The 55,254-nt window shown below is 46.9% G+C and overlaps 2 protein-coding genes across 3 annotated transcripts; both read left to right on the top strand.

The window, feature by feature from the left end:
• The first annotated feature begins 2,011 nt into the window (after positions 1 to 2,011).
• On the top strand, positions 2,012 to 40,238 carry hdac3 (histone deacetylase 3). 2 transcript variants are annotated; one of them, XM_078231825.1, is made up of 15 exons: positions 2,012 to 2,120; positions 9,013 to 9,095; positions 9,865 to 10,007; positions 20,084 to 20,165; positions 20,508 to 20,564; positions 20,657 to 20,712; positions 21,677 to 21,810; positions 23,139 to 23,219; positions 25,607 to 25,680; positions 27,488 to 27,552; positions 32,858 to 32,947; positions 34,721 to 34,779; positions 36,427 to 36,506; positions 37,858 to 38,015; positions 38,534 to 40,238. In XM_078231825.1, the coding sequence occupies exons 1-15, from the start codon at positions 2,066 to 2,068 to the stop codon at positions 38,601 to 38,603; spliced, it is 1,287 nt and encodes a 428-aa protein (XP_078087951.1). In that variant the 5' UTR covers positions 2,012 to 2,065; the 3' UTR covers positions 38,604 to 40,238. The 2 variants fall into 2 exon arrangements, with proteins under 2 accessions (XP_078087951.1, XP_078087952.1); XM_078231826.1 differs by lacking the exons at positions 2,012 to 2,120; positions 9,013 to 9,095; positions 9,865 to 10,007 and adding an exon at positions 18,292 to 18,786 and having other exon boundaries at positions 38,534 to 40,226.
• A 5,194-nt stretch (positions 40,239 to 45,432) lies between these two features.
• znhit2 (zinc finger, HIT-type containing 2) lies at positions 45,433 to 51,587 on the top strand. Its single transcript, XM_078231808.1, has 2 exons — positions 45,433 to 45,942; positions 48,246 to 51,587. Exons 1-2 carry the CDS (start codon positions 45,484 to 45,486, stop codon positions 49,032 to 49,034), a joined length of 1,248 nt encoding a protein of 415 aa, XP_078087934.1. The 5' UTR covers positions 45,433 to 45,483; the 3' UTR covers positions 49,035 to 51,587.
• Positions 51,588 to 55,254: the final 3,667 nt, after the last annotated feature.

Raw genomic sequence — 55,254 nt, 5'->3', positions numbered from 1 at the left:
ATTAATGTAAGCCTTACTTGTGACTAATAAATAAACTTTACTAACTTTACTTTACTTTAATTAGGGTTGGGCAAGAAATGGCAGCCCCAGCGATGCCTACATCCCATGAGTGATTTTTTAAAAATACAACTGGGACCTGTCACTCACTCTCACCTGTTGCAGGAGGGCTGCAACTTATTACTCACTCACACGCTGTCCCATCTATTCCTGAATGCTGAGTTCAATTGCATATGAGCATGCAGAGGGGCCCAGGGATACGTGGTACATGTTTTAGGCCAGAAATGTTCATGTCAGTCCGCTGTATCCTGAAAGGCAGGGATTGCAAATCATGTGATGCCTGCAACACAGAGGTCCTGATATTGGACTCAAGACCGCCTCGGAAGCGAAGGCCACCCCGCCATCAAAAAATGCCCAAAGCTCTGTATCAGGCCAATGCCTAGCCTCCTGGGATCCTACATAATGCTCCAAAGTCTCTGCACTCCTTCACTTCTGGCCTCTTGCATATTCCAGATTTTAATTGCCCTGCCTTCAGCTTGAGATCCTAAACTCTGGAATTTCCTCTATAATCCTATCTGCCTCTCTATCACTTTGTCCTCCTTTAAGATGTCTGTCCCTCACACCTGATGCAACCTTTAATTAGATCATGGTTGATCTACATCTTAATTCTATCAGTTGTAATTCCATAACCTTTGATGCCTTTCCCTATCTATCAATCTCAGTTTTCAAATCTTCAATTTTCTTAGCCTCAATAGTTAATTAGGGAGGATAGTTCCTTCTGCTACCCTTTGTGTTAAGAAGCACTTCATCCCTGAATGGCCTAGCTCTAATTTTAGGGTTATATGCCCTTATTCAGGCCTTAACCCCCACAAGAGGAAGTAATTTCTCTCTATCTATCTGTGGCCTGATTGTTCTGCCACACTGAGCTACCTGATCTCACTTAGGGCACTCCAATCGGATTTGGTGCCATTGGCATCCTTGAGGGGGGGCAATGTGGTTCTGAGTTCTATCCAAAACCTTTTACTGGGCAAAATCACAAATACTTCCAAAATCACAAATGCTGCAGTCCTCTAAAGGCAACGCTTGCCTAAGTATGTTGGCACTCATCAAGCAGAGGTGACTTTATTGGCTTGGACACATTGGCAGATGGAAGATAGTCGCATTCCTAAAGAGTTTCTGTATGGCAAGGTAGCTGTAGCCATAGATGCTCAGGGGTCTGTTTCAAGGCTGCTTACAAGTGTGACAAATGTGTAACATTAATCATCTAAATGTCAATTCTCACACCTTGGAGACACTAGCTGATGACAGAGGAGATTTGTCAAATTACTTAGGGGCCAGCACACGTCACCATTACAATCAGTGGCCACAGGGCCTTGGCCCTTACACAGAATATGGTAAACCAGGACAACACTTGATAACCATTCCATACGCGGCACTTTTGGCAGGACCTGCCTTTACAGATTGGTCTCTTCTACCATCAGCATGTGTGAGTACCCCATGAAACTAATCCATCCCCAGTGGGTTTGGTTTGCTGCATGTCCATACTCAGGTGGAAGGGTGTTGGCGACATCCGTTGAGTGTGGGATTGAGCTTGGCCACAGTGGGCAGGATTCCCATTACCCAGGGCAACAAGCGTCAGCTAACTGACCCCTCACTTCAACCTTGAACCCTCACTTTGGTCTGGGGGACCCTCATTTTGACCCCTGACCTCCATGCTGCCCTTTGCTCTGAGCCCCTGTGACCTTTGTTTCGGCCTTGAGCCTCATCCTGAGCCTTGAGCCCCTGCCCCCTGGTCTGAGGCTCCTGGTTGAGTGACAGGGCCCTCCGTTGCCAGGGGAGACGCCGCGCGGTCACCAGGGAAACCGAACGTCACGGGCGGGGCGGGGCAGGGCAGAGCCTGACGTGACGTCAGCGCGCCGCCGGGCGTGTGGCCAGGCGTATGCGCGGTGACGTATGCGCGGAGGCGGCGACGTGACGACGCAGCGGCGCAGTGCGCGGGCGTTGACGTGATGACGCTGTGCGCGGTGACGCAGTGCGCGGGCGGGAGTCGCTGCTGGGCCGGCGCGCCATGTCCAGGAAGGTCTCTTACTTTTATGACCCAGATGTGGGCAACTTTCACTATGGTGAGTGAGTGAGTGAGTGTGGAGGGGACACTGAGGAAGAGAGGCTGGGGCAGCTCGAGGCGGGGGCAGGGGGATGGATATCTGAGGGCGGTTTGGCTGTGGAGGGACATTGGGGTGACCCAGAGGGGAGATAGCTGGGAGGCTGGTTATTAGGGTGCAGGGGCAGCATTGGGTCAAACAGGGGAGAGGTGGAACAGTGGAGGGGACATTAGGGGCACACACAGGCTGGGGGAGAGAAGGAGGGGGCCATGAGTGTACCTTAGGGCACATCAATGCTGGGGGGAGAGGTGGAATTGAGGAGGGGCCATTGAAACTTAAGAGTTCATTTATTAGTCACATGTAGGTTTACATTAACGCTGCAATGAAGTTACTGTGAAAATCCCCTCGTCGCCACACTCCGGCTCCTGTTCGGGTAACACTGAGGGAGAATTTAGCACGGCCAATCCACCTAACCAGCATGTCTTTCGGGCTGTGGGAGGAAACCCACGCAGACACCCGGAGAAATTTACTTATAAAACGATAGCGTAGAATTAAATTATTTAAATAAGTCTGGAATAAGACATTAATGGTGACTAGACATTGATGGAAAGTTGCAAAAACCCACCGGGGGTTCAGTTATGTTATTTTGTGAAGGAAATCTGCCATCCTTATTCAGTCTGGTTATATGTGACTCCAGACCCGTAACACTCTGGTTGACTCCAAATTTCCCCCCTCGAATGGCTGAGCAAGCCTATCTGTTGTATTCAAGTAGTTGGCACACCACCATCTTCTTAAAGTCATTTAAGGATGGGCAATAAATTCTTTGGTCATGACATCCGCATTGTGTGAATAAATTTAAAAATCTTTTGGGTGACATTTGGGTATAGTGAGAAGTTAGAGAGAGGGGAGAACATTGAACTGGAAAATAGGGGCTGAGGAAATCTTGGAGTACTTTTTTTTTTGCAAAAATGTACTTTATTCATAAAATATCTGAAAGAACATTGCAAACATTTCAAAATGGCCATCACAGAGAGTGCAATAATATTCACTTTTTTTACGTAAATCTTCCTTCAGCATAATCAAAAGAACATTTCAGACATTTCAAAATGGTCATTACAAAACGTGCAATGGTATTTAAGTTTTCTCCATAGATGGTGATGCTTCAATACAATGTTGATACATGTAATATTCACTGTATACATTCAGTGTGAATCATAAAGCCTGAGAGGTTTCTCTAAAATTCCCCTTCCCTCAGTTCACTATGACTGAGAGACCTTAAACAGTGACTTCCCCCACCATTGGGCCTCTGCTGCGTCTCTCAGCACATAGTCCTGAGCTTTGGGACATGCCAGTCTGCAACACTCGGTCGGGGAGAACTCTTTGCACTGGAAAACCAACAAGTTTTGGGCAGACTAAAGAACATCTTTCACTGAGTTGATCCTCCAGCAGCAGTTGATGTTTGTCTCAGTGTGCGTCCCTGGGAACAGCCCGTAGAGCACAGAGTCCTGCGTCACGTTGCTGGTAGGGAACCTCGACAAAAAACAGCTCTTCTCCCTCCTTTGCAAAGGCACATTCCACAAGGATGTGAACAATGGTTTCTTCCCACCACAACCGCCTCAAGGGCATAATGCAGACAGGGTAAGACTCTGGGCGTGTAAGAAGGATATGACGGGGAGGGCCTTTCTCATCACCAACCAAGCTAGGTTTTGGTGCTCATTTGAAAGTTCCGATGCTGTGACATTCTGCCTGATGACCTGACGGTCTGCTCGGGCACCATCCAACAGGAGCCACCATCTCCTTTTCCCGCAGGGCTTCTAGGATTTTACATACAGACCATTACCTGATGGATTTGTGGTCAAAGATGTTGTTCTGTATGAATATTTCCACAAAGGGCAGGTGGTTCGGCACAGTCCAACTACTTGGAGCATTTGCAGTAGGGTAACCAGACCCATCTTTAACAACACCGGGGACAGGTAGGACCACAGCACATGGTGGCACTTGGTGTTTACATACCGAGGATCTATGCACAGCTTGATGCAACCACACACAAATGTGGCCATCAGGAGTAGGGCAGCATGTCTTTTTTCCCCCTTTATCTAGAGGTTTGTACACAGTGTCCCTGCAAACACAGTGCATTTTTGACCTCCAGATAAAGTGGAAGATGGCTCAGGTGATTATCACAACATAGAAATGAGCAATGGGCCAGACCTGCATCATCCTTTCTGGATGTATCACAGCTTAATATGGCTCCTGCTATGACCAAGACTGCAAGAAACTATAAAGGGTTGTGAACATAGCTCAGTTCACCATGCAAACCAGCCTCTGTCCACTGACTCCGTCTTCATTTCGTGCTGCCTTGGAAAAGCAGTCAACATAATTCAGCACAACGAACTGGGCAAGATGCAGGGTATCAAGGCAAAGACTACGTTGATGCTGAGTCAACACCCAAGTTCTACAGAGCTCCTCCAGCGCCCTATGCTTTACACAAAAGAGTAGAAGCACAGCTCAAATGATTGGAAGACTTAGGAATAATTATTCCTGCGCAATTTTCTGAGTGGGCTGCCCCCATCACCCCTGCTGTTAAGCTGGACCAGTCTGTCAGGATATGCAGAGATTATAAATTCACCATCAACTAAGCAGCAGAACTGGATCGGTACCCTACACTGAAAATCGAAGATCTGTATGCGAGGTTAGCTGGAGGATTGACTTGTACGAAACTCAACATGAGACATGCTTATCAGCAGATGGAGTTAAATGAGGCATCTAGGGATTCGTAACAATGAGCACCCACAGCGGCTTATTCAATATACCCGATTGCAGTTTGGAGTATCTTTGACGTGGGCCATATCCCAACATACTATGGAGAGCTTGTTATAGGACCTGCCCAAGGTGGTTGTCTATTTGGCCGATGTATTAATTATGGGAGCTTCTGAAGAAGAACACTCAGCAAATTTGGAGGAGGTGCTGAACAAATTTATGAAAAAGGAGGGGTAAGGCTGAAGAGAGAAAAATGTACATTCCAAGGCCACAGAGCAATGTATTTGGGATTCCGGGTCGATGCTCAAGGATTGCATCCTATGGAGCAGAAGGTTAAGGCAATGCAGGGAGCACCAGCCCCCAGAAACATATCAGAACTCAAATAATTCATATGGGTGGTGAATTATCATGGACAATTTATCTTCAACCTGTTCAAGTTACTGGCACCGATTATGTGCACTTCTCAGGAAGTGCCAAAGGTGGCATTGGAGTGAACAAAAGGAAGCATTTGAGTGAGTTAAAATAACGTTGTGGTCTTCAAGCCTCTTGGTCCATTTTGATTCTGTGAAAGAAATCGTGCTGACCTGTGATGCCTCGCCCTATGGAATAGGAGCCGTATTGCCCCACAGACTAGAGGATAATGGAGCGAGACCTACCGCTTTTGCTTCAAGAACACTAACGTGCTGAGAGGACCTATTCCCAAATCGAAAAGGAACGTTTGGCTATTATTTTCAGGGTGAAAATGTTTCATAGTGCATTTACGGATGACATTTTACAATAATTACTGACCAAAAGCCACTTTCAGGGTTCTTCAAAGAGGACAAAGCCATTCTCCCCATTGCTTCAGCAAGGGTCCAACGTTGGGTTCTACTGTTAGTGGTATGCGACTATATGCTCCAACATAAGCCAGGCATCCACATTGTCGGTGCAGATACTTTAAACTGCATTCCTTTGCCACAAAGTATTCCACCGCCACCAGTGACCCAAAAATTGTACTCGCTCTTAGCGTTCAAGACCCATTACCTGTATTGACATGACAAATCAAGATGCGGAACCAAAGTCAAACGGATGGTCCTTCATGACTGGCATGGTGACAGGTCCAAACAATTTCAATCTTTCCAAATCGGAAAGGATGAACTGAGTGCTGTTGTGGGAAGCCAGGGTGGTCGTTCCTGCTCGGCCAACACTATTACAAGAATTGTACTCTCTGCATCCTGGTATGACGAAAATGGTATCTTGGTGTTACACGTGGTCTGGGTTTGATAAAGCCATTGGAAACCTCGTTACATACTGCGACCAGTATCAAGTATAGCCAAGTACGTCACCCTTGGCTCTTCTGCACAGTGGGAATAGCCAGGTCAGCCATGTGTGTGACTCCTATGGTTTTGCGGGTCCCTTCATGGAAAGTATGTTTCTCCCCATTATTGATACTCACTCTAAATGGATGGATATTCATGAGATGAAGACTGTGGCCTCCCTAGCCACAATTGATAAACTTAAGCAGACGTTTGTCTCACAGTGCTGCTGGTCTCTGACAATGGGACACGAGTGAGGAATTTCAAAACTTCGTGCAAACCATTGAGTTTCAGCATTTAGCAGGTGCTTCATCAGTCAAGGTAGTTCCATCTTGAACAACAGTGGGAAGGTTTTCAGTTTGCAAAGGTGCTCTAGTGCAGATAACCTCTACTCCTACCACCCGGCCTCAAATGAGTTCACTTGCAAGGTCATCCAGGTGTTTAAAGTGGTTGTAAAAAAAACAGTCCTCTGCGTCTTTGCAACTTCAACTGACCCATTCTTCACTAACATACAGAGCAACTCCTCATGTCACTACAGGAGTTACCCCCTGCTGTATTGCTCATTGGAAGACGCCTTTGGACCAAACTTGATTTAATATTTCCAAACTCGGCAGGGAGGGTGGAGGCAAATCAGAATGCTCAGAAGAGATTTCATTACTCCACCCAGGTCGAGAGGACTTTTCAGATTAACAGTTTAGTTTTACATCAGAAATTTCAACGCTGATCTGAATTGGGTCCCTGGGATAGCTGTGGCCAAGACGGATCCAGTGTCATACGTAGTTGATGTTCAAGGGAAGAGAATAAAGAAACATGTAGGCTACCCCAGGAGAAGAGAACCAGGCTCAGTACCAAGTCAGCAGTCTGTCTCTGCTATTACTGTTAGTCTGGCTCCAGGGATTGCAAGCGGAACCAAATGCAACAACCCTGAGGAGGGATCGAGGAACATTCCAGCGGGAACTAGAGAGGTTATCTGCACCAGAGCACCGTTGCAAACTGAAAACCTTCAAGACAAAACTACCTTGACTGATGAAGCACCCGCTGAAGCATTATGGCGCTCCCAAAGAATTAGAAAGTCTCCAGACCTTATTATGTTTTCCCCTCTTGTTGTATATTATAAATAGTTTTGTTGTAAAATATTAAGGACTTAAAGGGGGAGGGATGTGATAGCGTGCTCCTTGAAGGGCCGAGTTATGGGGGTCACATGACTCGGGTCAATCACGGTGAAGCTTGCAGGCTTTCTGGCGGTTGGAGTCTGGGAGTCGAGTTTGGACGGATTCTTATCTCTCTCTTATATATAGTTATTTCCCCCAAATAAATCTGTTTATCTGCTTGGTTGGTCATCAATTCCTCACAGCTATTACCACAAGTTATACTGTAGCAAGTGTGGCAGCCAATTTGCAAACAGCAAGATCCCACAAACAGCGATGAGTTAATGGATAAATAATCTGTTTTAATAATGTTGGCTGAGCCTTAAACTTCACTGCAGGATACCAAGGAGAGCACCCTGATCATGTCCGAGACAGTGACCGTCAGAACCTTTAAATCCACCTGAGAGCAGGGTGTTTTACATCTCATCAGAAGGACGGTACCTCCAACAGTGCAGCAGCCCCTCAGTACTGCAGTGGGATGAGTGTCGGTCTGGATATTCCAGTCTCTGAAGTGGAAATGAAGCATACAGCCCTCTGACTTTCCATAGTGGGTGAAGGGAGATTGAGGATCTGCAAGTACATTCAGGAGGATGAGTGAGTTAAGGGAGCTGAGGAGACAGGGACCGGTATTACCGGCTTGTACTCTCTCCGTGTTAATGTTGGTGCTGCCGGTTTCACAGATTCACCTACTTGAAACCCCAAATCTCTCTGCTGCTCTGTGGTAGCCCTTTAAGTTCAGAAGTTGTGGGTTCAAATCCCACTCCAGACACTTGAAGATAAAGTTGAAGCCAACATTTCAGCGCAGTACTGAGTGAGTACCTCACTATCGAGTGAGGGGTTAAACCAACGCCTCATCTGACCCTTCAGGTGGATGTGGTTGAGGTGGCACAGTGGTCAGCACTGCTGCCTCACAGCGCCAGGGACCTGGGTTCGATTCCCAGCTTGGTCACTGTCTGTGTGGAGTTTGTACATTTTCCCCGTGCCTGCGTGGGTTTCCTCCGGGTGCTCCGGTTTCTTCCCACAGTCCAAAGACTTGCTGGTTAGGTGCATTGGCTGTGCTAAATTCTCCCTCCGTGTACCTGCAGAGGCGCCGGAGTGTGGCGACTAGGGGATTTTCACAGTAACTTCATTGCAGTGTTAATGTAAGCCTACTTGTGACTATTAAATAAACTAACTAACTAAAATATTACTGTTGCACTAGTTGAAGGACAAGGAAGTTCTCCCGGTTAATGATTTTCCCTCAACTGAGGAAGATCACTTTTGCTGTTTGTGGGAGCTTGCTGTGCACAAATTGACAGCCACAAATTGTGTGCATTTATAACAGTGGCTACATTTCAAAGGTGACCGTAAAGCTCTTTGGGATGTGCTGAGTTCTACATCTTTGCCGTGCTTTTCCAACTGTTCTGTTTTTAGTCCATCCACTATTGATTCTTGCCAAGTGATTTTTTTTTTAAGGGACCATGACGATAAATCAGAATGTGAGGTGATTTAAGATGTATTGGCGAAGTGGGGTAAGGTTTTTCTCACTCGCTGTTCCCTAAACCCCTGGTCCACCTGAGTATTCTCAGATACTCTGTGGCGACACTATGGCTATATGTGGAAGCTGTCTCTATAACCCACGCATTTACACTCCTTTTTTAATGGTGTCTGTGGTGCATTTGGCAACATGCCACCCAATCTCACTCGCTGTTGTTTATCTTCATCTTCGTGTAGGTGCTGGACATCCCATGAAACCACATCGCCTGTCTCTCACTCACAGTTTGGTTCTACATTATGGACTATACAAGAAAATGATGGTATGTGTGGTGATTTCATAGAATTACATCAAATCTACAGCTATGAGCAGGCCATTCTTTATATTCTCCACAATCCTCTCTTATGTATTCCTCAATACCCAGGCTTAGGCAGCACTTCCCAAACTGTGGGTCACGCCCCCTCTTGGGGTTACAGAAACAGTGGGTGGGGTCACAAGCTTCCCCCCCCTTGCTCCACCCCTTACCCTTATTGGCACCATGGCACAGGCATTCAGTCCTGTCCTTGCCCTGCCTACCCCATAATCTCTGGATTCCCTCTGTAGACCGCCTTGTAGATAGATGCTCCTTAAAACCTGCCTCTTTGAAAAAACGTTTGGTATCTGTTCTAATCCATCCTTCTCAGACTCTGTGTCCAATAGTGTCTGATTACACTCCTGTGGAATGCTTTGGATAATTTACTATGTTGAAGGTGGAGTGTAGAAATACAAGTTGTTATAATTGGTTGATTATGTAGGACTGACAAGTAGCTTTTTTTATACCAAATTACTACGGGTACAATTTTGTCCTTTGAAAAGTATTTGAGTAACATGGGTAAGACAGTAACATGAGTAAGATGGGTATAGCGGGATCTGGACAATTGGGACAAGCTTAGTGGTTAAAAAAATAAAGGGCAGCATGGACAAGTTAGGCCAAAGGGCCTGTTTCCAAGCTGTGAACCTCTATGATTCTATTTAACCTTCCCTCCCCTGATGGGGACGAGTGACGACAAAACTGAGTGTGAAGTCTTGGATGATTGTTTTGTTTCCTAAAGGTATTCAAACCATACCAGGCCTCTCAGCACGACATGTGCCGGTTCCACTCTGAGGATTACATTGATTTCCTGCAGAGGGTGAGCCCGAACAACATGCAGGGTTTCACCAAGAGCCTGAACACCTTTAATGTGGGCGACGATTGGTAAGTGAAAACCAATTTGGAATAGTTCGACGTGGCAAATAGTAACTCTGTCAGGCTGCAAGTCTTGTTGTTTGCTTCAGGTTGTCATTTTAACGTTGAGTGCAGTTCCCACTGCTTACACCATCCCCGTTCATCTTATCCCTATATCAGGAAAATGGTGCTGACTGCTAGACAGTGCCATAGGTGTCAATCGCAGAGGTCCACTTAAACCACAATAAGGACAGTCCAAGGAGCTGCTCAGGTTGCACCTCCTCACTCTTGTCACTCTGTGGCACTGGTTCAACGTCCTCCAATCATCTGTTTATTAAATATTGATTTCTACAAAACATTGTAGCAGCACAGTGGTTAGCGCCGCTGCCTCACAGTTCCAGGGACCCAGGTTCGATTCCTGGCTTGGGTCACTGTCTGTGCGGAGTTGCACGTTCTCCCCGTGTCTGCGTGGGTTTCCTCCGGGTGCTCCGGTTTCCTCCCACAGTCTAAACAACATGCTGGTTAGGTACATTGGCCGTGCTAAATTGCCCATTAGTGTCCCAAGAGGTTAGGGGGATTAGCAGGGTAAATACGTGGGGTTAACGGGATAGGGCCTGGTTGGGATGATCCGTCAGAAATTCGGTGAGGACTTGATGGGCCGAATAGCTGCCTTCTGCGCTGTAGGGGTTCTTATGATTCCCAAACATGGCAGGGCAGGAACTGTATAAATAATTAGGAAGGCAAAGGGAATGTTGACGTTTATTGAAACCGGGGTGGAATATAAATGTAGGGAAGTCTTGCTACAACTGTACTGGGCATTGGTGAGACCGCATTTAAAGTATGGGGTACCATTATGGTCTCCTAACTGAAGGAGAGAAGTACTTGCATTGGAAGGAGTTCGGCCAAGGTTCACTAGGCAGATTACTGGGATTAAGGGGTTATTTTATGAGAAAAGGTAGAGCAGGTAAAGCCTATACTCATTTGAGCTTAGAAGAATGCTAGGTGATCTTTGGAAACACTTAAGATTCTGAGGGGGCCTGAGAGGATGTTCATACAATCTGTACAGTGCAGAAGGAGGCCATTTGGCCCAACGAGTCTGTACTGACCACAATTCCTCCCAGGCCCTGTTCACACAACCCCACGCATTTACCGTAGCTTTTTCCTCTGACACTAAGGGGCAATTGAGCATGACCAATCAATTTATCCCGCACATCTTTGGAGTGTGGGAGGAAACCGGAGCACCCGGAGGAAACCCATGCAGACATGGGGAGAACGTACAAACTGCACACAGACAGTGATCCGAGGCCGGAATTGAACCTAGCACACTAGTGCTGTGAGGCAGCAGTGCTAAACCACCGTGCCACCGTTTCTCCTCACGGGGGAACCTAGAACGACGGAGCGCAGTTTCAAAATAAGGGGTCTGCCATTTGAGACTGAGATGAGGTGAAATTTCTTCTGTAGGTGGTCACTGTTCTCCTGAAGGCTGGGGAGTTTGCTGCGGACAATGGTCTGTATGAGGTTGTGCAGTTGTTTGAAGGCAGGGTGTGGGGATGGCCTTGGCGAGATGTTCGTCTTCATCAATGACGTGTTGAAGGCTCCGGAGGAGATGCCTTACTTCCCCGGAGCGGAGAACGGATGAATGAACACCGCTTGACAATCACCAGGCAAGACTGTTCTCTTCCTGTTGGGGAGCACTTCAGTCATGGCATTCGGCCTCTGATATTCGGGTAAGCGTTCTCCAAGGCGGCCTTCACGACATATGACGGCGCAGAGTCGCTGAGCAGAAACTGATGGCCAAGTTCCGCACACATGAGGACGGCCTCAACCGGGATATTGGGTTCATGTCACACTATCTGTAATCCCCAAAGCTTGCCTGGACCTGCAGAGTCTCACTGGCTGTCCTGTCTGGAGACAATACACATCTCTTTAGCCTGTCTTGATGCTCTCTCCACTCACATTGTTTGTATCTTAAAGACTTGATTAGCTGTAAGTATTCGCATTCCAACCATTATTCTGTAAATTGAGTTTGTGTCTTTATATGCCCTGTTTGTGAACAGAATTCCCACTCACCTGAAGAAGGGGCTTAAGGCTCCGAAAGCTTGTGGCTTTTGCTACCAAATAAACCTGTTGGACTTTAACCTGGTGTTGTTAAACTTCTTACTATATTTCCTGATTACTAGACAGGTCAAATATTTTTTCTTTCTTTTCATCAGTCAGTAACAGTTAACTCAGTAATTACAACAGCACCAATTAGTAGCTCACTTAAGACAATGGATTTTTCTCAGGCTGCTGACTGGAGCCGCCAAAAGAATATCAGTCTTTCTCGTGGCATATTACTGAGCAATGTGCCAATAGATACTAGTGAGGAGGCCATTGCTAGGGTCTTAAACACAGTGAAAGTCTTTGGTCGCACCAAGATTTGTGGTTGCCGTGGGGATTCTACCGGCACCCAGTTGTTCATACTAGTGGAGACTAGCATTGATTTAACCCCTGACACTGCACCTCCAGATGTAGGTATTGAAGGAGAAGCTGGGCCATGGGCTGTGCATATGCTAGAAAGCTTGGACACACAGGATGCTGTTCCAAAAGAGGACGCTTTCCATACAAAGCTGTTGTTACTACTACAACAGGAAGGCAAGTCAATGGAGGATTTTCAGGCCATAGTATAAGAAAATCAAGCTCCCAAAGTGGATGTGAACATGGATTTAGTGACTGCTATTGGCAAACTAGTGGACAAGTGCAACCAAGTGTCTACCGATGGGTCTAGCTACAGAAAGCTGAGACTGTTTTCAGGACTGAAACCTGTAGCCCCAGGTGAGGAAGAATATGATGCCTGGATGGAGCAGGCTACCCAGATGATCAGTGAGTGGCAATGCACTGACGCCGCCAAGAGACAGCGTATAGTGGAGAGTTTAAAAGGCCTGCTGCTGACATCATCCGATTTTTGAAAGTTAGCACTCCCACTGCTACGGCCACCGATTATTTATCTGCTCTGGACACAGCTTATGGCACCACAGAGAGTGGAGCCGACATCTTGGCCAAGTTCAGACACACATACCAGAATGAAGGAGAAAAACTCTCTGCTTTTCTATATCGCCTTGACAAACTTCTCCATCGTGCTCTTCTTACGGGAGGAATTACGGCTGCAGACATGAATCGAGCTCGGATGGAACAGCTAGTCAAGGGGGCACTCACTCGAGACATGGTTGCTCTGCGTGTAAGGATGAGCCACACCCTGGACAAACCCCCTTCTCCCAGCTGATGCGGGAGGTAAGAGAGGAAGAAAATTGGATTAGCGCCAGAGAAGGGTTGAAAGCTACTGCTTGCCACTGCCACTGTACCGCAGTCCTCAGTTACGTCTGAGTTGAACAGTCTACGAAATGAGGTAAGACTTCTCTGTTGAGCGCCGTTCCAGTTACCCCTATATCTGAAAGTACGACAGCAAGGACTGGGTCCGTACAGCAAGCGCCAGAAGCTGCTGTTCGGGACGCGTCGCCCCGAGTGAAAATGTCCAAACCACTGCCAGCAGGAATTTTTTGCTACAGGTGTGGGCAAGATGGGCAAACAAGGAGCGAGTGCAAAGAACCCGAGGATCTGAGGAAAGTGAATCAGAAGCTGATCAAAGCAAGCAGACAGAAGGGAAACTTCCCAGGAGCCAGGTGAAGGAATGGTGCTTGGTTCCGTGTGAAATATGTTCCACCCACTGTCCACCCCCAGCAAAGCAAAGCTCAAAACAGTTACCTGCAGGATTAGTGGGGCCCATCTCTGATGTACCTGTGCAAATAGAAGGAGTTTATGCAAGAGCTTTGCTTGACAATGGCTCCCAAGTAACCATTTTGTATCGCAACTTGTATGACACCTACCTGAAACACTTACCTCTCCAGCCACTTGAAGACCTGGAAATATGGGGTTTAAGCTCTCACCAATACCCATATGATGGCTACCTGTCCATACAACTCGAGTTCACTGCTGCTGTAACCGGAGTGCCGCAGACAGTTGACACTTTGGCCTTAGTATGTCCTAACCCTGTGAAAGATGACAACATTGCCGTGCTGGTGGGGACAAATACCCGGCTGGTGAGAAAATTGGTGGAGTCCTGTAAAGAACAGACAGGAGAACGCTTCTTGGGTCTTTGACCATACACCCCGTCCTCCGAGAAGCTTATGAGACACTCACCCAGTCTGAAACAACAGAAGGGGTAGACAAGCATGGTACTGTGTGGTTTACCCAGCACAAGCCAATCACCTTGCAACCAGGACAAGTGTTTAAAGTCACTGGCTTCCCAAAGTTTCCTGGTGATTTCACAGACCAGCTAGCATTGATAGATCAGATTAATGACACTTTTTCCCCTGAAGAGTTGTGGATGAGGCCTGAGGTTCATCCTGCATCAGTTGTTTCCAGCAGACGCATTACTGTGACTGTGAAGAACCTGTCATCCAGAGAAATCTCCTTGAAACGTGGGACTCCACGAGCCCACATTTTCCCAGTAGCCCCTGTTCCTCTGCCGAGGGCACCGTGTGCCGATGAAGCTGCAATCGAACTGACCCCATCATCTTTTGATTTCGGAGCCTCTCCTATGCCAGAGGAGGCAAGGAGGCGTCTCTGAGAGAAAATGATGGAGAGGAAAGAGGTCTTCTCTCAGCACGAGTGGGATGTAGGTTGTTCTAAAAGCACCAGACATGAAATAAGACTGAAGGATGCAAGGCCCTTCCGAGAGAGATCACGTCGCTTGTCGCCTGCTGACTTTGAGGATGTGCGCCAGCACCTACAAGAACTACGGAGCCATGGCATCATCTCTGAATCGCGTAGTCCCTACGCATCGCCAATAGTAGTCATACGCAAGAAGTCAGGGGAGGTACGAATGTGCGTGGACTACCGAACCCTTAACCATCGAACAATACCGGACCAGTACACTGTCCCAAGGATAGAAGACGCTCTTCACTGCTTGTCTGGGAGTAAATGATTCACAGTCCTCGACCTGAGGAGCGGGTACTATCAAATACCCATGAGTGAGGCTGATAAGGAGAAGACCGCTTTTATCTGCCCGTTGGGCTTTTATCAGTTCGAATGCATGCCTCAGGGAATTTCCAGAGCACCGGCCACTTTTCAGAGAGTCATGGAACATACTGTCGGCGACATGAACTTTCTGGAGGTGTTGGTGTACCTGGATGACCCCATTGTGTTTGGACGAACCCTCGAAGAACACGAGGAGCGGTTGCTCAAAGTGCTCGACCGGCTACAAGAAGAAGGTCTGAAGCTGTCGCTTGACAAGTGCCAGTTTGGCAGGGCTTCTGTCACCTACATCGGACATGTAGTGTCGCAGGACGGAATAGCGACGGACCCATCCAAGATAGAGGCTGTTGTCTCTTGGCTGAGACCCCAAACTGTGACAGAGCTCAGATCCTTCCTTGGATTTTGTGGCTACTATCGCCGCTTTGTCAGGGACTTCTCCAAACTCTGTCGTCCCCTCAACAGACTCCTTCAAGGATATCCTCCCCGTCCCCACTCCAAGGGGAGTCAGACTGCAAACTCGCCTGACAAGAGTTACTTCAAGCTTTCTGAACCCTTTGGCTCTCGGTGGAGTGAGAAATGCGAACATGCTTTCCAAGGACTCAAGACCCGGCTCACCAAAGCCCCTGTATTGGTGTTCGCAGATCCACAGAAGCCTTACGTTCTGCACGTGGATGCTAGCCTGGACGGACTAGGTGGTGTCTTATACCAAGAGCAGGATGATGGTCTATGCCCGGTTGCATTCATCAGCAGAAGTCTCTCGCCATCTGAGAAAAACTATCCAGCGCACAAACTGGTGTTTTTAGCTCTCAAGTGGGCTATTGTGGATAAGCTACATGACCATCTTTACGGAGCTACCGTACAAGTCAGAACGGACAACAATCCCCTGACATACGTCACAACGTCAGCTAAACTGGATGCCACTAGTCAAAGCTGGCTCTCAGCACTGTCCACCTACAACTTTAGCCTTAAGTATAGACCAGGCCGGCATAACCTTGACGCAGACTCGTTGTCTCGACGTCCACATGACAGCATGACACCAGATGATGAATGGCAAGAAATCCCAGTTCCGGGAGTGCGGGCTCTCTGTCAGGCTGTGTCGAGTAGCACACGAGCAGGACACTCCTATCCATGTGTGATCGAACAAATAGGAGCTCATGTGTCTGCAGTTCCCAAAGCTTGCTGTCATACTGCTGCAGTAGTAGCTGATCAGCTGCCCACTTTCAGTCTAGCAGAGCTTCAAGCTGCTCAGAAAAGTGACCCGTGTATAGGAGAAGTATGGCTAGCTGTCAATCAGAAGGCACCGGCAAGTCAAATACAGACAAACCATCCTGATCTTACACTTCTGAACCGAGAGTGGGAGAAACTGTCCATCGAGCAGGGTCTGCTTTACAGGACAGTCAAACAGTCTGACCAACGCTTACGACGACAGCTTGTGCTCCCCAAGCAGTCCCACAGTATTGTTCTGAAGTCACTGCATGACAACAATGGACATCTGGGATTTGACAAGACATATGCACTCGTCTGTGACAGATTCTTCTGGCCCCGCATGAAGTTAGACGTAGAGACATACTGCAAGACATGTGAACGCTGCATTAAGAGAAAGACTCTGCCACAGAGAGCAGCACCACTTTCCCACATCCAAAGTTCAGGCCCTATGGATCTTGTATGCATTGACTTTCTCTCCATAGAACCTGATTCCCGCAACGTGTGCAATGTGTTGGTAGTCACTGACCACTTCACTCGGTATGCACAAGCATTCCCAACCAAGGATCAGAGAGCCATAACGGTTGCCAGAACTCTATGGGAGAAATACTTCATTCACTACGGCCTACCAACTCGCATACATTCAGACCAGGTTGGGATTTTGAAAGCCAGTTGGTGAAGGAGATGTTGACCATGTTGGGTGTGAGGAAATCAAGAACTTCACCATACCACCCACAAGGTGACCCTCAACCAGAGAGGTTCAATAGAACCCTGCTAAAATGAACCAAAGTAACAAAGAGAGGTATGACCAGAGAGTGCGCTACCATTGCTTGAAGCCTGGGGATAGAGTCCTCATTCGAAACCTTGGCCTGAAAGGGAAACAGAAGCTTGCTGATCGGTGGAGTGCAAATCCTTATGTGGTTGAGAGTCAAATGTCTGATCTTCCTGTTTATCGTCTAAAGCCTGCAGATGGTTTGGGACCCATTAAAGTCATGCACCGCAATCATATTTTGCCCCTGGGACAAGAGGTCCAATTGAGCACTGAGTTTGATCCAAAGCCTACTCCCTCTCCAAGAGCCCTCAGGTGCAGAAAAGCAAAAGAAAGGAATCAAACTCCTGAGGTTCACAAAGATGACTCCGCAGCTGATGTGCCCCTGGGAGATCAAAACTCTTCAGACTCAGAGTCAGAGTATGGACATTACCTAGAGGACATGATCATTGACAATCCTGAGGAAATCTGTGAACAACCAGAACAGGATGTCATGCCCACAGAGTCCAATCCTCCCACAAATGCTACAGAAGTGCCAGAAGTCGCAGCGAGCTCAGAATCTTTAGAAGGGCTACCTGTTGTGATAGAAGAGGTAGTAACTGGGCAAAGGGAAGTAGAATCAGAAAGTTCTGTTGAGGGCACTTACACTACAGACACATCTAACATAGCAAATCCAGAATCAGAGATAAGGAGATCACAGAGAGAGAGAAAGCCAGCAGACCGTTTACCTTATACAAAGCTGGGAGGGCCGTGTGCAAAGTCTGTAGTAGTAGGACATACAAGTGTTCACTCAGCTACGCCACCCACTATGCATTTCCCTGAACACTGCAATAGTTGTCATGCATGGTGGTGTAACTCCTTTGCTCAGTGCTTGTCATGTATGAATAAGGTACCACTCTTTTCACCCCCTATTATACCAGTCATCACACTGAGGGCCAGTTTAAGGTACATGGTGTAATTGGTTAACTGGGTTCTATGTCATGTAGCCCAGCATGGGGGCATGTTGTATTTTGGTGGGGGGAGAATGTAGGGGCCTGAAAAAAAAGGGTAAATGAAACAAAAATGAAAAGTGTGTGTTTTCTTGAAATATGGGTAAATTTAATGAAAAAGACATTTCCCATTGTTCTTTGTTTTCTTGTGAGTTTCAATATCCTGTTTACTGGGCCCAATACTGTGAACAGATACTGTTTGTTTGAGTGATGGAAGCTAAGCCAATCCGTTTTCGAGAGAGCTGCACTTTAAGCCAATCAGATTACATAGGGGGAGGGAAAAAGAAAAACGGCGGGAGGCAGAGGAAGCTGCAGTGGAGAGAGACACGTGGGGAAGAGGAGCTGTTTCCATGCGGTAAAAACCCAGTTTTAACATCGAGGCAAATAATATTTGTAGCCTAACATACTTCATAGTATGGGCACAAATATTACTGTGCAGTTAAAGCTCGTGTTTGTCGCAGTTTAGTAACTCGTTTTTTCCAGTTTGAAGTGAAAGGCAGCAAGGAGTCATCTTTGTGAACCTCAGGAGTTTATTATTTTCATTACTGTTGAGAAAAAGTGGAAAGCGCATCGTCTTGTACTCTCAAGCGTGGACGTTTCTGCTCGAAACTGCCGGTGAGGGACAGTCAGCTATAAACGCCGGGCGTAGTTTTCACTGAGAAGACGGAGAGAACGAGGATTAGCTGAAGCTAACTTGCTAAGTAGCACTGCCGAGGAGGACCGACTTCAGCGCACTGGACCTGCGTCACTACACGGACAGTTTGCTGCATTTTGTTTTCCTGCTGCATCATCTTCCCTGTCGCAGACCCTTCTGGACTGTGTGTGTCGTGGTTGCGTGAGTAACTGGAGACGATACTATCAGACACTGAACGGTATCAGCAGTGTGTTGTTGAGGGCGTGTTTACTTCATATGTGCACCAACGTATGGGCCCCAACGTTTATAAATCCAAGCGCTTGGTAATATTTTGAACATTTCTCAGGGTTGAAACTGTTTAATTGAAAAATCTTTAGTTTGGGACTCTTTACCTGTTTTATGAGACGCAACAATGCAAGAAAATAAATTTATTTTTGTTATTCCTTTTGCATGGTTGTCCTGAACCTTTTCTTATTATAAGGTTTACATACTTACCATTTTAGGAGGCACCGCGCTATTATTAATAGGTTATTACTCTAGATTGCAACTGCATACACTAATCCTTTTCATTCACGCCTGTACTGACATTTATTGGTAAATAGGAAATTTAGCCTAGCTCAACACCAACCGCTAAGAACTCAGGATCCTGTTAATTGAACATTTACATAGCAGCCCCTTATAACATCAAGCACATCCCAGGTACAGCTTCACTTAACTCAGCTGGTCAGAGCATATAGTTGTCAGCATGGGGTTACAACTGTCCTGGCTGGAGACAATACACACCTCTTTAACCAGTGCTTGGCCCTCGCTCCACTCACATTGTCTGTACCTTTAAGACTTGATTACCTGTAAAGACTCGCATTCCAACCATTATTTTGTAATTGAGTTTGTGTCTATATATGCCCTGTTTGTGAACACAACTCCCACTCAACTGATGAAGGGGCAGCGCTCCAAAGGCTTGTGCTACCAAATAACCCTGTTGGACTTTAACCTGGTGCTGTGAGACTTCTTACTGTGGAAGCTGAAACTTAAGACAGGCAGCTCAACTTCTATAACCACTATCTTCACTGTAAAATAATGAGGGGCACAGATCAGCTAGATAGTCAACATCTTTTCCCAAAAGTAGGGGAATCTAAAACTAGAGGGCATAGGTTTATGGTGAGAGGGGAGAGATACAAAAGGGTCCAGATGTTCAAATTTTTCACACAGAGGGTGGTGAGTGTCTGGAACAAGCTGCCAGAGGTAGTAGTAGAGATGGGTACAATTTTGTCTTTTAAAAAGCATTTAGACAATTACATGGGTACGATGGGTATAGAGGGATATGGGCCAAATGCGGGCAATTGGGACTAGCTTACTGGTTTTTTAAAAAAAGGGACGGCATGGACAAGTTGGGCTGAAGGGGCCCGTTTCTATGCTGTAAACCTCTATGACTCACAAGTTTTCATTAGAATAAAACTTAGCTGCTCGGATCTGAACGAAAGTTGTTTTGTATTTACAGCCCTGTGTTTCCAGGATTGTTCGAGTTCTGCTCACGGTACACGGGCGCCTCTCTGCAAGGAGCAACGCAATTAAACAACAAGGTAATCACAACTTGTATATCAGTCCGAAAGCACGTTTGCGTATATTCAGCTGTATGACTTGAGAGTTCTCTGTGAGTCACTGTTGTGGATGTTCCTTTAGCTCATTCTGGGCACTGCGGTTATCTGCTTTTTGCTTTGGTTACTTAGCCCTACTGATTTTGGATTGTCCGTCATCCCTCCTCTTGTAGTCTCTCTGTGTCTCAACCAACTCCCTCGCTCTCATTCCAGCCTGACCTCCTCTTTTTGCCCGCTCGCGCTCTCTTTCTCCTGTCTGACTGCTCTCTTGTTGTTGCCAAAGTGGTATTAAGTGCAGCCTGCTGACGAATGGCACTCTGTTTTAAGGTTTGTGATATTGCCATTAATTGGGCCGGAGGACTTCATCACGCCAAGAAATTTGAGGTATGATTTTATACGATGAAACATCTGGTTAAGCCCCAGCACTCCTGAACCTGATCTGAAATCTTCCCTCTTGATCATTTTTCTTCCCGCAGGCCTCGGGATTCTGTTATGTGAATGATATTGTCATTGGAATCCTGGAACTTCTAAAGTAAGACATTTTCAGTGTTATGTTTCCAATGACGCAGGGGATAGAGAGTTCTTTATGACGCTTTGCAGAGTTGGGAGAACTAGTGCAAATCGGAGCTACCGAAACTACTTATATTTCACGTTTCACTTGCCCTCATTCCGTTCTGCTTGGGTATCCGAGAGCCATTTTTCTCAGACTGAGTTTGCAGTGACCTTTTTGGTCTCGATGACGCAGGGCAGGCCCAAAGGCGGGTGACATGGGTGACCACCCAGGGTATTGTGGTCAGCAGTAAGCAAGTGAGTGGAAGCATGATCTGCTCCCCCTGGGCTCCTACTCTTCACAAAGATCGGCTGTTCAGGGGTGATATCAGTCAGCATTTCTTCGCACAGAGGGTAGTGGAAATCTGGATCTCTCTTTCCCCCAGGAAGCTGTTGAGGATAAATAGAAAATTTGAAAATTGTGAAATTGAGAGGATTTTTGTGAGACAGGGTGTTAAGAGTTAAGGAATCCAGGTGGGTAGATGAAATTAAGACACATCAGCAATGATCTATTTGAATGATGGGATAGGCATGAGGGGCTGAATGGCCTCCTGTTCCTACTAACCCAAATCTAGCTAGATTGAAGCTCCCCATTCATCAGCATGTGCTCGTGTGGCAAACGAGTTCCGCTGGAGCCTGTTAAAGATCCCTGGTGCCATTTGGAGAGGAGCAGGGAGTTCTCCCCAGATGCCCTGGAGCCCAATGTTCCTGCCTCAGCTAACCCATCACAGAGTGTACTAAACTCATCATTCGCCTCACCATGTTCCTTTAAGCTGTGATTCAAAGTCATTCACTTCTGACTGAATATAATTATTAGTCTCTGACCAGCTGCTGTAAAGGATTCTTTTTGTGGCTCGAAATCTCTGTGTTTTGTGGTTTTTTTGGATCTTGAACCTTACAGACACAGCGACGATTTCTGAACTTGAGTAACCGTTTATTCCCCGTAGGTATCATCCACGCGTGCTGTATATTGACATTGATATTCATCATGGTGATGGGGTGCAGGAAGCCTTTTACCTCACGGACCGAGTCATGACTGTGTCCTTCCATAAATATGGGAACTACTTTTTCCCAGGAACAGGTGAGACTTTGGGGCCGATGATCAGGGCAAAAATTGAATTCAGTAAAATGACTTTTTATTTTCCACTGAAGTGCAAGTTCTTCACACCAGCAATTCCCTCGGGAAAGTAGATTGAAGCCATCAGTAGAAACCAGGGGCCATAGCAGAAATTGAATGTAGAAAGCCAGGAAAACTTCACTATGGCCAGATTCGATAAATCTCTGGTAAATTGTGGCAGTCTCTCTGTTGTCAGCTTGGTTCAGTAGAACTCTTCCCCTCCACACTCAGAGTGGGTTCATGACCTGGTCAAGATTGTGAGTGCACAGACTGACCTTCCCAGTGCTGGGGCTGAGGGAGTGCTGCACTGTCAGAGGGTCAGTACTGAGGGAGTGCTGCAATGTCAGAGGGTCAGTATTCAGGGAGTGCTGCACTGTCAGTGGGTCAGTGCTGAGGGAGTGCTGCACTGTCAGTGGGTCAGTGCTGAGGGAGTGCTGCACTGTCAGAGGGGCAGTGCTGAGGGAGTGCTGCACTGTCAGTGGGGCAGTGCTGAGGGAGTGCTGCACTGTCAGTGGGGCAGTGCTGAGGGAGTGTTGCACTGTCAGTGGGGCAGTGCTGAGGGAGTGCTGCACTGTCAGTGGGGCAGTGCTGAGGGAGTGTTGCACTGTCAGTGGGGCAGTGCTGAGGGAGTGCTGCACTGTCAGAATGGCAGTGCTGAGGGAATGCTGCACTGTCAGTGGGGCAGTGCTGAGGGAGCGCCGCACTGTTGGCGATGCAGCACTGAGGGAGCGCTGCTCTGCCGGGATGCTGTTCTTTGAATGAGGCGTTCCGAGGTCCCATTAGCCTGTCCAGGTGGCTGTTAGCCATTGTGTCCTAGTCACTCAGAGAATGCAGGAAGCTCTCCTGGTATCCAGGCCAACATTCCACAATTGCCCAACCAAACATCACTCACCTCACCATTGGAAACTTAGTGTAAAAACCAAAATGCTAAAAATACGCAGCGAATCATTCAGTATTTGTGGAGAGAGAGCCTGGTTGTGGCATTTCTTATGAAGATGGCCCGTGTTTCCTGAGTTATTGACCAGGATGTGATCTCATTGTGGTGTTAAAAATAATTAAAGAAGTTGATGAGGTCAGTGGACGGAAACATTTCCTCTGATGGGGAGAGACCAGGACAGGCTCGAGGGGCTGAATGACCACCTCCTGATCCAATGTCTCCCTGCTTCCGAAGGTAATTTCCTTTCAGATGATTATTGTTTAAAAATGTTGCAGATTTTTTTATATAAAGGAAGGCTGTTCTGTGTAGTTTCGGTGGATTGTGAAGGGTGATGTGTTTGAAATTTGTTTTGTAGGTGATATGTATGAAGTTGGGGCAGAGAGCGGGCGTTACTATTGCCTGAATGTTCCACTCCGGGATGGAATCGATGACCAAAGTAAGGGAAGAGCTTTCAACCTCTCCGATAAGTCATTCCCACGGTTATCCATCTAATCTTTTCACTCAGTGCATCACCCTGAGATCGTGCCTCCAATAAATTATTTTAAATCATTCTCAGCATGTGGCCAGGGTTTATCACCCATTCCTATTTTTCCCGAGAAGATGGCAGTAGGCCTTGTGGAACCACTGGTACAGTTGAGGGGATTTCTACTTCAGAGGGCAGTTAATAGTCAATAGACTTCATTGTGGGACTTAATGGACCCACACATAGCGTAAGGACATTGGGGCGATTATTTGACAATCTGACAGCTTCATGATCACTTAGCGTCACCAGCATTTTAATTCAATTTGAAACCAAAAGAGAAAACGCTGGAAAATCTCAGCAGGTCTGGCAGCATCTGTAAGGAGAGAAAAGAGCTGACGTTTCGACTCCAGATGACCCGTTGTAACACACGATCTTGCTCCCATGCCCGCATTTTGATTCAGTTTGTTTTTCAAGCTGAATTCATACACTCAAGCAGTCACAGTGAAGATGTGCTGTCTGGATTGTTAGCTCAGGTCTCTGGGTCGCAGTTCCAATATCATATCCACTACGCTACCTTCATTGAGTCAGTCGTGCTGTTAGAGGTGGAATAGGATGCTGACAAAACGATGACAAGAGGTGTGGGTGTGCAGTCTGATGTGATCAGCCCATGCACCAGCTTGGTCCAGGCAATGGCTTCAATTTTTGGCTGACTAAAGAGGGGTGAACCTGGTCAAAGCTTTCAGATAGAATTGGGCCACAGAACAGGAGGATGCTGACTCAAGGGTGTGAGGGGCAAGTCGGGTGCCTGTTCAATCCCTCCACCACCGATGCTCAGTAGCAGCAGTGTGTTCCATCTACAAGATGCACTGCAGCAACTCACCAAAGATCCTTAGACAGCACCTTCCAAACCCACGACCACTTCCATCTAGAAGGACAAGGGCAGCAGATACATGGGAACACCACCACCTGCAAGTTTCCCTCCAAGCCACTTACCATCCTGACTTGGAAATATATCGCCGTTCCTTCGCAGTCGCTGGGTCAAAATCCTGGAATTCCCTCCCTAACGGCATTGGGGGTCAATCCACAGCACGTGGACTGCAGCGATTCAAGATGGCGGCTCACCACCACCTTCTCAAGGGCAACTAGGGATGGGCAATAAATGCTGTAAGAAGTCTCACAACACCAGGTTAACCAGCGACGCCCATGTCCCACGAATTAATTAAAAAAAATTGGGGGAAAATACGGGACATGTTGATAGCACGTGGGATTTATTTTAAAATCAGGAAAAATGAACACTGAATTTAGCATAAAAACAGAAAATGGTGGAAACAGTCAGCAGGTTGGGAAACATATTCCGCCATGGCAGCTGGATTCAATTTAAATTCAATTAATCTGGAATATAAAACCTATTCTCAGTAATGCTGACCATGAAAATCTATAATCAATTGATATAAAAACCTATCTGATTCACTAATGTCCTCTCGGGAAGAAAATCTGCCGTCCTTGCACGGAGGCGCAGTCATTAGCACTGCTGCCTCACAGCGCCAGAGACCCGGGTTCGATTCCCGGCTTGGGTCACTGTCTGTACGGAGTTTGCACGTTCTCCCCATGTCTGCGTGGATTTCCTCCGGGTGCTCCGGTTTCCTCCCACAGTCTGAAAGATGTGCTGGTTAAGTCCCTCAGTGTACCCGAACAGGCGCCAGGGTGTAGCGACGAGGGGATTTTCACAGTAATTCCATTACAGTATTGATGTAAGCCAACTTGTGAAACTAATAAACAAACTTTAAAACTTTACACTTACCCTGTCTGGCCTACATGCAACTCAGACCTACAGGAATGTGGTTGACTTAACTGTCCTCTGAAATGGCCCATCAACCTACTCAGTTTCATGGGCAAATAGGGGATGGGCAACAAATGCTGGCCTTGTCAACAAGGCCCACAACCTGTGAATGAATAAAGGAAGAAAGTGAAACTGCTGATTAAGTTTATACCACGCTTCTAAATGTGGATTGTTCCCATCTGCAGAATTTATCAACTAATTAAATGTCTGTCAGTATATGTATCAGTTACATACCAGAATATCTTTTGCTTGGGTACTAAATTCACCATTCTAAGTCTTCGTCCAATGGTCACTGTCTAAATTGGCTCACTTCCTCACCTAACAGACAAACTCTCAAGGTTACGATCACTGCATTGGAACAAAACAAAATCAATGCTGGTCTCGCATGAGCAGACTTCAGGATACTCTGATTAACTCTATCCTTACAGCATGTGTTCGAATGTGCTTGTTTTAATGGCAGGGCAATGGAGAATGATCTAAAATTGCAACTTTGCGGATGTGTTTTTCTTTTGGGTTTCAGGTTACAGACTCCTGTTCCAGCCAGTTATTAAACAGGTGGTGGATTTCTACCAGCCCACATGTATAGTGCTGCAAGTAAGCTTACTTTTTAATTCTTTTCAATAGGTTTGTCATATGAGGGGAGACTAAATCGGTTAGGATTATATTCACTGGAGTTTAGAAGAGTGAGAGGGGATCACAACTTATTAAATTCTAACAGGGTTAGACAGGATAGATTGAGAAAGAATGTTCCCAATGGTGGGGGAGTCCAGAACTGGGGGGCATGTTTGAGGATAAGGGGTAAACCTTTTAGAACTGAGGTGAGGAGAAATTTCTTCACCCGGAGGGTGGTGAATGTGTGGAATTCACTACCACAGAATGTAGTTGAGGCCAAAATGTGGTCTGACTTCAAGAAATTAGATATAGCTCTTGGGGTTCAAGGGATATGGGAGAAGGGGGAATCAGGAGATTGAATTTGATGATCTGCCATGATCAAATTGAATGGCGGAGCAGGCTCAAAGGGCCGAATGGCCTCCTCCTGCTTCTAGTTTCTATGTTTCCTACCGTTTTGCTGCTCCTCCTCCATCCTCTCCCACCAGCTTTCTCAGAGGTGCGTTTGCCAGTTGGACAGGAAAAGATAGGGATAGATTTGCGGCACTGTTAGTCGAGCTGCTGTTCGACTCGTTCACAGGTTGAATGCTGTATATAGAGGCTGTGCAATAATGGTGGAGAGATGCGGTTAAGATTGTAAAATGATTGCAGGAACAGAGCAACCTAGGTAGACAAATCCCTGAAGATGGCAGGACAAGTTGAGAAAGCTGTTTCTTTTAAAAAAGAAGCAATCAAGAAGCTTTATCAAATAGAGGCAGAGTGTTCAAAAACCAAGAACGTTATTCTAAACCTTTATAAAGCACTAGCTAGGCCTTAGGCCAGGGTATTGTGTCCAGTGTTCCTATTTTCTGTAACCCACACCATTGCAGGGCGTGAAAGCCTTGGGAAGGTTGTAGAGGAGATTTACTGGAGACAGCGTCAGCAATGAGGGACGTGCATTATGTTTGATTCGATTTATTATTGTCACATATTGGTATACAGTGAAAAGCATTGTTTCTTGAGGATAATTGTGGAGAAGGTGTTGTTGCCTATCCTTACTGATTGTAGCCTGTGGGCTAGGAAGTTCAGGATCCAGTCGCAGAGGGAGGAGCCGAGACCCAGGCCACAGAGTTTGGAGATGAGTTTTGTAGGAATAATGGTGTTGAAGGCTGAGCTGTAGTCGATAAATAGGAGTCTGACATAGGTGTCCTTGTTATCCAAGTGTTTCAGGGTTGAGTGCAGGGCCAGGGAGATGGTGTCTACTGTGGACCTGTTGTGGCGATGGGCAAACTGTAGTGGATCCAGGTAGTCTGGGAGGATGGAAGTGATTCGTGCCATGACCAACCTTTTGAAGCACTTCATAGTGATGGATGTCAGAGCCACCGGACGATAGTCATTAAGGCACGCTGCCTGGCTTTTCTTTGGTACCGGGATGATGGTTGTCTTGAAGCAGATAGGCACCTCAGATTCATAGAATCATAGAAACCCTACAGTGCAGAAGGAGGCCATTCGGCCCATCGAGTCTGCACCGACCACAATCCCACCCAGGCCCTACCCCCACATATTTACCCGCTAATCCCTCTAACCTACGCATCTCAGGGGCAATTTTAACCTGGCCAATCAACCTAACCCGCACATCTTTGGTGTAAAGAGAGGTTAAAGATGTCTGCGAATACCCGTGCCAGCTGATGTCATATTTTGTTTGACAACGTCGCTGTGAAACGCTCACTATTGACACGTTAAAACCTAAATATAAAGTTGCCCTTGCTGATATATGTGACTTGTTTCTAACATTGTTTGTTTATCTTTCTAGTGTGGTGCGGACTCTCTCGGCTGCGATCGCCTCGGTTGCTTCAACCTCAGTATAAAAGGACATGGGTAACGTAAAACTTTCCTGCATAGTGCCTGGCCTGAGATGGCAGCTTTTACACTGATAATTAGTGAGTTTGGATCTGTCTCTATTGGTGGAGGTGTTCCTCGGCTCATATCTGAGCCTGTTGTAGACTATTTGTAGGAAATTGATTATTATCTTTAGACAACAGCTTCCTTAAGCATGAACTAGGCTGGTAGAAGGCAAACTAGATGACCACTAGTTAGCAGTGATTAGATAAAGATGCACTTTACTAAACAGTGCTTTCCTGGATGTTGCAGTATTTTGTTACTGCGATGCATTCTACCTGCGCTGCAGAATCCTAGCTCACTAACCCTGTAAAACAATCTGAAGAGCAAAGGATGCACATTGAAGAAAGACTTGCATTTCTATAGCATCCTTCCATAATACCCAGGCATCCTGAAGTAGTTTCCAGCTTCCTAAAGTGTCCTCACTACTGTAATGTAGGAAAGGTGGCAGCCAGTGTGTGCACAGCAAGATAAACATAAAACATAGAAACCCTGCAGTACAGAAAGAGGCCATTTGGCCCATCGAGTCTGCACCGACCACAATCCCACCCAGGCCCTATCACCATATCCCTACATATTTTACCCACTAATCCCTCTAACCTACGCATCTCAGGACACTAAGGAGCAATTTTTTAGCATGGCCAATCAACCTAACCCGCACATCTTTAGACTGTGGGAGGAAACCGGAGCACCCGAAGGAAACCCACGCAGACACGGGGAGAACATGCAAACTCCACACAGACAGTGACCCAAGCCGGGAATCGAACCCAGGTCCCTGGAGCTGTGAAGCAGCAGTGCTAACCACTGTGCTACCATGCCACCCAATATTCATGGGATCATTATTGAATGGTGGAGCAGACGCGAGGAACAAAGTAGCCTATTCCTGCTCCTAAATCGGATGTTTGTAGTTTTATCTGAACTCTGACACTGCAGCCTTCCCACTGGGCTCATCAGCCTCAGTGTTGTACTCGAGAATCCACATTTTGACTGAGGGACGAGAGTGCCAACCACTGTGCCAAGGGGGACCTTAGGCTTGATGCAAATTGCCCCCCCCACATATCTTTCAACAGCCTCAGAGCTGAACCGTCACACACTCGGCCATCTGCTGAGTGCCAGGCTTACAGCTTCCCGTATCCAAACGCCAGCTCTTTAGATGTAAATTGTTCTGCTTAAAAGCTGATGTTTTACAAATAAGATTGCCGATTGTTTAGATTCTGTGGGAAACAGGTTGCAATTAGTATATTAACCAACTTCCATCTAGTTTCAGATTCATAACCTGTTGTGGAGTTGTCTTGTGAAATTCATCTTTTTTTCAGCAAACTTTACCTCAAAATATTTGAAAATAACATTTAGATACTGGGCTGGGAGGAGACTGAAAATGTTAACATGGAGATGGTTAGATGTTTGTTGGGTAAGGCCGGGGGGGCGGGCGGGCGGGGGTAGGGGAGGGGGGGTAGAGTGCTAGTCGGGGGGCAGATGGCGTTTTTGAAATTTTTACTCCATTCTTAAAGTTACAAAGTCAATGCATAGAGTGGACCGGGCAAACCCGACTCCATCTCCTTGCTTGCTTCAAAAACCAAATTAAAATTTGCAATGAATCCAATTCGTGGTCCCCACAAAAGAGATCAACCAGATCCAAGCTGACAAGATAAGGCATCGCACCCCACCTTGGACTTGATCCGACCGACACTTGATCTTAGCCAAAATGATGATGCAACAGTGCATAGTGTCTGTTCCAATAATGTGCTGAACAAGTTGCCCACTGTATTCAGTTGCAAGCTGACTCTATTTGCAGTCAATGGAATCCAGTTGGTTGAAACTACGACTGAGATAAAATGCAACCTTTGATTGAAAGCAGCTTTGGAAATGAGAAGCGATGGGTGGATGGTGTTAAGATGCAGATTAGCCAAAATCTAATTGGATGGCAGAACAGGCTTAAAGGGATTTAATTTTTTTTTAAATGTGTTATGTGTGTTGCTGGCTAGGCCAGCATTTCTATCATCCATTCCTAATTGCCCTTGAGAAGGTGCTGGTGAGTTGCGCTCTTGAACCATTGTAGTCCATGTGATGTAGGTACACCCACCGTGCAGTTAGGGAGGGAGTTCCAGGATTTTGGCCCAGCGACAGTGAAGGAACGGTGATATATTCCCAAGTCAGGATAGTGTGTGCCTTGGAGGGTGTTGTGTATTTGGAGATATGACACTACGAAACACCGGATTAAAAATGAACGGAATCTATTTGTCGTGTATGACCTCTTCCATGGTTGCTGCTTCTCTCTCTGCTTCCTGCTCTACATCTTGTGGTATCACTTCTGTTAGCATACATTACTGCAGCAGGGCTGCACGATGAGCTAATAGGAACAAATACATAACAGAGGGGAACTTGTTGGTGATGGTGTTCCCATGCATCTGCTGCCCTTCCCCTTCTAGGTGGTAAGTTGGAAGAAGACTGTTGAAGGATTCATGTTGAGTTGCTGCAGTGCATCTTGTATATGATGCATGTGGCATCACTATGTACGGTGGTGGAGGGAGTGGATGTTGAAGGTGGTGCTTGGGGTGCCAATCAGATGTGTTGCTTTGCCCTAGATGGTACTGAGCCTCTTGAGTGTTGTTGGATTGGCATTCATCCAGACAAGTGCACAGCATTCTATCACTTCCTGACTTGTGCCTTGTAGATGGTGACAGGCTTTGGAGACTCAGGAAGTGGTGGTACTCCGCAGAATTGCCAGACTCTGACCTCTTGTAGGCACAGTATTTACATGGCTGATCCAGTTCAGTTTCTGGTCAATGGTAACTTCCAGGATGTTGATAATGGGGAATTCAGCGATGGCAATGCCATTGAATATCAAGGGGAGATAGATACTCTCTCACTGAAGTTGGTCATTACCTGGCTCTTGTGTGGCCTGTATGTCACTTGTCAATTGCCCCCCCCTCCCCCCCAGCCTGAATATTGTCAAGGTCTTGTTGCATATGGTTGTGGACTGCGTCAGTGTCTGAGGACTCACATGGTGCTGAATATTGTGCAATTGTCAATGCACATGCCCACTTCTGACCTTATGATGGAAGAAAGGTCATTGATGAAGCAGCTGAAGATGGTTGGGCCTAGGGCACTACCCTGAGGAACTCCTGCAGTGACGTTCTGAGACTGAGATGACTGATCTCTAGTAGCCACAGCCACCTTCCTTTATGCTAAGTATGATTCCAGTCAGTGGAGGGTTTTCCCCCTGATTCCCATTGACACCAGTTTTGCTGGGGGTTTTTGATACCACGCTTGGTGAAATGCTGCCTTGGTGTCAAGGGCAGTCACTCTCACCACATCTTGAGTTCAGCTGTTTTGTCCACATTTGGACTAAGCGGTCATGAGGAGCTGAGTGACCCTGGCGGAACCCAAACTGAGCGTCAATGAGTAGGTTATTGCTGAATAAGTGCCGCTTGATAGCACTATCAAAGACACCTTCCGTCACTCATCATCAAGAGTTGACTGATGGAATGGTAATTGGCCAGGTTGGATTTGTCCTGCTTTTCGTGGACAGGGCAAACCTGGGCAATTTCCACATTGCCAGGTAGATGACAGTATTGCAACTGTACTGGAACAGATTGGCTAAGGGCACAGCTAGTTCTGGAGCACCAGCCTTCAGTACTATTGCTTTTGCAGTATCCAGTGCCTTCAGCCATTTCTTGATATCACGTGGAGTAGACTGAAAGACTGATATCTGTGATGCTGGGGACTTCCGGAGGAACCAACTTGAATTATCCACTTGCCACTTCTGGCTGAAGCTTGCTGCGAATACTTCAGCCTAATCGTTCGCACTGATGCGCTGGACTCCTCCATCATTGAGGATGGGGATATTTGTGGAGCCTCCTCCTTTGGTTTGTTATTTAATTGTCCCCTATCATTCACAACTGAATGTGGCAGGACTGCAGAGCTTAGATCTGATCCAGTGGAATTAGCTCTATTACCTGCTACATGTGCTGTTTGGTAAACAGGTAGTCCTGTGTTGTAGCTTCATCAGGTATTGTTCCTGGCTTGTCCTCCTGCACACTCCATTGAACCAAGATTGATTCCCCAGCTTGCTGTTAAGGGTAGAGTGGGGGATATGCTGATCCACGAGGTTAGAGATTGTGATTAAGTACAATTCTGCTGCTGCTCGTGGCCCCCAGTGCCTCATGGATGCCCTGTTTTGAGTTGCTGTATCTATCCAAAATCTACCCCATTTAGCATGGTGGTAGTGCCCCACAACATGGTGGGTATCCTCAAAGCGAAGATGGGATCTTGTCTCCACAAGGACTGTGCGGTGGTCACTCCTAACTATACCGTCATGGACAGATGCATCTGCGACAGGCAGGTTGGTGAGATTACGATTGTGTAGGTTTTCCCCTCTGGCTGGTTCCCTCACCACTTGCCAGAGTCCCAGTCTAGCAGCTGCGTCCTTAAGATTTGGCCAACTGTCAGCAATGGCGCTATCGAGTCACTCTTGGTAATGGACATTGAAGTTCACCCACTCAGAGTCCATTCTGTGCCCCTGCCACCCTCAGTGTGTTTTCAAAGAACAAAGAAAATTACAGCACAGGAACAGGCCCTTCGGCCCTCCAAGCCTGCACCGACCATGCTGCCCGACTTAACTAAAACCCCCTACCCAAAGAACAGGGGCATGCAGTAGGTGATAACCAGCAGGAGGTTACCTTGCACGTGTTTTTCCTGATACAATGGCACTTGCCCAGAGTCGATGTTGAGAATCCCCCAGCACAGCCCCATCCCAGCTGTATCTCACTGTGCTGCCCCCTGTGGTGGGACAGGATATAGCCAGCGATGGTGATGTCTGGGACATTACCTGTAAGTATGATTCCGTGAGTATGTCTGCGTCAGGCTGTTGCTTGACTAATCTGAGAGACAGCTCTCCCAATTTTGGACACAAGCCCCCAGATGTCAGTAAGGAGGATTTTGCAGGATCGACGGTGCTGTGGTTGTTGCCGGGTGATCCGTCCGGGTTTAATTCCCTTTTATGGACTTTGTAGCGGTTTGATACAACTGAGGGGGCTTGCTGGGCCATTTCAGGCAGGATTTAAGAGTAAACCCCATTGCTGTGGAACTGGAGTCACATGTAGGCCAAACCAGGTAAGGGTGGAAGATTTCCTTCTCTGAAGCACACTCGTGAACCAGACGGGTTTTTACAACCGCCAACAATCTGCTGAATGGGCCTCGCCCTGTTTGTATGGCTTTAAAAATGAATGGCAGGTGACTGATCTTGAGTTTGTGCAGTCTGAATGTGATTTTGTTTTTGCAGGGACTGCGTAGAGTTTGTGAAAAGCTTCAACATTCCTCTGCTGGTGATGGGAGGAGGGGGGTACACTGTCCGAAATGTCGCGAGATGCTGGTGAGTGTGAGGCGCTGTGAAATCTCATAGAAACATAGAAAGCTGGAGTAGGTCATTCGGTCCTTCCAGGCTGCTCCATCAGAAGCAGCAGGTGACCATTGGTGGGATGCGGCTGGCAGTGATCCCCAGTGGTCGGCGGTGGGGGAGGGCTCAGTTTTTCCACTTGGCTGATGGAGTAGAGAGACTTATGTCTTAAGTTTGTGGATGACACTTAAGAGTTAGGGGGCAGAATAGCTAGTGTAGTTGGGAGCAGAAAGTTGCAAAGGCACCTTGATGAATTGAGTGGGCAAAACTGTCAGATGGAATTCAACATGGGGAAGAGTGAGGGCATGAAAAAAAGATCAGAGTGTTTTCTAAATCGTGAGTCGCTGAGAACCGGAGGAGCAGAGAGATTTAGGGGGTCCCAGTAGAGAAATTTACTCAAAGCTAGTGGTCAGGTACAAAAATAAGTTTACAAAACCACTGGAGTAAAAATTTAAAGTAAAAGTAAAGTTTATTTATTAGTTACAAATCGGCTTACATTAACACTGCAATAAAGTTAATGTGAAAATCCCTTAGTCGCCACACTTTGGCGCCTGTTCGGGTCAATGCACCTAATCAGCACTTTCAGACTGTGGGAGGAAACCGGAGCACCTAGACGAAACCCACGCAGACACGGGGAGAATGTGCAAACTCCACACAGACAGTGACCCAAGCCGGGAATTGAACCCAGGTCCCTGGCGCAGCAGTGCTAACCACCGTGCCACCATGCCCCACCCCGAGTCCTGGCTATTCTCTCAAGAGTGTTGGAATATAAAGGATCAAAAGTTCTGTTCCAGTTTGTATAAAGCTCTGATAAGATTCTGTCTGGAAGAACGACATTCAGTTCTGGGCACCAGACCTCAGGAAGCATGTGTTACCCTTAGAGAGGGTGCAATGAAGATTCACCAGTTTAATACTGGGGCTGAAAGGGTTAAGTTGTGAGGACAGGTTGGATATTTGGGGCTGGTGTCAGGAAGCAGTTCTTCACAGGGCTAATGTCAATCTGGTGCTCTCTCCCCTCACGTGCTGTTGAGGGTTTGAGATCAGTTGAAAATTTCAAAACTCAGGTTGGGAGAATTTAACAAAAGCAAAATACTGCAGATGCTGGAAATCTGAAATAAAAATGGAAAATGCTGGAAATAACAACAGTCTGGTAGCATTTGTGGGGGAAGAAAAAACAAGAGTCGATATTTCAGGTCCGGTGGCACAGTGGTTAGCACTGCTGCCTCACAGCGCCAGGGACCGGGGTTCAATTCCGGCCTCGGGTCACTGTCTGTGTGGAGTTTGCACGTTCTCCCCGTGTCTGCGTGGGTTTCCTCCGGGTGCTCCGGTTTCCTCCCACAGCCCAAAGATTGCAGGGTTAGATACATTGGCCGTGCTAAATTCCCTCTTAGTGTGAGAGGGATTAGCAGGGTAAAGACGTGGGGTTACAGGGATCGGGCCTGGGTGGGATTGTGGTCGGTGCAGACTCAATGGGCCGAATAGCCTCCTCCTGCACTGTAGGGATTCTATGATTTTAAACCTTTCATACCAGGCATCTACGTTTGACTTGACACATTTGGTTACGGTGCTGGAAGACATCCAATCTTATGTCTGAAGTTTGTGCCACAGTGTGGAGTTGATGCCTTCAGGGAAGGGTGCAAGGAATAGAGTTTAAAAAGCAAACCGTTTTATTGAACTGTGCAATTGGAGTGACGGGCACGCGGGTGAGCTGATTGGAATCTGATTTTACTGTTTCAACATCTCTCTCAGGACTTTTGAGACCTCGTTACTTGTTGATGAAGAGATAAGTGATGAGCTCCCTTATAACGGTGAGTGAATTTCAAACAGTATCTGTGGCTCTTAGTGCGTTTAGAGGGACAGTAATGTTTCCTGTGTGCAATTAGAATTAGTGTGTGATTGGAATAGTCTTTGCGTCTCGTAGGTTGTGAACAGAAATCCCACCATGGCAAATTATGAATTTGTAATCAGCAACAAAATATGATCACAAATGCTACTAGATTGTCGTAAACAAAAGCTAACTGAGTCAGCCCTGACACCCCCCCCCCCCCCCCCCCCCCCGAGGCAACGAGTGACTACCCCTCACCTGAACAGAGTCCACTGGGAATGCCCCTTTTACCTGGACTGACTGTATTCTCTGGAGTTAAAAGAATGAGAGGTGATCTTATTGAAACTTCCAAGATTCTGAAAGGGCTTGACAGGATAGACACTGAGAGATTGTTTCCCCAGGCTGGGGAATCTAGAACACTGGAAGCAGTCTCAAGATAAAGTTCAAAGTTTATTTTTTATTGTCTCAAGTAGGTTTACATCAACACTGCAATGAAGTTAGTGTGAAAATCCCCTAGTCGCCACACTCCAGTGCCTGTTCGGGTACACTGAGGGAGAATTTAGCATGGCCAATGCATCTAACCAGCATGTTTTTGGACTGTGGGAGGAAACTGGAGCACCCAGAGGAAGCCCGCGCAGACACGGGGAGAATGTGCATTATCCGCACAGACTGTGTCCCAAGCAGGAATTGAACCTGGGCCCCTGGTGCTGTGAAGCAGCAGTGCTTGCCACCGATCATGTAGGACTGCGATGAGGAGAGGTTTCTTCTCCCAGAGGGTTGTGAATCTTTAGATTTCTGTACCCCCCCCCGAGGGTTTTGGATGCGGCATCATTGCATATTTTTGAGGCTTGAGATGGACTGATTTTTTTGGTCTCAGGATCGAGGTATATGGGGAGCGAGCGGGAAACTGAAATTTGAAGCCAGACATCAAACATTGAATAGCTGACGGCTCATTGGCAATGGGCCCTGTGGGTCACTCCTCCTGTTTCTTGTGTTCTCATGATCGACACATGACTCCAGTCCCATCCTATATGGTTGTCTCTTCAGTCTCCTCTGAAGCCGTCTGTTGCTGCAACAATCCACAGGCAGAATCATCATTTTCTTAGAGCAACGAGGGATGGAGAGTAGTTATGGCTTCACTGCTGAGGCCCACTTCCCCAGAACTGAATTAATAAACTAGGTGTAGTCATGCCCAACCTTATATAAAATGTTTAGTGAATCCTGTCAGAGAGAGACTGGTTCTGTTTATTTTTAACCTGTTGCTGTTTTATTCCCCCAGTTTGGCCGAGTGGTTTTTGTCATTTAGAGAATGGTGAAATTCTGTGTTTTACCCCTGAATTCTCAGCTTAAACCCACTTTGATGTTCCTGTTGAACCAGGAGTGTGGTTCAGCAGTGCGAGCACCCATTTGGCACTCAGTACAGTGGCTGAAGGTTTTGGGTCGGTGCCAACCCAGTCCTTTGTAGAGGAGCCATGAATCTGTTCAGTGCTCCCATTATTGGAACTCTGTTCATTGTGCAAAGCTGACATGGTATTAGCTTTTAATATGATGCCAGATGAGAGATTATAATTGCACTGTGCTCCCTCGATGTTCACCAGCATTAATCCGAGAATACCCTTGTTTCTCTCAGAATACTTTGAATACTTTGCCCCAGACTTCACGCTTCACCCGGATGTCAGCACCAGGATCGAAAACCAGAACACCAGGCAGGTTAGTTGTGGGCTCTGTGAACATAAACACCACCTTGTGTTTCTATTCTTTTCATCCCTAATAATTGGATCTTGGGACTTTTATTTGATGCATATTGTGTCGGGTGAGCTGTGAGGGGTGACACGTTGCAGCACCCCTTGTTAGCTTCCAATGCTTGTACAGCACAGGGTTTGATACAGAGTGAAGCTCCCTCTACACTGTCCCCATCAAACAATCGCAGGACAGGTACAGCACGGGATTAGATACAGAGTAAAGCTCCCTCTGCACTGTCCCCATCAAACAATCGCAGGACAGGTACAGCACGGGGTTAGATACAGAGTAAAGCTCCCTCTGCACTGTCCCCATCAAACACTCCCAGGACAGGTACAGCACAGGGTTAGATACAGAGCAAAGCTCCCTCTGCACTGTCCCCATCAAACAATCGCAGGACAGGTACAGCACGGGATTAGATACAGAGTAAAGCTCCCTCTGCACTGTCCCCATCAAACACTCCCAGGACAGGTACAGCACGGGGTTAGATACAGAGTAAAGCTCCCTCTACACTTTCCCATCAAACACTCCCAGGTCAGATACAGCACGGGGTCAGATACAGAGTAAAGCTCCCTCTACACTGTCCCCATCAAACACTCCCAGGACAGGTACAGCACGGGGTTAGATACAGAATAAAGCTCCCTCTACACTGTCCCCATCAAACACTCCCAGGACACGTACAGCACAGGGTTAGATACAGAATAAAGCTCCCTCTACACTGTCCCCATCAAACACTCCCCAGGCAAGTACTAAAGTACTATAGCAACAAGGGGTCGCTTCAACACTTAGGAGTGGCCGAGAAAGCTCCTCAGTTTATATCAAACCCACTGCCAGCAGATCAGGGTAGCAACCCGCCATCACTTCTCAGGATGACTGGGGATGGGCAGTAAGTGCTGACCCTGACAGTAACATCAACATCCTGAGAATGAAACAAAATAGTTCAGCGACTTCTTCATTAACCGTGTATCACAGACTTGCAGAACGACATTGCGGAACGATTGTTGGAAGCAGAATCCAGAGTCAAATTTTAGATCGAACAATCATTCAGCAAAAATGTAAAAAGGGGTCTGGAGAAGAGGCAGAGGAACAGGACTGAAGGGAACACTTTTCCCAAGAGGGATAGGGGAGATAGTGTTGAGGTGTCTCGGTGAACAGACACAGATACTGCACCAGATCAGAATGAAGGGATGGACGTCATACCACAATGGAGTGGGTGGGGTGTGGGCGCAGTGCCACATGGGGTGGGGGCGCTGGGGGTGAGGATGGCTGCTCGACAATGAGAGTCAGTAATCTAATGAGGTTTCCCTGACTCCTGTTTTAGTACCTGGATCAGATCAGGCAAACGATTTTTGAAAACCTGAAAATGTTGAACCATGCTCCCAGTGTCCAGATCCACGATGTTCCTTCGGATTTGCTGAGCTATGAGCGCACAGACGATCCTGACCCCGAGGAGCGCGGGTCAGAGGACAACTACAGCAGGTACGTGGTGTAGCGACACGAGTTAAGCACATTAGCAAGCCCGAGGTGTATTGTTCAATGTGGGGAAGGGTTCATGACCCAGGATCCTCGGTTAAAGAGGTCTGGAACTGGCGACAATGAAGAGTATTGGGGAAGAACTGTTTTCTCCCAAATAATCAGTTAATGGGTAAGCAAGCTTAACACGCAGAATAGAATTCTAAGATTGTAGGAGGAGGTGATTGGTCCTATTGTGCTTGTGGCAGCTCTTTGGTGGAACTGTCTAATTAGACCCGCTGTCCTTTGTCAGACAAATTTTCCCCTTCCAGTATTTATCCAATTGTCTTTTGGAAATTGTTATTAAATCTGCTTCCACTTCCTTTTTGGGGAGCACTTTCTAAACCATATAAACCATTATGTACCATTCATGTTGAAATTTGTGTTTGTGTGAATGGTATTTCGATTATACAGTAATTGCAAGAATGCTCGATGTTGGAGTGAAGGAGATGATAATGATTTCAGTCCCTCAATCAATCCTCCAGGCCGGAAGCCGGGAATGAATTTTATGACGGTGACCACGACAATGACAAGGAGAGTGATGTGGAAATCTGAGGAGGTGACTGGCCATCGTACATCAGAGCAAACAGTCAGGACTGATTAATACAGCACCGCACTGGTGATCAGAGCTACTGTAAGCCACACAGACTGGTGTCGGGTCTCCAGAGCTGCGCAGGGGGCCAGAGGACAAAGAGCTGCCACTTCCCCACCCCAGGCGAAGCAGAGTGTGGCTCTGTGGGCCAGGATCAGCATCTGTCCACAAAACCCAAGAAGCAAACCCTCAGCTCCTGTATCGATTCCTTGTTGTTTTGTTTGGGTTGGAGACAAAATTAAGACTTGATTATCTGAACGAGTTTCCGTTGCCTTACCCAGGGGCGAGAGCTGTGTTGTTGGTCAGTCAGCAGCCATGGGTGGCATGCGGGCAGCAAGTTGTTTCATGTGGCAGGCAGCATGCATCTTTATAGGGCCTCTTAAAGGTAACGAAACAGCAATTCAGAGGCTGTACTAGACCCCAAAACCTCGGAGAGATGAGCACAGTGAGTCTGGAAATTCAGAGGATGTTTAGCCACCGATGAATATACTGACCCGACTACCGATAACTTGTGAGGAATTCCAGTAGCATGTGAGTGGGTGGGTCCGTACAGTGTAGCCCCTTCAAGCTACAGTGTGATTGGACCTTACAGTACAATACAGAAATCAATAGTTTTTATTCATCGCTCCCTGCCGGTTCCGTCACTCCCAGTCCCTCATGTGGGCTTGGGGTAAGTTCTGGGATGTTATGTCCTTGCAGAACTTGAAACTATTAATGCTGTTACTTGTGTAGTTTGCCAAACCTCGTGTCTTTTTGTTTTGTTTCCATTGTATGGAATCTGTTCTTGTGATAGGATAGCGGGAATATCGTCAATCGTACAGCTGCGTGAATCCTTTCTGTTCCCTTCTCTCTCCTGATGTTTTTTGTTCTGGTCACAGTTCCGCACACACTTGCTGCCCCCTCATACCTCACCCAAATTGCCACATCGAAGTTTGTGTTTCTTTATACTTTACAGTTTGCAATGTCTGTGTAACCATTCACTCACCTGGGCAAGGTGTGGGGAGGGGTGGCGGGTGTGGGAGATGCTTAGAAGATCATTGGGGTTAACAATAAACAGAATCATGGGTTTAAAAGTCTGTAAACGTTCAATTTTGAGGAAAAAGAGTTTGTGTTTTGCTATAAATGGAGATAAAAAGAAAAAAAAATGTTCATAGTAAAACATACTTCTCAGGAGCGTTACGACACAGAATATGGCACCATTAAACCTCGTGATAAAATTTGACAAGGCTAAACCCGAAAGGAAACAGCTTGTTATGGCTTTCAATCACCCTGACACTATTTATATGCATTGATTGTGTTTAAGGCCGTCAGTTGCCATGATCGGAACTGTTGATTCTTCCTCGTAAGAAAGACACCAGCTGTTTGTAAGGGAAATTCACCGTGGGTGGGTGGATTGTGCACAGTGGGTGGATTGTGCACAGTGGCTCGATCTGATACGCTGCAAACTCTGATCAACCTCATAACTTTCCACAGTGAGAACATTGGCAGCCCACGCCAGTGTATTGACATCAATGTTTGGCCCTTGTACATAAAGTTGCTTTTGTCTTTTCGGAAAACAAATGTACCTTTTTCATATTAAAATGGTTTGTATACATTTGTGTTCTGTGTAATGTTTCAGAGCTCTGTTTGCCTCAAATGTTTTTAGAATTTGGATATGAAAATTAACAGGGACAGAAAAGATCTGTTGGTACATCTGTAAGCATTTTAACGTCCCTTTGGACTGTTTGTCCAATCTTTTGAAGATGATTGCGTATTTGTAGCAGTTAGGATTTCTGTTAAAGCATAAGTGAGAATTAACACATGCAATATTTGAGTAGCAGTTGATAGGGAACAATTGAACACTGCGTTAATTTCACTGATCCACGAATGGAGGATATGACCACGCTCTGTCACTGAAACTTCAGCTCAATTCTCTACAGTAAGAAAAGTCCCAAGTACCTACAGTAAAGTTTATTTGTTAGTCACAAGTAGACTTGCATTAACCCTGCAATGAAGTTACTGTGAAAATCCCCTAGTCGCCTCACTCCGGCACCTGTTCGGGTACACTCAGGGAGAATTTAGCACAGCCAATGCACCTAACCAGCACGTCTTTCAGACTGTGGGAGGAAACCCACGCAGACACGGGGAGAATGTACAAACTCTACACAAACAGTGACCCAAGGCTAGAATTGAACTCGGGTCCTTGGCACTGTGAGGCAGCAGTGCTAACCCACTGTGCCACCTCAAAATAAAGCTGCAGCAACATTCATCCAACCATGTACCTTCCATACCTCCCCACAGCCATTCTAACCAATCAAGGGGTAATAAATCCTGGCCTCGTCAGCAACATCCACATTCCCCTTGTGGAAAGAAAAGGGCCAAATGTGCTTCTTACACCCCATATCTTTGTTTTTAACCTTTCCACAAAAAATTCATTGCTTTCCAATGACCATTCCAGCTGTTAAAATCCAATTAAAAAAAGAATATCATGGGATGTGGGTGTCACTGGCTAGGCTAACATTTATTGCCTATCCCTAATTGCCCTTGAGAATTTAAAGAGAATGATTAACTTCCCTCTCCCTCTTCATGTAATGTCCTCGGTATCCAAGGGTTGTGAACCATGGCTCTCCACAGATATCTGTGCCAAGATGATTCTCTGGGGCATGGGGGGGGTCGTTTAGGGCCTCAGGAACTCCCTAAACCAGTTCTAGGACTGAGCCCATGCTATCCGTATTATTTAGCACCAACCTCTGAACAATTGAGCTAACGGCAGCCGGCATTCTCTTCAATTCTAATTCAATTCTAGCAAACGTTATATTAAACAGCAATCCAGCGAGGCTTTAATACTGAAAGAGAAGGGGACTCAGCAAATCACAAAAAGTTCTCGGTGTATTCACATGGTAAGAGATTTGAGAAAGAATTCTGCTTCAAGTCTCGATCTTTGTTTTCCTCCTAGTAATAACAATTAGCTTTTGCAATTACAAGGACACTGGTGATTTACATTATCCTGCACCTGCCAAAATTCAGTTCCTTTTTCAGTTGGGGCAAAAATCGTAAGAGTCATTTAACTCTTCCAATGCGTAGACCCTGTAAATATCTTCCTCAGCCTACATTCTCACACATTCAGTGATTACCTGATGTCTTGTGTGGATTGGAATTTGCCGTGGCCATAAATTAAAACAAGGAGAGTGGAAATAAAAACTGAAAGAAATGCTGGAGATGTGAGCACAGCCTGGAGCAATGTTTACTTTAACTTGGTCTGTCTTTCCACCCTCTCTGCTCAAATGAAATTCGTTGAATTAATTTCTACGCTCTTCTAAAGCTGAGGCTCGTGTTTCGAGCTGCTGACTCTTCACCAGAACTGGAGACTGGAAGGTAGATGGGGACAAAAAGGCTTGTATTTCGACAGTACCTTTCACAGTCTCAAGAGGCCCCAAAGTGGTCTATAGCCAATATTCAGGAAACTTGGCAACCAATTTGTAAGAGTTTTAACAACACCAGGTTAAAGTCCAACAGGTTTATTTGGTAGCAAATACCATAAGCTTTCGGAGCGCTGCTCCCTCGTCAGAAACCTGGTGTTGTTAAAACTCTTACAGTGTTCACCCCAGTCCAATGCCGGCATCTCCACATCATGACCAATTTGTACGCAGTAAGCTCCCACAGCAAGCAGTGAAATAAATAGCCATCTGTTTTAGTGATGTGAATTGAGATTTTTATTGACCAGGATACTAGAGAGGGCTTCCCTGCTCTTTTCCAAAGAAAAGCCATGAAATTTATTTTTAATGTCCAGCAGAGAAGGTTACATCTCTTCCAAAAGATGGCACCTCAGGCAGTGCAGCACTCCCCGAGTACAAACTGGTGCTGAATGTGCAGCATTTCCTTGTGGCTGCATTAGGAATGTCAGCCTGGATTATGGGGCTGAAATCTCTGGAGTGGGAGTGGGACCTTCAGATTCAGAGGCACGATTACTACTGACTGAACCAGTCGGGGCATTTATTGTGACTCGAGTGTACACCCTAAACACAAACAGATTTTGTCTCTTACTGAGATACAGGCCCTTCTGTGTCATTCATAGAATTGTACAGCACAGAAAGAGGCCCATCCTGCCTACGTTAGCTGTTCGGAGGAGCTGTTCAATTAGTCACACTTTTTCCATAGCCCACAAATCTCCCTCCTTCAAATGTTTATCCAATGCCCTCTGGAAAGTTACTATGGAATCTGCTTTCCATCACCCTTTCAGACAGCACATTCTAGATCCCTGCAACTTGCTGAGTTGAAATAAAAATTGCTCGTCTGCCTTCTAAATCTTTTACCAAAAGACTTAAACCCATGTACTCCTGTTACTGAACCTCTTGCCACTGAAAATGTCAGCACACTTCAATCTCCCATCTTGGTTTGGTACCTTACTGTGGTCAAAGCAAGTCGCACTGCTCCTGTTTAACTATTGTGCAGTATTTGGGATATTCTAATGAAAATGGATACTTCGATGAGACTATTATTGGAATGTGGGCATCAATGGTACTGCCCCTCACATTACCCTCTCGTGGTGACCTACTTCAACCGCAGGTAGATTGCCCACGGCAGAGGGCAATTAAGAGCCAGCCATGTTGGTAGAGACATAATGTGGAGATGCCGGCGTTGGACTGGGGTAAACACAGTAAGAAGTTTAACAACACCAGGTTAAAGTCCAACAGGTTTATTTGGTAGCAAAAGCCACACAAGCTTTCGAAGCTCTAAGCCCCTTCTTCAGGTGAGTGGGAATTCTGTTCACAAACAGAGCTTATAAAGACACAGACTCAATTTACATGAATAATGGTTGGAATGCGAATACTTACAACTAATCAAGTCTTTAAGAAACAAAACAATGGGAGTTTCTTAAAGACTTGATTAGTTGTAAGTATTCGCATTCCAACCATTATTCATGTAAATTGAGTCTGTGTCTTTATAAGCTCTGTTTGTGAACAGAATTCCCACTCACCTGAAGAAGGGGCTTAGAGCTTCGAAAGCTTGTGTGGCTTTTGCTACCAAATAAACCTGATGGACTTTAACCTGGTGTTGTTAAACTTCTTACGGTGGAGACATATACAGACCCAGACTGAATAAGGACGGCAAGTTTCTTTCCCTAAAGGTTAACAATGAACTAGTTGTGTTTTTAATGACAATTCATGGTCAACATCATTGACAGCAGGATTTTCAAAACTGAATTCAAATTTTCAAGCTGCTTGTGAGGGCTTTTGAACAGAAAAATGCTGAAAAATCTCAGCAGATCTGATAGCATCCGTGGAGAGCAAATAGAACCAACATTTCAAGTCTGGATGATTCTTCATCAGAGACAATCTGACTCCATTCTCTCTCCACAGATGCTGTCAGACCTGCTGAGATTTTCCAGCATTTTTCTGTTTTTGTTTCAGGTTCCAGCATCCGCAGTATTTTGCGTTTATGGGCTTTTGAACCCCTGTACTCTGGATTATTAGTCCAGAACTCCGGGTGCTCCAGTTTCTTCCCACAGCCCAAATGATGTGCAGCTTAGGTGGATTGGCTATGCTAAATTGCCCCTTAAGTGTCCAAAGATGTGCAGATTGGAGAGGGTACAGAAAAGATTTACCAGGATGTTGCCCTCTTTTTAGGTCAAACCAAATAAACAAACTCAAATTAAGTCAGGACATAGACATTACATAGAAATCCTACAGTGCAGAAGGAGGCCATTCAGCCCATCGAGTCTGCACCGACCACAATCCCACCCAGGCCCTACCCCCACATATTTTACCGACTAATCCCTCTAACCTACGCAGCCCAGGACTCTAAGGGGCAATTTTTTTTAACCTGGCCAATCAACCTAACCCACACATCTTTGGACTGTAGGAGGAAACCCACGCAGACACGAGGAGAACGTGCAAACTCCACACAGACAAAGTAAAAGGGGCAGCTCCCCAAAAAGGAGGGGGAACAGCCCGAACAGAAATCAAAGTACAAAGGAAACTTAAAAACATCAAATTAAAATGTGAGTATTAGGGTCGATAACGCACCCCAACCCCTGCGGTGCCCAGCGGGCATGGAAGGCGTCAACCGTGCCCGTGGACACCCATTAGCTGTGAGGAGAGGTTGGAGAAACGTGGTTCGTTCTCACTGGAGCGACAGGAGGCCTGATAGAAGTCTACAAGATTATGAGAGGAGAGAGTAGATAGTCAGAAGCTTTTTCCCAGGGTGGAAGAGTCAATTACTAAGGAGCATAGGTTTAAGGTGCGAGGGGCAAGGTTTAAAGGAGATGTACGAGGCAGATTTTTTACACAGACAGTAGTGGGTGCCTGTAACTCGTCGCCGGGGGAGGTAGTGGAAGCGGATACGGTAGTGACTTTTAAGGGGCGTCTTCACAAGTACATGAATGAGATGGGAATAGAGGGATATGGTCCCCGGAAGGGTAGGGGGTTTTAGTTAAGTCGGGCAGCATGGTCGGTGCAGTCTTGGAGGGCTGAAGGGCCTGTTCCTGTGCTGTAATTTTCTTTGTTCTTTGTTAGGGGGATGAGCCAGAGTAACTGTGTGGGGTTATGGGGATGGGTCCTAGGTAAGATGCTCTAGCGGGGAGTCGGTGCAGACTCGATGGGCTGAATGGCCTCCTCCACAGTAGGGATTCTATGATTCTGAAGCCTCCCTGCCTTTAACCTGGTGTTGTGAGACTCCTGACAGAGCTTTGAGAGCAGCCCCAGTCTGTGTGTTTGGTGACTCTGACTTTAACTCAGTCCCAGCCTCTCTGCCCAAGGCCCCGCCCCGGATTACGGCAGTGTCGTGAATGCGAAAGCCCCCTATGCCAGTGCTGTCGCACTGAAGCGGGCCTGCTTTACGGCGCAGCGGGGGGAACCGTTTGCGATGTCGCTGCCTCCGCCGGCCGCGGAACGCGAGGCCGAGGCTTGCGGCCTGTGCCCGGGGAGCGGGCCCGGGGCCGTCGCCCGCTACACCTGCCCCCGCTGCAATGTGCCCTTCTGCTCGCTGCCCTGCTACCGCAGCGGCCGGCACCGGGGCTGCGCCGAGGCCTTCTACCGGGACGCGGTGCTGGGCGAGCTGCGGGCCGAGGCCCGGGACGCCCCGGGGCGGCAGCAGCTGCGGGAGAGCCTGGGGCGGCTGCGGGTGTCCGAGCCCCCGGAGCCGGGCTTGGATCCCCCCGAGCTGGAGGCCCCGGGCTGCCCGCTCTGGGAGACTCTGACCCAGCAGCAGCGCCGCGACTTCCAGCGGCTCCTGGAGAGCGGCGGGGCCGCGGGCTGGATTGAGGAGTGGCGGCCGTGGTGGGAGCGCGGGGCCGTCGGCCCGGTCCAGGAGCTGGAGCCTGGGGTGAGAGCGAGCGCCGCCTGCGGCTGGCAGAGTAAACTGCAACTGCCTGTTGGAGTGGGGGGTGTTTGGGTGCTGGGCTGGATGGGGGCGGGGTTTGGGTGCTGGGCTGGATGGGGGCGGGGTTTAGGTGCTGGGCTGGATGGGGGCAGGGTTTGGGTGCTGGGCTGGATGGGGGCGGGGTTTGGGTGCTGGGCTGGATGGGGGCGGGGTTTGGGTGCTGGGCTGGATGGGGGCGGGGTTTGGGTGCTGGGCTGCATGGGGGCGGGATTTGGGTGCTGGGCTGGATGGGGGCGGGGTTTGGGTGCTGGGCTGGATGGGGCGGGGTTTGGGTGCTGGGCTGGATGGGGGCGGGGTTTGGGTGCTGGGCTGGATGGGGGCGGGGTTTAGGTGCTGGGCTGGATGGGGGCGGGGTTTGGGTGCTGGGCTGGATGGGGGCGGGGTTTGGGTGCTGGGCTGGAAGGGGGTGGGGTTTGGGTGCTGGGCTGGATGGGGGCGGGGTTTCGGTGCTGGGCTGGATGAGGGCGGGGTTTGGGTGCTGGGCTGGATGGGGGCGGGGTTTGGGTGCTGGGCTGGAAGGGGGCAGGGTTTGGGTGCTGGGCTGGATGTAGGCGGGGTTTGGGTGCTGGGCTGGATGGGGGCGGGGTTTGGGTGCTGGGCTGGAAGGGGGCGGGGTTTGGGTGCTGGGCTGGATGGGGGCGGGGTTTGGGTGCTGGGCTGGATGGGGGCGGGGTTTGGGTGCTGGGCTGGATGGAATGTGGAGTTGAGTTGATATCTGGAGGAGGTGGGATGTCAGAATGGGTGCAGGGATAGGAACGTCTTTCCCCAACAGAATGTAACCCTCTGACAGTGCGGCACTCCCTCAGTACTGACCCTCTGACAGTGCGGCACTCCCTCAGTACTGACCCTCTGACAGTGCGGCACTCCCTCAGTACTGACCCTCTGACAGTGCGGCACTCCCTCAGTACTGACCCTCTGACAGTGCGGCACTCCCTCAGTACTGACCCTCTGACAGTGCGGCACTCCCTCATTACTGACCCTCTGACAGTGCAGCACTCCCTCAGTACTGACCCTCTGACAGTGCAGCATTCCCTCAGTACTGCCCCTCTGACAGTGCAGCACTCCCTCAGTACTGACCCTCTGACAGTGCGGCACTCCCTCAGTACTGATTTGATTTTTGATTTGATTTGATTTATTATTGTCACATGTATTAGCATATAATGAAAAGTATTATTTCTTGCTCGCTATATAGACAAAGCATACCGTTCATAGAGAAGGAAACGGGAGAGTGCAGAATGGAGTGTTACAGTCATAGCTAGGGTGTAGAGAACGATCAACTTAATGCAACGTAGGTCCATTCAAAATCTGACAGCAGCAGGAAAGAAGCTGTTCTTGAGTCGATTGGTACGTGGCCTCAGACTTTTGTATCTTTTTCCCGATGGAAGAGAGAATGTCCGGGGTGATGGGGGTCCTTAATTATGCTGGCTGCTTTGCTGAGGCAGCGGGAAGTATAGATAGAATCAATGGATGGGAGGCTGGTTTGCGTGATGGATTGGGCTACATTCACGATCGTTTGTAGTTCCTTGCGGTCTTGGGCAGAACAGGAGCCCATACCAAGCTGTGATACATCCGGAAAGAATGCTTTCTATGGGGCATCTGTAAAAGTCGGTGAGAGTCATAGCTGACATGCCAAATTTCCTTAGTCTTCTGAGAACATAGCTGACACTCTGAAAATGGAGCACCGCCTCTCTGACAATGTAGCACTCCCTCAGTTCCGCTCCTCTGACAGTGAGCACTCCCTCAGTTCTGCTCCTCTGACAGTGCGGCACTCCCTCAGTACTGCTCCTCTGACAGTGAGCATTCCCTCAGTTCTGCTCCTCTGACAGTGCAGCACTCCCTCAGTACTGACCCTCTGACAGTGCAGAACTCCCTCAGTACTGACCCTCTGACAGTGCAGCACTCCCTAAGTACTGACCCTCTGACAGTGCAGAACTCCCTCAGTACTGACCCTCTGACAGTGCAGCACTCCCTCAGCACTGACCCTCTCACAGTGAGAGCCGAGATTTTGCCTTTGAGACAAATTCTCTCTCTTATCTGCACAACAAACCAGAAGTTCCCGTACAGCTGCTCAAAGCGTTGACTGGACCCATTCATTGAAATGAATAGGCTGCAGACAGTAGAGAGAATGTTGTGAGACTTTTGACATGGCTTTATTACACAGGGGTGAGAGTGTTTATTTCGAGCCACACCACTGGGAATCAATGATGGCTCTTTACGTAAAGTAACTGGATTTATTTTCTTCAAAGGGGCTGGAGGAAGATGAACCGAGTGAGAGGATAACTGAAGTACAGCCTGTGGTGGACGTTGAGGGAACTGTGGGGCCGAATGATTCAGAACCGGACAGATTGAATGGAGAGGCAGAAAGAGTGACAGTCTGGGAACACAATGATTCTATTCCTGTGATCTGCAGGAACATTGCCCCTTTGCTGAGTTTGTGCTCAAAGCCCTCTCCCCTGATCCAGTACAGTGTGGTGAACGTTCTCTACGCCTACGCATTCTCCATGAAGCTCATTAATGGGGACTTATCAGGGGAAATGAGGGATGAATTTATTGAAGCCACACTGACAATCTCTGAGGCGCTTAGAAGCAGTTGTGTTTTCACGTCCACTGCTGAAGCTGTGCAGGCTGGGGTTGGGGCTGTGCGGGACAGCCCCTACTCCTCCAACCCCTTTGAGGCAGTGAATACAATCAAGGATGTACGTGTCCTCCTCTCTGGGGGGAGCGGGCCACCAAGTGGTCATTACACCCTAGCTGCAATCTCCCAGCTCAGTCGCACCCTGGGAAAAGCCAAGCGTGCCGGACACAAGGAGCATCCCGATCGTTTCCGGGCTCGGAAGAAATGCGCTTTCCTCCTGTCCTGGGTGAAGGAACATGAGGAATCGTTGATGTTTGTGTCCCTGGAGGTGCAGCGGGAATACGAGGACACCTTCAATACCTTAGTACAAGTGGAAGATGCCAAATCAAACCTGGAAAAAGCCTGGGGAGGAAATCGACCCCCGGGGAAGAAGGTGTTAATTGAAGAGCTCACTCCCTGACTTTATTAAACACGACTGTTCCCCATTTAATAAACATTCGTAATCAAACTACTCACTGGGATTATTCCAAGAGAATTGGAGCCAAGTATGAGCAAACTGTTGGATGGTTCAGGCAGTCACTTAAAGCAATTGAATTTCTACAGCACCTTTCACAGCTTTAGGATGTCCCAAAGTGCTTCACAGTCCATTAAGTACATTTTGAAGTGTAGTCAATGTTTCATGGACCATGGTAGCCAGGTTGTGCAGAGCAAGCTCCCACAAATAGCAGTGTGATAATGGTTCAGGGATAACTATTCAGAACTCCTTTTTTGTTCCAAGTAACTGTTGTGCGATCCTTTACCTGCAAAGGAGAGAGCAGGTGGTCTTTAGGCCTCATCTGAGAGACAGCATTTTTGACAGTGCAGCACTCCTTCATTAGTGTGCTCGGAGTGCCAGCCGAGATTGCTCAAGTCGGACTGGGACATGAACCTGTGACTTTCTAGGTCAGAGGTGACAGTCTACTTACTGAGCCATAGCTGACAGCTAAGCATGTTTTCGGTTTACTCGCTATCTGTGTCATGAGAATGTGTTTTCCAAAGATCTCCCCTCATGTATAATTACAGCAATTTATTATTTCTGAAACACTTTGGACCATTTTTGACAGGTGTAGGAGTTAATGACCTTGGTCGTACTTTCTCTGATCTCTTTCATTTGTTTTAATAGTGAAGTAGTTTGTAATTATAATAATTCTAACTATTCTTAGGATTAAATAAATTCATCAAGTCAATGGTGATCTCTAATTAGAGTCATAAAGGTTTACAGCATGGAAACAGGCCCTTCAGCCCAACTTGTCCCTGCTGCCCTTTTTTTTTAAACCTCTAAACTAATCCGAATTGCCCGCATTTGGCCCATATCCCTCTATACCCATCTTATCCAGGTAACTAGCTAAATGCTTTTTAAAAGATAAAATTGTACCCGCCTCTACTACTACCTCTGGCAGCTTGTTCCAGACACTCACCACCCTCTGCGTGAAAGAATTGCCCCTCTGGACACCTCTACCCTCTCACTTTAAACCTATGCCCTCTAGTTTTAGACTCCCCTACCTTTGGGAAAAGATATTGACTATCTAGCTGATCTGTGCCCCTCATTATTTTATAAACTTCTATAAGATCATCCCTCAGCCTCCTAACCTCCAGAGAAAAAAGTCCCAGTCTATCCAGCCTCTCCTTATAATTCAATCCATCAAGTCCCGGTAGCATCCCAGTAAATCTTTTCTGCACTCTTTCTAGTTTAATAATATCCTTTCTATAATAGGGTGACCAGAACTGCACACAGTATTCCAAGTGTGGCCTTGCCAATGTCCTGTACAACTTCAACAAGACGCCCCAACTCCTGTATTCAATGTTCTGTAATTGACGCTAGATTTATCGCTGGATTATTTTGGTGTGCGGGGCAGATTTGATGGCCCATTCTCTTTACCTCTTTGTCAATTTTGTCTGTTCATAAGTAGTGAAGGGATTTATTTTTACACACACAGCAATTGTTTTTCTATCTGCACACGTGTGGTTGACTCTTAACTGCCCTGTGAAATGGCCTTGCTATGCTATAAATTTTCTTACGTTCCTATCGATAGAAAGACAGACAATATATGCTGGCTTTGCCAGCGATACCCGCATCTCATGAATGAATTCAAAACAAGTCCCCAAATGCTACGGCCCTTTGTGTGAAGAAGTGGATCCGGACAGTATTCGTGAATGAATGTTTTGGGGAAAGGGTGGGGGTTGATGTAATAATAGCTCAGGCTGTCAATGGCAGAGCCCAGGAATCCTCGTGTGGAAATTAAGTTGTAATTCCAGCTGTGGCCAAATATTTAATTCACTTTGTTCTGCAAGATTAAAGATGCCCATTTCAAATAAAACTTGTTGCTGGAACCTGTGAAACTATAGTTAAAAGCAGTTTAAAAACTGCAGATGCTGGTAGGGAAAAATTAAGTGACAATAATTGTGGAAATTAAGTTATGACAAATAACTCTGTCAAGCAATGGAAAATGTTTTTCGCAAACAAGGCGTTCAGTGAGGCCAGCACTTGCATACTCAGGGGAAGAGACTCATCTAACCTTCCATTCCAGGCTAGGACACAGGATGAAAACAAAGACAAGTTACCATGACAAATACCAAAAAACAAGATATGTTGACATATGGTTTTCTATTGGATAAGAAAGGGCAAAAAGCTATGCTACAATTGGTGGACTATGTATGCAAATGAAGGAGTGGAAAGTTGCTTGTTTCTCATTTGCTGTAATTAACTATAACTGCTAAGTATCTGAATTGACGCAACACCATAGTGAAATTCACTGTATCTGCCCTCCTTGCTGGCAGGTTAATAAAAAACTTAAACGGTTTGAGTACTCACCGTGCATTATTTGGGTCAATCCTCAACACTCAAGCAATGTTTAGCAAGTCCTTTCTGGGTGGCTGCAGGTGTTAATGGCTTGGTTTGGTATTTGGATTGTGATATCACTACTATTTTTACGAGAAGTGTTCTATTAAATGTGGCGGTGGTGCCGTGACAGTCTTCCGATATGTGCCGTGAGTCTGATTCCACATCGCAGACACTGCCAAACAATCGAGAGACGGGCTGCTTCCCCGGAGTTACTGGGAGGTTGTGACGGTTGCATTTCTGATTGTAGCTACTGACCATCGTCTCTGACTGGTTAGCAATTGGACAAGATGGATGGTTTTTTGGAAGCAGGAAGTGCAGCATGCGATTGTTCTGTGTTTGATTATGCGAGTCTGTTCACCATCAAAGCTTGTTGTGCTCGATTGGTTAAGTCTGGGTGTGGACTCGGAGGAAAGCAAGCAAAGATGTAGAAAGTGCTGGAAACAAGTTAGAAGCATGGAGTAGCACTGTGTTATGCAGTCCTCAAAAGATAATACTTTTTAAAAAATGGCATAGAGACTGGGCCTCAGCCGTCTCCGTGCATGTGCCAGTCCTGGCAGGGCCACACATGAGCAAATTGTTCTTTTTACGATATTTGGGTTTTGCACATGTACCCACTGGAAAATGACCCCACATGCGCAGTTGGACATATTCCTGTTATCAGGCCTGGAACTGGCTCTGCGCACATGAACAGTTTGCTTTTTTAAAATGATTTTTAGGTTTAAAGCTAGCCCTGCGCCTGCACGAGAGGGCAAGCAAAAATAAAAGTAAAACAGCGCAACAGGTAAGGTCAGGTAAACCAGAAGCAAAACACCATTATCCAGAGAGGCACAAAGAAGCTGCATATGATGGCAGACTGCAGAGAACCGATCCCAAACTAAAAAACGGAAGGGTCTCAAAACCACGAGGACAGAAGGCAGTCCCAAAAGACCTTCTAGTCAAAGGAACAAAGAACAGGAATCTGGAAAAAAAAAGTTCTGTTTGGTGGTTAAGAGGAGCAGAGGAAGATATTTGCAAAATGCAGACCTGGGACAATGTCAGCTTGTGAGAAGCCAGAGATGTAAGGTGACCAGAAGGTTGGTGACTCCTTACTAAAGTAAAGTTTATTTATTAGTCACAAGTAAGACTTATATTATCACTGCAATGAAGTTACTGTGAAATTCCCCTAGTCGCCACACTCCAGCGCCTGTTCGGATCAATGCACCCAATCAGCACATCTTTCAGATTGTGGGAGGAAACCAGAGGAAACCCACGCAGACACGGGGAGAACGTGCAAACTCTACACAGACAGTGACCCAAGCCGGGAATCGAACCCAGATCCCTGGCATTGTGAGGCAGCAGTGCTAACCACTGGGCCACCGTGCTGCCCTCAAAGTAAACGAGCCCATACGTGGATCGAACCCGCGACCTTAGTTTTACTAGCACCATGCTCTAACCAACTGAGCTACCAGCCAGAGACGGGCTACTATGGGCCTGCGAAGCAGCTGTGTTCTGTTGGCATAGCCAGGCATCTGAGAGAGAGTGTGGAAGGTAAAGCTTGAATGCATGTGGCGACTCAGGACAGAGGAACACTGGAAAGAGAGGTTGAAACCCTGGAGGTGGATTTGGTGAAGACATCTAGGAGAAAGTGTAATTTGGGGTAAGATTCCAAGGCATGTTCTTGAACAGAGATTGGAAACCTTTGTGTGAATGTCAGAGTTCCAGTGAAACCAGTTGGCTCACAGTATGACAAGCGTTTTGGGGGAATCAATGAGAAATCTGCGGGGGTTTTGGGTGGCATCCATCACTTGGTTTTGGAGTGTTGAGTGTCTGACCACAGGTTACCTATTGGTTTATATGAATTGTGTACTTACTGTGAACATTAGAGTGTAAGATAGATTTTGTAATTTGTATTAACTGTACAAACCTGTATATATCTGTAAATGTATAGTTGGAGTAAAGGAGTAGTGTATTACAGTTGATTTTTTTGGTTTAATAAATGTTTTATTCTTTGGTTAAACATCCATCAGCAGACTCTTGTGACTCTGTTCAGTAGCTACCCTCCACATATCTAAACAAAAAATACAAGTTAGGATCTATCAAAGCAGATTCCACCCTGGGATGCAACCTGGCCATTCGTAAGATCAGAAGCAATCATAACAACTGTAAGTGCAGTTCCTATATACTTACAAACTGTGTTATCTCTGCATAGATCCAGGATATAAAATATAATACAGTAAGTTGCAATCAACCGGCACTGCAAGCAGTTAGAGTCATAGAGGTTTACAGCACTGAAACAGGACCTTTGTCCCAACTTGTCCATGCTGCCCAGTTTTTACCACTAAGCTAGTCCCAATTACTTGCATTTGGCCCATATCCCTCTCTACCAATCTTACCCTTGTAACTGTTTAAGCTTTTTAAAAAACAACGTTGTACCCACCTCTACTATTGCCTCTGGCAGCTTGTTCCAGACACTCTCCACCCTCTGTGTGAAAAAATTGTCCCTCTGGACCTTTTTGTATCTCTCCCCTCTCACCTTAAACCTATGTCCTCTAGTTTTAGACTCCCCTACCTTTGGGAAAAGATGTTGACTAGATGATCTGTGTCCCTCATTATTTTATAGACCTCTATAAGATCACCCCTCAGCTTCCTACGCTCCAGAGAAAAAAGTCCCAGTCTATTCAGCCTCTCCTTATAACTCAAACAAACAACATCAAAGACATACCAAAGCTTGAAAGGTGTCTTTTGTTCTGCTTTCCCATTTAAAATGCAGTATTGAGTTTTATATTGAAATCTTTACCAGGCTAAGCTATCTAAATATAATTGATTGGACAACACATTACCACTTTTATTTCAACTGAAAAAAACTGGATGAAAACCCGAGCTTATCCAGCGGAACATGGGCTCAGTTGACAACATTAGAAGTAAAACCTCTTTGAATCAAGATGGGTTGGTGGAGAGGATGATAGTTTTAACATCCCTTGCTAAGCAGGAAAAACCCAAGTGAGTGGCTAAAATGAAGCTGTCCCATTTGCCACTCCAAAATTTCCAATTTTAACACAGTCAGTCTTGTTGAGGTGCCAGGTAGACTCAGGCATGCTTCTTGTGTATAAGAGTTCCTCTTCATTCCAGCAGTGGGCAGTGCAGAATCCCAAAGGCAAAATCCTGCCAAGCTAAACAACTGGTTCTCTCCAAGACTGCGACAAAGGAACTTGACGGGGAAAGGCAGAGGCTGATGATGCACTTGGAATTCAGAAAGGGCTTTGATACAGTTCTTCTGCTGAGGCAGTGGAAATGTATGACAACTAACAGAACAATTGCATTTATATAGTGCACATAAGATAGCAAAACCACAAGATGTAATGAGTGGTGTGCCACAGGGCTCAGTGCTGGACCTCAACTGTTTACAATTTATATAAATAACTTGGATGAAGGAATGGTTGCCAAATTTGTGAGGATTAAAGTTTATTTATTAGTCACAAGTAGGCTTACATTAACACTGTAATGAAGTTACTCTGAAAATCACCACTCTGGCGCCTGTTAGAGTGCACTGAGGGAGAATTTTAGCATAGCCAACTCATCTAACCAGCATGTCTTTCGTACTATGGGAAGAAACCGGAGCACCCGGAGGAAATCCACGCAGACACGGTGAGAACATGCAGACTCCGCACAGACAGTGACTCAAGCCAGGAATCGAACCCAGGCCCCTGGCACTGTGAGGCAGCGGTGCTAACCACTGTGCCACCATGCCGCCCTCAAAGCTAGGATACAAAACTAAGCAGAAAAGTAAGTTGTGAAGGGGACATAAGGAGGCTGCAAAAAT

The sequence above is a fragment of the Mustelus asterias genome, chromosome 16 (genome assembly GCF_964213995.1).
Source record: "Mustelus asterias chromosome 16, sMusAst1.hap1.1, whole genome shotgun sequence".
Taxonomy (NCBI): domain Eukaryota; kingdom Metazoa; phylum Chordata; class Chondrichthyes; order Carcharhiniformes; family Triakidae; genus Mustelus; species Mustelus asterias.
Note: the sequence above shows the minus strand (reverse complement) of the source record. Positions and strands in the feature narration are given on the sequence as shown.

Excerpts from the sequence above, each read along its gene's own strand:
- hdac3 (XM_078231825.1), top strand. The coding sequence starts at position 2,066 with ATGTCCAGGAAGGTCTCTTACTTTTATGACCCAGATGTGGGCAACTTT. Across the intron at positions 10,008-20,083 it reads TTTAATGTGGGCGACGATTG|CCCTGTGTTTCCAGGATTGT; the intron begins GTAAGTGAAAAC and ends TTGTATTTACAG. Across the intron at positions 36,507-37,857 it reads AAAACCAGAACACCAGGCAG|TACCTGGATCAGATCAGGCA; the intron begins GTTAGTTGTGGG and ends CTCCTGTTTTAG.
- znhit2 (XM_078231808.1), top strand. The coding sequence starts at position 45,484 with ATGTCGCTGCCTCCGCCGGCCGCGGAACGCGAGGCCGAGGCTTGCGGC. Across the intron at positions 45,943-48,245 it reads TCCAGGAGCTGGAGCCTGGG|GGGCTGGAGGAAGATGAACC; the intron begins GTGAGAGCGAGC and ends TTTTCTTCAAAG.